This window comes from Gossypium hirsutum, chromosome A06 (assembly GCF_007990345.1).
Source record: "Gossypium hirsutum isolate 1008001.06 chromosome A06, Gossypium_hirsutum_v2.1, whole genome shotgun sequence".
Lineage (NCBI taxonomy): Eukaryota > Viridiplantae > Streptophyta > Magnoliopsida > Malvales > Malvaceae > Gossypium > Gossypium hirsutum.
Window position 1 is genome coordinate 40,818,170 of NC_053429.1, and position 71,954 is coordinate 40,890,123.

Below are 71,954 nucleotides of genomic sequence, written 5' to 3' on the forward strand. Positions count from 1 at the left end.
AACAACATAAATATTCTCATGGAAAACCCTATACTTTCAACCATTTTGCAAAATAGTTCCCTCATTAGCTAGATTATGCTACAAGGGTTCTAAAATTGCAAAATTCATCAAAAAGAACTATCTAAATGACTTACTTGCAAGGGATATAAGTGGCTGATATTTTAAGCTTTCAAAACCCCCTATTTGCTGGTATTTTCGGTGGAGAAGAAGATGAGAAAAGATGATATCATTCTCTCTTTATTTTATTCTTATTTCTAGTCAAAATAGATCACCAACTTCACCTAATCTTGACTTTTCTATTTCATTTATCTCTATGGTCAACCAAGCCTTTCTGAAGGGTCCATTTTCTCTTTAAAGACCCCCAATTATGGTTCTCTAGCTATTTAGCACATTTAGCTAGCAAAATAAAGCTTTTGCCCTTTATGGGATTTAGTCCTTTTTCTCAATTAAGCAAGCAATTGTTAAAATTATTTCACCAAAATTTTCATGCACTTATATAAACATGCTATAACACATAAAATAATATTGAAAATAATTTCTCCGGGCTCGGAATAGTGGTTCTGAAACCACTGTTCCGACTAGGCCCAAAATCGAGTTGTTACATTCCTTACTAACACAAATAAACATTTTTTGAAGTGTACTTTTTGATGTCTTAGAAATATGCCATTATAAGTATCCATGATTATATTTAACTCATCTTATGCAATTTGACATTCCATAATATATGCAATTTATTACTAGTCTATGTTGTTCTATCCATAAGAACCATGATATAATGGATGAATATATTTTTATCCTTAGATCTGTGTCTTGTGTTTACCATCTTGTCTTTTGGTGTGCATGAGTTGGTCCAGGCTTTGTTTGATTTGGATAAAGAGGCAACGATAAGGAGACTCTTGAGCATTTTAGTGATAATGTACTGTCTTGTATTTCAAGCCTAATGTCATGGTGGTTTCTCAAGATAAGCTAATACTAATGGTTGGTCAAAGAACTCAAAGAAGCTATTGAAATGAAAATATTGTTGTATGTTTTGAAGCTCCTAATACGCTCACACAGATAATTTGATGTAGAAAACTATAATTTTAAATATATATATATGTTAAGTATAATTTATCTTCAGAAATTTTCTCAAGGTTGAAGATATTGATACTTTAATGTGGTGTAATATTAGTTATGCACATGGACAATATTGTTGTTATCATGTGGTGCACTACTAATTATGCATTTGGATAATATTATTAATTTCTAGTATTAGTTGTGGTTTGGAAGCTAATTTATAATTATTCGAGCCTTGTTTTTTATTTTTTTATAACACAATTAGAAATAATTTATTTGACTTTGGTTGTTTTCAATTTATGACGGTTAATATTCTACATGTTAATAATTGAGTATTATTATATATTTAATTTGATTTATTTATAAATAAATCATTACAATATATGTAAAAACAATTTAAAATATAAATTTATTAATATATATATAATAAACTCAATTAAACAATAAAATGGACCCTAAATTCTTAAATATATATTTGTTTAATTTAAAACAACTTTTATGAAATATTTTCAGGAAATCTGCCAAACAACAGAAAATATTATACACAGTTTCATCCAAACACCAGAAAAGTAAATCACTTCCAGAAAAGTAAATCATTTTCTAGAAAATATTTTCTGGAAAATATTTTACTGGCAAACAAACAAAGCCTAATTTATATTTTATATATCATTATATTAAATTATTTAAATATCATGTTATTATATTAAATTATTTAAATCTTATTTATTATTTGTATAATTGATGATATATTTTTTTTTAAATTAAATATTTAAAATTTGGATTTCATGTATAATTATATTAAATTATTTAAATATAGTAAAACATAACTAATTTTTTATTTCCCACTATCATATCTAAAAAAAATATTTTAATTTTTAACCGTAATTTTTAATAATAATAAACAACACTTAAGACTAACAAACATTTTTTTTCACAGAAGCATTTAAAAAAAAACACTTTAAAAAAAAATTCAACCCCAATAGCAATGGAAAAGTTATGCCCTTTCCAAAACAACCTAAACGCATGTTCTATTTCAAATTTACAAACTACCGCTAGCAATGAAGACGTTGACAGCAAAACCGTACATGCATATTTGAGAACAAGGCCCATACACTTAAGCATTCTCGGTCAATAAATATTGAAAGTATATATATATATATTTTTGTTACTATTAATGATAACTTTCGATTATTTTTTCCTAAGCTAATCTTTAGTTTAATTTGTTGTTTATTTCAATGTCATTGGATAAAAGGATAAAACCAAAATTTAGGAATATGGATTTTACATTATTGTTTTTTTTAGATTTCATTTACGATTCGATATTTCAAATTATATTTATTTTTTTATTTTGATATTTAAATTTTTTTAAAATTTAATTTCGTAATTAAAATATCATTCCACCATATGTTTTGGTCCAATTTTTAACATGGTTTAAAAAATATGTGATCAATAAAAATACGCCACATGGCATTCTTCAATAAAAATTATATATTTTAAAATATAATATAACATTTATTCTAAAATTTATATATAATTAAAATTTTGAAAAAACGGAAATTATAAAAATAAAAACTCTTTCATTTCTTGAAATAGTTAAATATTTTAACGCAAAAAATAAAAAATTTCTGGGTAAATCCATCTAGTTCATCATGTTCTTCTAGAATTTATCTCCCACCTTATTTACAAATTTAAAATTAAAATATTAAAATTTAAAAATTTTGACCAAATTCTCATTAAAAAGATACTCAGTATGTACAAAGACAGATGTAGAAATTTTATTTCATTATACAAAGACAAACTCAGAATATTTATATCAGAAAAAACTCATAAAATTCACATTAATATAACAAAGATGAATAAAGACAAACTCAAAAAAAGTATATATCATCAATACGATGAACAAAGACAAATCCATACACTTTGGCCTCACTCCTAACTTATTAATAGAGCTCCTATAGTGATGAATCAACTTAGTTTTCAATTACCCATGTTGGTAGAGGAAATCACAAATATTTTTAAGCAGGAATTAAATTATATATTTTTACTGTTAGAATTAAGTGATCCGAATTCTTATTTAAATAAAATACAGTGGTAAAATAAAATAAAATAAAAAGAATCCATATAGAATTACACTTCTTTTATTTTATTTTAGAATAAGGTTTTTTAAACCTTATTAAATCTCATCTATTTGATATTAATTAGAATAAAATGTTTCAGTCTTACTAGAATATGGCTTTACAAGCCTATAAATAGACATAGTCTATTTCTCTTGTATTAAATTCGAATTTGAAATAGTAAATTTTATTCCCCTCTGCCCGTGGTTTTTTCCCGAAAGGGTTTCCACGTAAAAATCTTTGTATGTTCTTTATTTTATTTTATTTTATTTTTCACAAATTTGTATCAGAGCTTCCGGGTTATTCATCTCGATCACGGTAATGGCGTCTTTGAAGTATAAAATTCCGCTGTTGGATCGCAACACCAGATTTGCGTTGTGGCAGATTAAGATGCAAGCAGTTCTTGCGTAGATGGATTTGGAGGATGCCCTGCGAGGGACAGATAAGATGCCTTCGACATTAACAGATGAAGAGAAGAAGCGTAAGGATCGAAAGGCGTTAACACAATTACATCTGCATTTGTCCAACAAAATTCTGCAGGATGTGATGAAAGAGAAGACTGCCGCTACATTATGGAAGAGGCTAGAACAAATATGTATGTCGAAAACTCTAACAAGAAAGTTGCATATGAAGTAGCGTTTTTATGCTCATCGTTTAGAGGAAGGTGCGTCTGTACACGAACACTTAACAGTGTTTAAAGAAATTCTCTCAAACTTGGAGGCCATGGAGGTTCAGTATGATAAGAAAGATCTAGCGTTGATTCTACTTTGTTTGTTACCCCCGTCTTATTCAACCTTTAGAGACATGATTTTATATAGCTGCGAGTCTCTCACAGTTGATGAGGTTTATGATTCTTTAACCTCGTATGATAAGATGAAGCATCTTGTGGTTAAACTCGACTTTCAAGGAGAGGGTCTCATTGTTCGTAGGAGACAAGATTGGAATGCTGATGATGATTGTGGTAGGACACAAGAACGGAATCCTCATAGTAAATCTAAGGGTAGATCAAAGTCTTCAAACAGAGGTAAAACTTGTAACTTCTGCAAGAAGAAAGGGCACATTAAATCTGAGTGCTATAAACTACAGAACAAGATTAAAAGGGAGGCTGCAAATCAAAAGGGAAAACAACCAGAAAATTCCGATAAAGCTGATGTTGTAGAAGACTACAGCGATGGTGAACTTCTAGTCGCTTCTGTCAATGATTCTAAAGTAAGCGAGGAGTGGATAATTGATTTAGGCTGTACCTTCCACATGAGTCCCAATCGGGATTGGTTTACAACTTACGAAACAGTGTCTGAAGGTGTTGTTTTGATGGGAAATAATGCTTCGTGTAAAATCACAGGTTTTGGAACAATTAAAGTTAAGATGTTTGATGGAGTTGTCAGAACACTTAGTGACGTACGACATGTTCCAGAATTGAAAAGAAATTTAATTTCGTTGAGTACTCTTGATTCAAAAGAGTACAGATACACAGCTGAAAGTGGGGTTTTAAAGATTTCCAAAGGTTCCCTTGTTGTGATGAAAGGGCAGAGAAAAATTATTAAGTTATATGTTTTGCAGGGTTCTACTATTACTGGTGATGCAGTTGTCGCTTCTTCTTCCTTGTCAGATGATGATATTACTAAACTTTGGCATATGCACCTAGGGCATATGAATGAGAATGACATGGTAGAATTGAGAAAAGAGGACTTCTTAATGGGCAAGGAATTTGCAAACTAAATTTTTGTGAGCACTGTATTTTTGGGAAGCAAAAGAGAGTTCGATTCATTAGAGGAATCCATAACACGAAGGAAACGTTGGAGTATATTTATTCTGATCTGTGGGGGCCATCCAAAATGCCTTCGAGAGGTGGAGCTAATTATATGCTAACCTTTATTGCTGATTTTTCCAGAAAAGTTTGGGCGTTCTTCTTGAAGCGGAAAAGCGATGTGTTTTCTGCATTTAAGTCTTGAAAAATTATGATTGAAAAATAGACTGGAAATCAAATAAAATATCTCCGTACAGACAATGGCTTAGAGTTCTGTTCTGATGAGTTTAATAGGTTGTGCAAGTCAGAAGGGATCGTGAGACACTTGACCGTTCGTCATACTCCACAGCAAAACGGTGTTGCAGAACGAATGAACAGAATGATCATGGAGAAGGTTCGATGTATGTTATCAAATGCCAACTTACCGAAGTCGTTTTGGGTAGAAGCAGCCTCTACTGCATGTTTTTTTATCAATTGATCCCCATCCGTTGCCATTGAGAAAAAGACTCCACAAGAAGTATGGTCTGGTAATCCTGCAAATTATTCTGATTTAAAGATCTTTGGGTGTCCTGCGTATGCTCATGTTGATAATGAAAAATTGGAACCGAGATCCATTAAATGTGTTTTTCTTGGTTAGAAAGCTGGTGTAAAAGGGTATAAGTTATGGTGTCCTGAAAATAGAAAAGTTGTGATTAGCAAAGATGTTGTTTTTGATGAAACTACTATGCTACCTAACTTATCTCTTAAAAACTCTTCCAATAAAGAAAATCAAAAGTAGGTGGAGCATCAGATTAATACAGGGTCGACTCCTCAAGCCAGTACAAAAATTGAGAATAGAGTTGCTTCTTCACCGCAATACTCTATCGCCAAAAATAGAACTAGAAGAGAAATTAAACCTCTAAAGAAGTATGCCAAGGCTGATCTAGTTGCTTATTCTTTAAATGTGGCTGAAGATATAGATGCGAATCAAGAGCCATCTAATTATTCTGATGCGGTTAGCTGTAAAAACTTAGAAAAATGGATGTTTGCTATGCAAGAGGAGATGGAATCACTCCATAAAAACAAAATATGGGATCTTGTGAAACTTTCTAAAGGTAAGAAGATTGTTCATTGTAAATGAGTGTTTAAAAAGAAATAAGGGACTTCAGGAGTTGAAGAACCCAGATATAAAGTAAGGCTTGTTGCAAAGGGTTACAGTCAAATTCCAGGAGTGGACTTCAAAGATGTGTTCTCCCTAGTTGTGAAGCATAGTTTGATTCGAGCTTTGCTTGGTATTGTGGCCATGCATGATTTGGAGCTTGAGCAGTTAGATGTAAAAACTGTATTTTTGCATGGAGAACTTGAGGAGGATATTTACATGCAACAACCAGAGGGTTTTATAGTCTCAGAAAAGGAGGACTATGTTTGCTTGCTGAAAAAGTCCCTTTACAGTTTGAAATAGTCACCAAGACAGTGGTACAAGAGGTTTGATTCCTTTATGACTTCTCATGATTTTAAAAGAAATAGTTTTGACAATTGTGTTTACTTTAAGAAAAATAGTGATAGTTCTTTTGTGTATCTACTTCTTTATGTTGATGACATATTGATAGCAGCAAAAGATAAAGGAAAGATAAGAAAGGTCAAAGCCCAACTAAGTAAAAAATTTGAGATGAAAGATTTAGGACTAGCAAAGAAGATACTTGGAATGAATATTCTCAGAAATAGAAAAGCAAGTAAATAGTACCTAATTCAGAAGGGGTACATTGAGAAAGTTCTTTACAGGTTCAATATGCGGAGTCCTAAGCCTGTTAGTAGTCCTTTAGCAACCCATTTCAGACTTTCATCGGTTTTGTCTCCACAGTCAGATGATGAGATTGAGCACATGTCACATGTTACATACTCTAGTGTAGTGGGATCTCTCATGTATTCTATGGTTTGTTCACGTCCAGATTTATCATATGCAGTTAGTGCAGTTAGCAGATACATGGCGAATCCCGGTAAAGAACACTGGAAAGCAGTTCAGTGGATTTTAAGATACTTACGAGATACTACTGATGTTTGCTTACAATTTGAAAGAACTAAAGATGGAGTCATTGGATATGTTGATGCTGATTTTGCTAGAGACCTGGATAGAAGAAGATCTCTCACAGGTTATGTCTTTACAATTGGAGGTTGTGCAATCAGTTGGAAAGCCACTTTGCAATCTACAGTTGTTTTGTGTACCACTGAAGCTGAGTACATGGCGATTACTGAGGCTTGTAAAGAAGCTATTTGGTTGAAAAGACTCTTTAGTAAACTCAATGAAGACCTTCAAATCAGCATGGTATTTTGTGACAATCAGAGTGCCATCTTTCTTATAAAAGATCAAATGTTTCATGAGAGAACAAAACATATTGATATTTGGTATCATTTTGTTCGTAATATTATTGCTCGTGGTGATATAGTTGTGAGCAAAATTAGTACTCATGAAAATCCTGCAGATATGATAACTAAGTCACTTCCTATAACCAAGTTTGAGCATTGCTTAGACTTGGTTGGTGTTCATTATTGAAGTTAAATTCTTAAAGGGTTTTATGGAAGAGGTGGAGAACTTGTTCGTTGAGAGTTCGCGATGAAGAACTTGTTCATTGAGAATTTGTGTCAAGGTGGAGATTGTTAGAATTAAGTGACCCGAATCCTTATTTAAATAAAATACAGTGGTAAAATAAAATAAAAGAAGAACCCGTATAGAATTACACTTCTTTTATTTTATTTTAGAATAAGGTTTTTTAAACCTTATTAAATTCCATCTATTTGATATTGATTAGAATAAGGTGTTTCAGTCTTACTAGAATATGGCTTTACAAGCTTATAAATAGACATAGTCTATTTCTCTTGTATTAAATTCGAATTCGACATAGTGAATTTTCTTCTCCTCTGCCTGTGATTTTTTCCCGAAAGGGTTTCCACGTAAAAATCTTTGTGTGTTCTTTATTTTATTTTATTTTATTTTTCATATTTACAATAGTAAAAATTTGATTTTATTATTTTAATAATATATATTTTATAATTTTTAAAGGATTAAATCAAATTTTTATTATTTTAAGGTATTAAAGTATAATTTTATCATTATCAATTTAAAATTTTATAAATTATAAATAGACCTAAATGAAAAAAAAATACATTTTAAGAAGGATCAGGAACCCTGCCAATTCTTTAGCTCTGCCTGCATGTTGGCTAAAGAATCTAGCTAATTTAGAAATCCCTATCCATAAAGTTAATAGTTTATGATGTCAAATTACTTACTAATGAATATAAAGTATAAAGAATTTAAATATACAACCTTTTATAATTTGAATAATCAAGTTAGGTGGCTAATTTATTGGATATGTGGATTTATTGAGCTTTATTTATGTAAATGTTTTAAAGGTCAAAAGATGATCACTTAAACTTTTTGCTTTTGAAAATAAATTATAATAATAATAATTTTTTACTTGCATCTGAACAATTTTAAATAAACGTAACTTTCAGATAAGATTTTTAATGAAAAATATTATTTTTTTGAAAAGTTACAATGTTATAAAAAAAAAAGCATAACTTTTGTTACAAATTATGTATTAAATGTCATTATATAAAATTCAATAATGTCATTTACACTATTCTATATTTTTATTTTTGTTGTTTAAGACTTTGTATTTTAAAAAGAAAAATTAAAGCCTTAATGAAGCTTCAAATCTATTTCTTTTCTTGCATTATAAGTTTCTTTTATGTAGTACAATTTTTCTAAAAAAAAATAAAAAAAAAAAGCTTGCACCAGCAACCAGATTGAGAGATCTTAAAGACCCAAATTTTTTCACATTAAACATTGACCACACTTTGAATCTATTGGTTGAATCTCCATCTTATCTCAATATATTCCGAAAGTCTCTTCTTCATCTCACTTGAAGTAGTCAGCTTATTAGTAATATAAGAGGAAGCCTAGCTAAATATGTATGTAAGAACCTTCCCTTTAACTGAGCTTGTCCTTTTCATAGGGATGCGTCTTCTCTAATAATATATGTTTCTAATTTAATAAAAAGGAATTTTAAGAAAATTGTTCTATGATTTTAAAAGTTATAAAAGCTGTGGCATTGGACCAAAATCTATAACAAAATCATATTTTAAGTATGAAATTGAATTAAAGAAAATATTTAAGTATTAAAGTGGGAAATCAGATAAATTAGTTATTTTTTTTATATATCAATGAAAATTGTCAAATATGTTAAATAAATCAATTTTAGAAACTACATAACCAAAAGATTTTGTATGGTTTTAAATATGACAATAAAATAATCATGGTTAGTACAGCATTTATAGAAAATATTAAAAGCACCCATAAAAATAAAAAGCAAATAAATCCAAAATCAGAACTTTCCCTCCAAATCTATCCGCAATTAAAACGCCATGCTCTAATTCTAATTTTGGTCCTTCTATAATTAGTTCTCTCTATAGTAGTCACTCTTTATAACATCTCATTATAAAAGTTAAGAAGCCAACAAACCCCTCAACGAGTTAGCATTGTCCTCGATCAGAGTTTTGTCTTCTAACTCTAACTTCGGGAAATAATATTTTGAAGATTTTATTTGAAAAAGTCGAAAATCTTTCAACAAATTTTGCTCTCTATAACAACATATTCGCTCAAATTTTAATGGAATTAGTTTTTTTTTTAATATAATGCCTAAAACTATTCATAACCCTTCTCAGCCTTTAAATTGAAGGATAAACATGCTTAAATACACTTGAATTCATGTCATTCTGCACTAACAACAGTATCGATACTAACCGAATTAAAATTCAGTCCGTAAAGATATTATGTACCAAAAAAAAAGATAATAAATGTTAGCTAAAATGTCAATAAAATATTTAAAATTTACAAGATAAATTTATTAATCTTATTTTATTCATGAAAATAATCTTTAATAAAATGAAATTACATTCATAAATTTTGTTAAAGATATGATATAAATCTTACCGACCAATATTGTTAATATGTTATACTTTTTTTAACTTAATTTATTTTAAAGCAAATATAACTTAAATATCAAATGTTGTTATATAAGTATAATAATCGTCTCTTTATAAATAATTTAGAGGTGCATGAAACACTGTTATGTTCAAATTTAATACTTAATTCATATATATTGATTTGTATAATTTAATCTTTTAGTTATATAATAAGTTAAAATATTTTTATAATTTCTGTACTTTTTGAAAATTAGAAATTTAGTTTTTATATTTGTATTTATAGGGATGTAATCTTTTTATTTTTTAGATTTTAAAATTTAGTCCTAACTGTTAATATTATTATTATTTTTGTTAAATTTAAGTTAATTATAATTTTTTTAATTACATAGCGTGAGTATTTTTTTTTAAAATGTCACATAAACTAATTTCACAAAAAAATAACAATATTAATAATTAAATTTAAATTTTAAAATCTAAAAATAAAAAAAAATTAAATTCTTACAAATACAAGTACATCGCTAAATTCTCAATTTTTAAAAAATTACAAGCACATTTTAACCTTATATTACAATTTAGTCTAAATAATTAATACTCACGTGACTTTTATTGAAAAAGTTGGTTTATAATAAAAAAAATCAAATTATTTTTCATATCGAATTAAAATATAAAACTAAATCTAAAATTTGAGAATGATGTAGGGACAAAACTATAATTCTACCATAAATCAGTATATTTGTCATCTCATTAAATTTCTTCACTGTCACACTCTTGAGTCCATTCATTTTCTCCTCCGCTAATATCAATGAGCTCGTTAGCCGAGAAATAATTGCTGATACTCTTTAAATTTACTCTCCTTTTTCTGCAGATCCAAAATTTTGCCCCTCTTTTACGAATCCGCCAACAGCAAAGCCTTCCTTCTCATGGACGGTTGCAGTGGATTAAACTGCTCCGCGCCGCGCCGGATCGCTGCTCGCCTCTTCTCTGCACTTAAGCGTCGGAAGGTGAAGGGGAGGGTGAATGTTGGCCAGAGGAAGGAAGATGATGATGACGTGGCACCACCTAATCACGTAACCCGTCGTCCTGATTCGTCATCAGGTCAAAATTGTCTTGGTGTCATTTTGTTTATTATTTGGCCTTTTGAGTTCCAAATTCTAATGTATATTTTTAGGAATAAATTTTATGCAATTATATATAATTTTGATTTTAGTTAGAGTTTTCATAGATCACAAATATTGTTTATTTACTAATAGATGGTTGAAAGGGTATTCAAATAGGATTAGTTTTAGATCATAACATGGAGAAAGACACCTATACTACAGTGCAAGTAGTTGCTTATATGGAGCCTAACTCAAGTGGTTATTTTATGGACAAAATACTATTTATTAAATCTTAAGATGTATGTCAACTAAATCTTAGCTCAGGTAATATCAACTCTGAGTTGATTCGAAATTTTAATACTGAAATTATATTTGTACTTTTACAAATAGAAGAAGTTTAAGTATGAACTTAATCGAGCTTAAGCTTGAGTAACTCTATTATGTCTTGAGCTGAACTCAAGCTTAGAGATTGATGTTGGATCAAATTTTAATAATTTTCGGGATTTTTTTTTTAATCAGAAAGAAGCGGAAGGGAAGCTAATTACAACGTGGTAATAGGGTGTTTTTTGCTTCGACTGGTTGCTGTGACTGAAAAAGAACTTCAAAAGATGGCAGAACTGAGAATCCAAATGGCGGCTGTTCTTGAAAATGTTAAAGATGAGCTCCGAAACAAAGATTTATTCATAACAGCAAAGGAGATTGAATCAAACAACGGCATTGATGGAGATTTAGAATTGGAGTTTGATGGCGATCTTATATCAAATAAAGTGATATTTGATCAGCCTTTGAAATGTGAATATGTGCCGAAAGAAGAAAAGTATCTGGAAGGAATGGATAGACTTGAAGCAGAACTTGAAGCCGAGTTAGAACGTTTGCAACTCCATTTGGATGCAAGCAAATTGTCCTCAACCCATCCTCAGGTGCGATTAAAACTTGGGAATTTGGCATGTCCTTTTTATTTCATTTGTTTTTGGTTTAGGGTTTGATTTAATTATTTTGAATCTTAATTACAGTTGAATTTGATTTGACCGAATTTGAACCATAATCGAATTGAAATCAAAGATCATCTGAATTTGAAATGACTTGAATTTAAAATGGTCCAAACTTGACATGATTCGAATTCATAATTCCAGTTGAACTTGAATAAGAATTGACTCAATCTGAACGAGTAATCCAAAATGATCTGAACTTGAAATTGATTTAAACTCATGTAAATCCATTTTAAATTGACCCAACTTGAACAAATATCTCTAAATGACCTAAACCTACCATGATTCAAAAAACTATAATGACTTAAGACTTGAAATATCCAAATAAAACAAACTTGAATGACTTGAATTGAAATTATCTAAAACTTTTAAAATCCTAATTGGCCCAACCCAAAATTATCTAAAACCAAAAATGATGTGAATCTTGAATGATCCAAACCTAAAACGCATAAATTAATTCAAACTTGGAATCATCCCATACCTAACTCAATATCTTTAGTTTATGTAGTAGTACTAACAAATATTGAAACCTTACCAATTCCCTGGAGATTTTAAATGTTATATTTTTTTTAAAACTATAGCAGAGTAATGGTAATAGTTCAGCCAGAAGCTACAGTATGAGCTGTGGAGAAGTAATTGACCCCACAATTTACGGTGAAGAAGAAGAGTGTGCGCAGTTGCATTGTGGTGTTCCTCCATACGAACTGGAGAGAAGGTTGCATGAATTGTTGGAATCGAGGCAGGAAGAGCAGATAAGAGAATTAGAAGCTGCTTTGGCAAGTGCAAAGCAAGAACTGGTCGACAAGGAAAGAGAGATTTCATGGTGGAAAGACACTGCACAGCTTATGTCGATTCATGTCCAACAACCTTCACCGTTTGGTTCCAAGCTGAGGTGAGAAAATTTCTTAACTGCTTTTTTTCATGTGTATCATATCAGGTGTAGTTGTTTGGTGTTTAAAAATGGATTGTTTGTTATTTTGGCTTTAAAAGCATTTTGGATGGTTGATTAGTTTGCAAGTGAAACAGGGAAATTATTTCACATTGTTAAGGGACATTAGTTTATCAATGAATAGTTATCTACATTAAATTGAAGGCCTTTCATTTGAATTTTAATCTTCTTTTTATTTTTTATTTTTTATTTTTTATAGTTCCCGTTAAAACCACCCTTACTATTTCGAGTCTCACCATATGTAATTGTTCACAATGTAGTCTTACCCAAGAGTTGTGTATTGATTTTATTTTATTTGTAATATAATTACACTATATTTGTAGCTGTAAACTCTAAAAGAATGAAAATAAAACTTAAATTGAGATAGGAGGACTAAAAGAGTGCACTCTATTATCATTAATAAGCAGCAAATCCTGATTTAAAGGTTCAGTAATACAATCAGGTTTGGACATTCATGTACTCTAAGCACTAGAAACGACCTGAATAAAGAACAAGCAAATCTAGAAATACAATTCCAACCTCAACTCGTTTTAATTATAAAAGTTCTAACAATTTGATTTTAAATTTGACTTCAACAGTTACTTCAAATTAACTCGATTTGACTTGATCTAAAATAATTTAAACCTAAAACTCAAATGATTAAAAATTGGACCAACTTAAATCCAATAGGGCACGAACCCGAACCCGTATTAACTCAAATTGAAATGTTGAAATGATAATAGAAGTTTTAAAATCCAAATTATTTAATCATTAATCTAATTCAAAATCAATTTGATTTGTGCAATTAGTTATTTAAACTGTCAACATAATTTTTTGAATCGAATTGATGGTTAAACCGGTTAGACCATTGGTTTTTATTCGATCATTGTTTTTAAAAAAAATAAAGAATTAGGAAAATTAAAATTTTGAAAAAATAAAGAAAATATTTAAAAATTTTATAAACACATTTAAATAACAATAATACATTTATTAATTTTTTTCTTCGGATTTAGGTTGGTGGGTGGGTTTAGGGTTAGCTTGTATTCATTTTCTATTTGTTTAGGTTTGTTTGTTTTTTTTTTTCATTTGGGCTAGATTTTTCTTGGGGTTTAGGTAAAACAATTTGACCCAAAACATAAAAATTGAGTAGGGTTAAACAAACGTGGATTTGAGTCTAATTCCTCGGAAAGATGATGTTTTATAACCAATCACATTGAGTAGCAATTAATAATAATATAAGCGTCCCAGTTCCAGCAAGTTGCAACTTGCAACTTGCAACCACATAACTCTCACGTTATTCCGTTACCCTTTATAAAGGTCCTCAGAACTAATGGGACAAAACAGGATTAGATAGATTAGAAGATTAATGGTGCAATTACGCCACGTCTGAGCCGACAAAACCCTTGAAGTCTGAACACAAAGAAAAGCAACTCTCCCGTGCGCACTACGCACTACCCACCATTTCTTTTGGCTTCTTCTTTTCTTTTATATAAACCCCCCCTTCCATTCCATTTTATACATTTTGGTGAGTGGTTGTCATTTGCCATAAATTTGAGAGACAGAGAGATCATTTGTCAACGTCTTACTTCCCATCCTTATATCATAAATGTAATAGGTCTTCCATTGTTTTTAATTTTTACCAACATTGATATGTCTGTGGTAATGATGTTAACAACTCTTTTTCTTCTTGCTAGTTCAGCCTGCAAACACGAAATGGCGAGAGCAGAACACAACAACGTGACGCTGGAGATGGTGAGGGATTCATTGATAAGGCAAGAAGACACCATTGTTTACAGTCTCATAGAGAGAGCAAGGTTCCCTTTGAACCCTCCCACCTACGACCCTTCCTACGCTTCCATCCCTGGCTTCAGTGGATCTTTGCTTGAGTTATTCGTTAAACAAACAGAGGCCGTACAAGCTAAGGTAAAAAAACTGAACCTCTCTTCTCTTTCATCTTTCTCCCTTATGTCGTTCATTCTCAGTTAAAACATACCACCTCTCTACTTAAAAAAGTTTTTAATTGAAATTACTGTGATGGCATAGGTGTATTCAAGAGCAAATACAGGAATTAAGTGTTAGGGACATTTAATGGGGGTTGAAGTTGAAAATTTTGTGTTTAAAAGAAATTAAATTATTGAATTTCCATTTTATCAAGGGACTAGAAAGGTTTAATTTTTTATTTTTATTTTTCATTTAACTAAGGGTTAAAAAGATTTAAATTAATTTATTAATTTTACAAAGAGATTTTTTATATTTAGTCAAAAGAGTCAAGACTTACCTGCCCATTTACGTGTGTATTAATAACAAAATTTGACTTGGTTCTGTAAGTGCTTAATGATAATTTTGTGACGAAAAATATTAAAACTTTTTGAACTAAAAATCAAGTTTCAATTATTGTGAGTTGTCTTTGCTTTTTGCTGTTGATGTGATTAAATAATTGCTCATAATATAATCCTCATAAAACAAAATGGAAGACAGCATCTTGCATTTAGTGCTTTACTTTATACGTTGTCAGTTCAAGGAAACCTCTTTACGTTACAAGAGATATGATTCTCCAATTTTTAATTATCATCTCTTTGTTTCGTTCTAAAGTTAAACTGTATGAATCATTTCCATTATATCCCGGAGTTGCCTCTTGTTGAAGGAAATTTAAGAGCGCCACAAACGTTAGCCATTTGCTTATGCTAGGGTTTGAATCCCAACTTATAACATAAAGACAATACCGACTTTTTGGGAACGAGTTAGGCGTCTCCTCAACACCTTTGCTATGTTTTAGAAATGGCTGCATGAACCATCTGAACTATATCTCCCCATAGTCTCTCTGCTTCATCTTAAAAGTTGGCTACATGAATCGTTCTGACTATATCTCGGGAACTGATTAGTTCTAAGTTTGAATGTGTTGTTGCAGGCTGGTAGATATGATAATCCTGAAGAGCATCCATTCTTCCCAGATAATCTACCACCCTCATTGGTGCCACATTACAAGTACCCTGAAGTAATTAATTACCTGTGTTTCTCTTCTCGATTTTTCTGAAAAATCAGAATCCGGTTCAATTATAATCCGGAGTAATACCTTCCAAGTCAAACAGGTTTTGCATCGTGCAGCAATGTCTATTAACATAAATAAGCTCATCTGGGACATGTACTTCAACAAACTGCTACCATCGTTTGTCTCTCCGGGCGATGACGGAAACTATGCTTTGACCGCTGCTCGTGATCTCGAGTGTTTACAGGTATTTAACAATCTCTTATGAACGCTGAAGATATAATATTAGAAAAGTGGCTCTAAAAATGCATTGCTAATCCCTTTAGGCTATCTCTAGAAGAATTCACTATGGAAAACTTGTAGCTGAAGTGAAGTTCAGGGACGAACGGAAAGACTATGAACCGGCAATTCGTGCTCAGGTATTTTAGTTTTGTTGTCATAACGGTCAGATTGTTCAGACCTACCGGCTATTAGCTAGTCATTCATTAAGATAGTCCTAAGATGCATATAGAGTTAGTAATATAATAGCTTGGGACAATGTTGTGGTGATTTCAGGATAGATTTACTCTGACAAATTTGTTGACGTTTACAAACGTTGAAGAAGCGGTAAAGAACAGAGTGGCGAAGAAGGCGATGACATTTGGCCAGGAAGTGAAGCTCGGTGATGATGGAGACAAGGGGAAGTACAAGGTTGATCCAGCTATTGTTTCTGGTCTGTATGCAGATTGGGTGATTCCCTTAACAAAGGAAGTCGAAATCGACTACCTCCTCCGTCGCCTCGATTGAAACCATATTAATATCGGTTCTCGATGTTACCTTCCGAATAAAGATCATTCATGTGACAAAACTGCTTTCTAATTAATAAAAGTAGTACTCTTTTGATTATGCTTTAAAAATTTATGGTATAAATCTCCAAATGCTAAGAGTATCAACTAGAATCAGCATGACTGTTACTCAACTCCTCGATGGGAGCAGCATATGGCGAATTCCAATCTGCTTCGAATATTTCTTGAAGCTGTGAAACAATGGCAGGATTGTATGTCCCAAAGCTAACTCCGGCTGTCGTATAGAAATAGTCCCATACCAGATTACTGGTACTGATGTGTCCACGAACATCGCTAACTGCGTATTTCCCATGATTGACTCTGGTGTAGCCTGGGTAAATATTTCCGGTACGCTTTCTTTTGTGAATGGCTGGTCCGGTCAAGTTGTAACCTGGCACCTTATGGTACTTTATCTCTACACTCCCTGAACATCTGTTCTGCTTGGAAGAATAGCAGAGGACATTGGTGTAGGGAAGCGACTTCAAGTAGAGCTCAGTTTTTTCAATAAAATTTGCCCAATACGCCACAAGTACCTTCACTTTCGCATGCTTCGAGAATACAACCTACCATGTTTAAGCATCATAAGAATAGGGAAGACACAAGCAAAAATCCACTAAAACAGTACCTCTGAGATTGCACTTGAAAGAGATAACCAATAAACTGTTTTCTTTGTATGTTGGGATTGGCCAAGCCATTCCATGGTACTGATCCTTACTGTGCCTCCATCTCCGACAGATTTAATCGTATCGAGCTACCCTTGTTCATCAGGCTGGAACCTGCCAAATGACAGCTGCTGACCACAAGTGGCATCAAAAATCGAATGAAGCATAGAAGACTAAACATAAAAGACAGCAACTTACTTCAGGTGGAGCAAAAGACAGATAGCTTGATTGAGGCACTGAACTTATATAACCATATCCTGGAGCATCAATAATCAATTTCAATATTTTAGGGTCTGATAATTTCGGATAGCTTGTCACATAAGGAATCTCCACGAAACGAGGAAGTCGAGGCCTGAGATGAATAAACATGTTAAGCCAGCCCAAAGTAACAAAGGCAGAGTAATGCAGAATATGCAGCGTATTAAACGTACGTGCATCTCATGTCAGATTCGATGAAATGTGACCAGCAGGGAACTCTTCTTTGAATCTGCCATTTCGGGTCTAATATTGTTGTTGTGAAAGCTGAAACATTAAGATGTGCAAGTCTCCATAGATTATGAAAGTAGAGCCCAACCTTTCTTGCTACTTTAGGACAACCGACAAGATAAATTCCGACTTCCTTTATCTGTAACCATAATCAGAACATATTATTGCAAGGGGAGATGATCAGCGGAGTGAAGATAAGAATCAACCGAAGGCAAAATCTGCCACATACTATTGCATGATACCGTGTTACTCAGGATTTCTTTTTTTCTTTTTTTGCCATCAACTCTCGTGTTAGAAATTACAATGTACAATTGAATAATACGGTTCAACAATCTGAAGTACGAATAGTCATAGACCATGAGCAAGTAGCTAGTTACCCTCGATTGGTTAAGTTAATGAAGGTTCATGATCTTGATGACAAATATGATGAGTCGAAGATGATAAACCAGAACTTTATTATCTTTCATATACCTGAGTAAGTGATTTCCAGTCATTGTTTGCAGATCCTATATAGACATCCCGGTTATCCGATATCCAAACTTTCGCATGGACAACACCTGTGCTGAACCATTTATCAAGTAATAAAGTTGCACTCTTGACATTTGCTCTTCTCGAAGCAAGGCCGGAGGGCTCTTTGGTGTAGTCAGGATACACTCCAGAGTGCTGTATCAACCTGAAATTCGGATCGATTTATAGTACTTCGCAAATGGACCACATTTGTTTCTATGCAATGCAATGAGAGCTAAAAGCATTACATATGCTATATTTCCCTATATAACAGTTAGAAATTTTCATTAAAGAAAAAGGGAAGACATTTTGTCCATAAAACATAACCTGATATCAACATCTCTATCAGCAGCATTTTCCAGGGCTGTATACACAGAAAAGCCTTGATGCGCGCCGAAGCGATGCATATCATCGTTCGAATATCCATAATCCCCTGACCGGGAATCCTCTGGATGTGCTTTCAATTGCCAATACTGAGCTATTATATCTAATTTGCCAGTTGAATTGTAAGCCAACCATTTAAATACATCACCTATAAAACAAGAAAAAAGGTCAAAAATTGGAAATACAGTTTCATTCATTTCCACTTTGAAGCTTGAAGCAGATAAAGACTGTTACCGGTAGAGAGGACAGCAGGGACCCAAGGGAGATGAGGCATATCTGTAGGGATTGACTGGACCAACCAAGCTTTGCATCGAGGCAACGACTCAGTGAAATATGGCAGTGATAGATGGACCAAGATAAACAACACAAAGGATATGATTATGCTGTACTTAAACTCCATTTTTTCTTTTCCCCTAATCCTTACCTCCTTTGATGTATTTATGTATATCAGTTTTTAAGCATGTAGCAGCTTATTCCAAAAGCTTATAGTTTTCATGCAAAATTATTGTGCCTTCAAAGAGAAGCATGTCCGTTGCTAATGGAACTTAAGAACCCTTAAGATCATATAATTTGTATTCATTATCTAGGTTTATCAAGATAAAAAAGACTAACCAAGAGGATTAGATATGGTTATGTGAATGTACTACTGCTTTGAACAGCTTTTTATTTCTTCTACATGAAGTATAATGGTGTGTATGTATATAGTCAGTTGTTGAGAAATTTCAGGAAGCTTACTATTGTCACATTCAAAGTGGTAGCTTTCTGTGATGAAATGCAGAAGGAAATTTCATGGATAGTTTCTTACCATTTCTTGCGTTTTCAGGGAAGCCAAACACTTTCATGAACCAAGCATTTTAGTGGTTTAGTTTTACAATGTAAAATCTTGCTCTACCCACTGAACTTGAATGTAAGAAAAATACATCACAAGGAATTCAATTTCAAAAAGTTCAAAGGAAATGTAATCCTCCAATTAACTACATGGATGATCATTAAATTGAATAAGATGTTAGAACGAAAAGCACCTGATCCAATTTTTGAATACTTCACATATGAGAAGAACCTTCATCATCAACTACAACAAAATCCTACAACTTTTTATACTCAACAGTTTGAATCTTTTTCTTCAACTGTTTATGATCTCATTAACCTCAATCATTTCTCTCTAGGATATAGAGTGTCTCCTGTTTCTCGAAGATGAACCGGAAGACTTGGTATCCCCTGGAACCATCGAAGTTGGGCTTTGCGAACTTGCAGAGGTCTCAGAACTTCTGTTATCTGCATGCCCTTTTCCGAAACCCCACAACTTGCCAAACATTCTTCTCGATCGAGATGGAAGTAGCTGGATGCCGCTTTTACTGTTTTTGCTACTCTGCTTGGCCAATTCACATTTTTCCTGAAATGCGTCCTCTTTTATCTTAATCCGACTCATTTGTTTCTCAAGGGAGTTGCAATCTTCAGCTGCAGTCTTCTCCGATTCTTCTTCAGTGTTGGTCGTGTAATGGGAAGTATTGCGAAGTGGTTGAACTCCAGCAGCAGACCTAACCTGCTCAAAGAAGAGAACTTGAACTACGACTCGAAGTGGAAGTCTCTCATTCTGGGCAGCATGCATAGATGCATCCATTGTCAATTTCTTGACATCCATCAAGCTGCACAATTTCTTTCTTTCAACCTTCGTCAAGCTCAGATGCTCCTGCAGACATAATAACTTGTTATACATTGTCTAACTGCACTCATGAAAAGGTTTCAGGTTATCATTATTCAATAGTGGCAGGTACTTTTGAAAAACCAACAGTTCGGGTTATGAAGTTATAACGAAAGCTATCAAAGCAGTTAGGATTTATGAAGTAACAGGGTCATAAACACACGCAGCTGCAGTACAAATAAACCATCATTGAGCATCAGAAAACATTCTAAAAGGATCTATGCATATGATGAGAAATATGATTCTAGAATTCGAGTAGATGAACAAAATTTGGCACATAGTTGAAAGCCTACCTTTAGGTATGTGTCAATGGCTTTATAAAGTCCATCATGAACTGGTGTAGCAAACTCAGGTACAGACTGAGACAAGTCAATGAAACTGGCAAGGGAAAGATTTGGGTCGCGTGCAATTTCTTCAAGATACTCGTCGATCAGTTTACCAACGCTCAACAAGGATCCATGCCCTAGAACAAAATCAGTACATCCCATCTCATTCTTTGCAACATCTAAATCATGACGATGCATCATATACCGTTTCACAATAGAGAGAACCATCTCAACATCATATAATGTAGTTTGCGGAGGCCGCGCCGGGATTAATAAATCCTTGACAGAAGCTTCGTACAACTTTAAACTTATCCTCTTTAATAGATCTTCCTTTGCGGAATTATCCACCCCAACAAGAATGGCAACTTTCAACAGCTTCAATAAGAAACTACATGAACAATCAACACCTCTATCCGAAGGCAATAAACATACAATTGTTTCCACAAGTAATTTGTTCCTCCAGGAATGTACATCAGAATCCAAGGAATCAACAGAATCAGGCAACCATCTAACAGCATACGTTTTCAGTGCCTCACAAATGGCAACACCATCCATTCTTCCTTTTGATTTCACAGCAGTCATGACTCGCTTGTAGAGATCAATGTCTAACTCACATATATCTTCAACCCACCAATCTTTTGGAACAGATATGATCTTCTCTCGAAATTTCATACCGTCACCAGCCGTTTTGTCAGACACTGACAACTTCCGGTTATACGTGTAGGACCATGTAATGTTTGCAGGATCCACAGAGGTTTTAGATGCTATAGAATCAATGCATCTTCCAACGATCTTCAGGTTTTCAGACCATGGTAGAACAGACTTGGTGGTTTGTAGAACAATAATGGAATCTTTCCAGCTACGGAATATACTAGAATTAAGAAATACTTCGATTTTAAAAATTAGGTTACCTCGATCAACATCCTCAGTCATCTCTAGGTATTCGGCAGCACAACGTGCAGCCACAACATTGTATGCATTTAAAGTAACAGTCATCCCATAGCAGAATTTTGCACAGATTCCAAATGCTTTTGGCCCACCAGGAAAATCAACCATATTAATTTCATCACAGCACTCTTCACTGGCTTTCAGCACTAGTTTTCGCAAGCGACTGCTCTTAGATAATAGAGGGAACTGCAAAGCCACATAAGAGTGACATCCATAATTAACAATTATAATTTATAGTTAAGAGCCATCTCAGGTAACTTTTGCAAAGTTATAGGAGGCAATAATCACAATATCATATTATGCTACCTTGACAAATTCAACACTTCTACCTATAAAGTGGCACTTATAGCAATGTATCTCTAGAAGAAAAAATTGATTCAATAGTTACTTTAAGTACATTTTAAAACTTCATGCATTTAAATTGGAATCTAGAAGAAGCCATTTGAACATGAACCAAATACCAAAATAAATAAAAAGTTCAGAATCTACAAACACACACACACCCCCCTACAGGAGAAGTATAAATACTTGGAATGAATTGAACATACCTTGTGAAGGTAAAATTTAACTTCGCCGACATTAATTGTTACATCTGTTGCCAGATCAGATGTGACATACCTGCATCAAGAGATAGTTTATGTTAACCCCATTCTCCTCCAAAATACACACGCAAAAAGGATATTGCATTGATGAGGAATATAATAGCATGATGATGATGATAACCTTAAACAATGAAGAAGAACAAAGCAAGAGCCCGTTTTGACTCATTGGCTCTGGTAAAAGGGTCATGGTTATAGCTTACTTTTCAAATTAACCTCAAGTTAGTCAAATTAACAGCTATGGTCAATGAACTTGAAACTTAAAACTCTATATGAAACCACATGTTATCTTTCTTAAAACAGCTTTGTGACTTTTAGGTATAAGTATCGCCTTTCTCAAACATGAATAACAGTCGTAATAAACCAGAAACCTGGAAATGGCTTCAAAGCCTCAAAATGCAGTTGTCAAATATTTGTAATTCTCAGACATGTATAACAGTTGCCATTTTTTGCACAAAGAGATTAAGTACAACCCCGACGAAATCTCTTCTAGAGCTGCATCTGCCTACATTTCATTTAACGACATTGCCAATGCTGACTAAATGGGAAACCAACTCCACAAAGACTACCATCCATAAAATTTCATGTTTTAATCAGTTGTCATCTTAAAATAGAAATTTTCATTGATCAAGACTTATTAATCTCCCAGTCAAAGAATGTAAGCATATCACATAGTGCAAAGTTCAAGTATCAAATCAATTCGGTTACAAGACTAGATCACTCCTACTTACTCTACCTTAGCAACTAAATGATAAAACTCATTCAGTTATAAGAATTTGCTGAGTGGAAGAGGGTTTTTGGACATGTTATCATGAAGAAAAATCCAAGCTCACTCCTCCTTGAGTGGAACATGCTATTGATTACACGAGTAGAGATTCTTACAACCATGATTAAAGGCCTGCTGCTCCCAATATGCCTTTCCCACATTAGGACCACTAACTCATGAAAAAGAGGACAGGTTGAACAGCTGGACCACCTTCAAGGTACCCCATTGTCTTTTTTTTTACTCTTCAATCCCCCCCCAAAAAAACAAAAACAAAGCAATAAAAGAATAATAATTGCAATAAAAACACCCATGTGGTTAATCTGTCACCAAGCTAAAAGAAATCAAAAGGAAAATAATAATAATAAAAAGAGAGAACAATTACTTGTTAAAGTTGTGACTTTTCCGATGGAATGATTAACCACTAAAAGTTTTCTATTTCTTAAGGTATATTTTAAAAGAACCCCTCAATCAATGCAAAAATCAGTTGACAAAACAAAGATAAATTTTCAAATGCATCAGATAAAATATACATATTTCAGTAGAAAACCAATGAAGGCTAGAGTTAAGCTTACATCTAAGAAACCGTAAGAACAAACCTAGAGTCAAACACCAAACATAGTTAAACATGTCTGGAACAGACACCATGATGGAAAACAAAACCAAATCAAATGGAGATAACAGAAAGCTAAAGAACAATTTAAAACGGGAAAAGAAAATAATGTGAGTGAAACCCATCTTACCGGATGCATTTGCCATCAGCTTGGAAGGCGTCAGGCTTGGAGCCAAGTTTCATAAACTTCATGTTTACTCTTTTTTCTTCAGAAAATATGTTCACAAAAGAGAAAAAGAATAGGATAAAATCCCTTTAAAAAAACACGACAAGCTGACCTAAATTCCTTGTGGCTGTGAAGCTATTAGCCATACCATGTGCCAACGAGAACGTTCCTTTCTTTCCCTGTCTATATCTATCAGCTGAATAAAACCAAACCAAGTAGCAGAGGCAAAGAAATAGCCTCTCTTTTTTTCCAGAGAAAATTTTGGGACTTAAAAATAACTAATTTATGTACTTAAAATTCTGAAGATAACAAGCAAAATCAACACCAAGTAGCCAAGGAGAATATCTAATAACCATTGGACTGAGACAACAACAGAAACATCAACATTCCTATCTTCCTTATCTTCTTCCGGATTGTTCTCATCCCATTTCTCAGCTGCCACATTTTAGGAAGACATTGATGAAGCTTTAATCTTAATTACCAAACAAAGTTCACTAACAAAAACCAATAACCAAAAACCAGAAATACAAGAAGGATCAAAAAACCAAAAAAGACGAGCGAAGGGAAGATTGTAAATTTATGGGTTTATAGAGGGAAAAAAAAGAGAAAGATGGTAGGAGAGAAAAGGCCAAAGGTAAAGAAAGAGTCATACGTGAGAGAATGATGGGGTTGTTAATATTGGATACATCATATCAATAGAATTCTCGCCGCCTTTGCTTTTAAATCAGCTTGATTTGCTGATATCAAAAGATCTTTCTCTTATTCTCTAACTCCTCCTCTGCCTAAAGGCGCATATATCGATGATTCAATCTCTTTCCTTATTGCTCTCCTTTTCTCACTTTTATTATTATACGATGATAAAGACTGATATATGCATAATAATATATACACACTACACACACCTATATGTATATATCTGTGTACGTGATGTATGGTGATCATCTACTCTTTTAGATGCACTTGTTTACCTCATCTAATCCCCTTTAGTTATTACTCTCTTCAAAACCGTTTATGTAAACGTGGTTTAATTGCCGCCAACGTCCCTAAATTATCACTCAAATTTTAAATTAACTCTTCAATTTCAAAATATTTTAGTTGAATTCTTTTTGTATAAAGCGTTATATCAATGTAGAGATCAAATGTGAATTCTGATTTTACATATATAAAATTTAAAATACCTAAATTAAATTATAATCATAATCAAGTGTTAGAAAATTTATTTCCTTTTTTAATACATCAAATTTAAGTTATTCATTCACTAAGTATGCAATTTTTTTAGACATAAGTATGTAATATTTATAACTTAATCAATATGTTTTAAACATGTTACGTATCAATTTTGTGTTAACATTTAACATCCGAGTTAATGGCTACTAGTATGAGCAAAAAAAACTGAGAAACTAAAAATCAATCCAAACTGATTGTATTTCAATAGTTTAGGTTCACAAGTTTAAGAACCATAATTCTTTTTTTTACTATACTTAAAATTATTCATAATTCCTCCCAATCCTTAAACAGAAGGATAAATGTGCTTCAACGCGTTCAAACATACATCCTCCTGCAATGACAATAATGCCAATGTCAATCAAGTTAAGACTCAACTACAATTAATTGAACTGAGCCGAGTTCTATATTTTATTTAATTTATAATTAAATTTACTTTTTTAATATTTAAAAATAAATCTTTTATATTTAAAATAGTGAAAAATATTATGTTAAAATGTATTTCTTAAAAAATATCGTATAAGAGTCCTTGATTATTTTTCATATGCTTGAAAACTTTTATGGAAAACTTTGAAATTTTACTAAAATAAAGTAAAAAAATCCAATGCCCAAAAATAAAATGGAAAAATAGATAATCAAATTGAAATATTATGGAGGTTAAAAAAATTCATAAAAAGAAAATTAACCAAATCTAACTGAACTTTAAATTAACGGAAGGTTTCAATTAATACGATATTAATACTTTAAATATTCAATTTGAACATTATGAAATTTAAGAACCAGTTTAAAATTTGAAGCATAATTGGGGGCGTTTAATAAATTAAACCACAAAATAAATAAATAAAAATGTCAATGGACAGTGTTACAGAGTGGATTTGAAAGACCTTTTATAATGCCGTAAAAGCACGCCACCTTTTTTTTTTACGGCGTTGCCCTCTCTTTCCTCTTTTATTTACTTTCTCTTGCCACCCTGTGCTTACTCTTACGCGCTTCTTCTTTCGTGCGTGCTTTGCTTTGCTTTTTTTTTTTTTTTTGAATTTGACACGTAGCTTGTCGTTTTTACTTTTTTACGCTAGCTTTTTCTTTTTATTATTACTACTATTATTATTATTCTCTTACGCTTCGGTGGATATTCCTGTGAATAAAGTATTAGCTTGGTCGCTTTGTGTCTCGCAATACATTTTGAACACGTGTAATTAAGACCTTACATAGCATACGTGGCATCATGTAAATGGATAATCCAAGATCTTGTTATCTTCTCGTCTTACACTAGCTTGGGAAGAAGTAGTTAGCACCAAAGGTCATCTTAATTGGTATGATTTATTCTGATTTTATATTAATATCAAATAATTTAAATTTCATTTGGATGAAAATTTTGATATATTTTGATCGTTTTGTTGTGTTTCGATCTATTTCAATTTATATTTGTTTGTATCATTACTTTTGAATGCCATAAATAATAAATTTTAAAAAAGGTAAATATGTTATATTATCGTTATATTAATTTTGAAGAGATTATACGGGGAATTTACCATTTTAGGAGTTAAGGCACTCTACCCTTTAGCCCCGTGCCTTTGTCTTTAGTATTGATCGAAATAAGATTTTTAATATTTTAAATTAAGTTAATTAAAGATATTAAAGTTAATAAATTTTAAATTTTTTATATGAATATAAATATATATGTAATTAAGATATATCTGTATAAATGAAGAATATTTAAAAACTACCAATAAATATGAAATGATGTATGAATATATATGGAGAATAGTACGTACTAATACAACAACAAAACGATATAACCATTGATAGAATATCTACTACTTTGACTTTGTTTAATTCACGAATTTCAGTTTTAATTTTTTTTAATGTTATTTTGGATTAAGATTAGTCTCAAATTCAAACTCATTTGTATTTACTAATTGAGTTATCAAAATTAAATTATTTTAAGTTTGAATCATTTTCAAATTTAGAATGGTTACTTTTTAATATTGAAACTAGTATGTTTAAATTTATATTCAAATTAACCGAATGGAGTTTTCAAATTAGAATAAAAATGGACAAAACTATCTTTAAATTTATAGAGGGCGTTTGGTTAGTCAAATCTTAAATTACAATTTTATAAGAGAATTACAGGAACGTAAGATTATGGGTGGAATGTGAGATTATCTTATTCAATTCATTTGGTTGAAATATAAGATTCAGATGTTTGGTTAACAGAATATAATATTACATAAAAGCTAATTTTACTATATTGTCCTTGTTATAAAATTTTTGTTTTTACAATTTCACTTCTTTCTATGTTTTTTAGTCTCAAATTTTTATAATGTTAAAATAATTTAATAAATTCATTTTTATTACACCTTTATTTTATCATATTAATTATTTTGTACTAGTAGGAATAGAAAAAAAAACATTTTTTAATCAAAAAGTTTCATATCCATATTTATATTTATTGTTTGGATAGAAAACATAGTTAATGGTTTATACAAATGTGTTATATATATATACTTTAAATTGAAAGAAAACAATTAATAGAAATATAAAATAAAATTTGAATAATTGGAAGGTAGGTCATCATCCATTTCAAGCATCCCACCCGGAATTTGCATAAATTTTGAATAAAATTCAAGCATTGAATTTGTAAACTTCTTTATTATTAATATTTAAAAATTGAGGGTAATTTTGTCTTAAAATTCATATTTCGCTTGTGATCTTAAATTACTTAAGAAAGAAATTGTAATAAGATTACACATTGTATTACAAGGTAGTCATAATGTGAGATTATGGGGATGGCCGAAATGTTAAAATCCAAACACCATAATCTCATTCTAAAGTGTAACATAACAACCCTAAAATCAAATGTCTTGCACTAATCAATTATGAAAGAATAGTTGATATAGAAATTCAATTATAAAAAGGAGTCGCCCAACCTAAAAATTCAATTATAAAAAGATAAAATAAAATGAAAATATATTATTTCAATTAGACTTATTTATTATCTGTTCAAGTTCAAATCTCTACGCAAAATACTGAAGGTTTTAAACAAAAATGCGAAACTCAAAAATTGAGATTGTACAACAAAATTAAACTCATTTAAAAAAAGGAAGGTCCACCCAGGCCAACCCATTTTATAATTTTGTAATAGTGTATATATAATAATACAATAATGTGAAAATATTAAAAAATTGTGTTAACTTGTTAGTTTAACAATAAATAGTTTTTTTATATAATAGAGTTTGCTTCTGTAGCACGTTTTCTGCTTTTATAGTAGTTTTTTTTTCTATAGCTAAGGATTCTGTTTTGTTCGTTTTAATTACGAGATCTAAGGTGTTTCTTTGAGCAAGAAAGATGGAAGAAGAATTGGTAAATCTTAACACAGTTGATGAGGAAGAAGAGTCATTACATGCCTACGGAAATATAGATGTGGTTGAGGAAGATTATAGTCTATGCCTGGTAGGGTGAGTTTTAACAGACAGTGTGGCCCATTTTTCAACAATGAGAAAAATATTGACAGATTTTTTGCATCCGTTAGGAGGGGTGTCCATTACAAATATTGGGGAAAAAAGGTTTGTTTTGTTTTTATTAAGGCTTAGAATACAAATGTAGTATGCTATAAGTTAAGAATGTCTATTTACTATGGTTTATTAAACCAAAGGTCCTTAAAATGTTATTAGAACATTGATAGTGGGAATGGACATAAATGGACATATATTAGGTGATTTTATAATGGTTTCATTAAGGTTAAATGTGTAATTTAATTTATTAAGGTAATTAAAATAAAACAAAGTTAAAATATCATCTTCATTCATCTTTATTAACTAAAATTGAGAAAAGAAAATAAGGTTTTGAAGCTCTCATGCATTCGGCACCTTGGTAGCTAGATTAAGGCATGTTCTTTGTTCGGTTTTTGACGATTTTTACGTGTTTTAGATCATTGCTTAGTAATCTAGCTAGCTTGTACCCTAATTTCTAAATTTTTTGATTAATTTTTGAGTTTCCATTGATGAGAGCTTGATGCTTTTGAATGTTGATGATGGAAAATGAATAATTGTTGATAGATTAATATGTTTTGTTAAGTGATTTTTAGAGAAAATACAAATTAGGGATTAAATTGTGAAAAAATAAAAATATGGGGTTGAAATGTGAAATAAATGTGAAATATGGATGTCTAAGGGTACTATAGTAATTTTTCCAAGCATGGATTAAATTGAATTGAATGAATTTTGTGTATTTGTTAAGTAATGACTAAATTGTAAAAATGTGGAACTTTAGGGGCTAAAGTGTAAAAATGCCCAAATAGGTATTTTTGGATGAAATTGAATGAATAGGTGATTAAATGAGCTAAATTTGAATTCATATAGATCAAGAAAAAAAGAATCAGATTTAGATTGTGAGAAATCGAAAGTTATCGAGTAGTCGATCCGATCCGTTCATCGTATATACGAGGTTAGTTCATATGCAAATAAATACCTTTAAATTAATTTATAAATGTTCATTTGTTATTTAATTGCTATGAATGCTGAACGAGTAAATACAAGCAAGTATCGATAAAGTTATGTTAACTGAAAGTCCCGTACGAACCTAGGAATAGTATAGGTATGAATGTCATGACATTAGGATTGCTGAGATGTGATTGTAAGACCATGTCTTGGACATTGGAATTATATTGTGGTTATGTGTAAGACCATGTTTGGGACATTGGCATCATTATATGATTTCGTATAAGACCCTGTCTGGGACAGTGGCATCGATATGTGATAACATGTAAGACCATATCTGGGATATGGCATTGTACGAGCTTTATGTGATTTTCGAGTATCCTTAACAATTCCAAAAGGTTCAACGGGTAAAGTCAAGTCGAGAAAGAATGTGTGAAAGAGTCAGGTAAGTACGAGGTTAATACAAGTATTGAAAAGCAAAGTATTTGATGAATTCATTTATGAAATTGAATACGTATACATTTGTGAAAGCAAAGAATGTTGGTGCGTATGGCCATATGAGTTGGTTTGAATTTGGTGTTTGGTAAGTAATACATGATGTATAAGTTGCCGTATGTTTTGGTATGTTTGGTATGGTTATATGGTTGCTCAAGTAGCTAGTTGTCATTTGGTGAGCTAATGCTTGAAAGATGATATGTTATAGCTTGATTTTTGAGATGATGAAATGGTATGTTTTGAAGCATGAAATAGATGATAAGATGATGAAGAAATGCATTTAGACGTTATGTAAGTTTGATGATTTTGACATCTTGATTTGGTATGTTTTGGCTATGGACTTGGGTAGTTAAGAAGATGGTTTATAAATGACATGAAATGTGTATGAAATAGCATGTTTTGGCTGCCTATTAATGTATTGAATTGGTAAAAATGTTGTGGTTTAGGTATGCTTTGAAAGGGTGAGAAATATGGCTTCAAGCAAGCCTATTTCCACTCCATACGGTCGAGCACACAAGCGTGTGGCTCGACCGTGTGTGACACATGGCCTTGTACACGACCATGTGTCCCCTGGGGTAGCCTTTCGAATTAAGTCAGTATACCCTACAGGTTTGGCACGGCCTAGACACACGGGCGTGTCTACTAATCGTGTGTGGCACACGGGCTGGCACATGGGTGTAGGATCGGCCATGTGACCCAAGTCAATAACCCCTCCAGTTTTCCCACGGCCATGGCACACGGGCGTGTCTCCGGCCATGTGGTGCAAGTCAGTATGTATGCCCTATTTTCACATGGCCTGTTACACAGGTGTGTCTAGTGGTCGTGTGAGGCACACGACTTATTCACACGGGCGTATGAACCCTGTATGCATAAAAATTTTATAAGTTTGCCAAAATTTTCAAATGTTATCGGTTTAGTCCCGAACCTCTTTTAAGCATGTTTTAAGGTCTCGTAGAGCCTTATAAGGGACAATGTGATTATATTTGATTGAGCTTTATGTGATAATGGATTTATGCGTGAGAAATATATGATTTTAATTGTGATTCGATTGATAATACCTCGTAACCGTAATCCAGCGACGGACACAGGTTAGGGGTGTTACAGTATACTATTTGGCGAAGCAAATGTGGAAGGATCCAATGCCATGAAAGTAGTAGTGTCAGAGTATGAAGGAGTCTCAGGACAATTGGTTAATTTCGATAAATCACTTATTTATTTTAGTGGAAATATATCCTTAGAAATGAGAGAACTAGTTGAGAACGTACCTGGAGTATGGATGTCAAGCAATCCAGAAAAGTATCTTGGATTAGCAACAATGGTAGGGCAAAGAAAGAATGATGCATTCATTAATATTAAGGAGAGGTTTACAAAAAAGATAGAAAATTGGAGTATACGTCAACTATCATTAGATGGAAATGAAGGTATTTATTAAGTCGATTTTACAGGCAATTCTAATTTATGCAATGCGGTGCTTTCTTTTACAAGGATTATTATGTTGTGATTTAGAAAAAATAATAAGTAGATTTTGGTTGCATAATGCTAGAATGAATAAATGCATACATTGGTGCCAATGGAGTTCAATGTGTAGATAAAAAATACAAGGGGGGCGGGATTTAGGGAGTTAACCAAATTAAATGTGGCCCTTTTAACGAAACAGGGCTAGAGATTAATTGCAAAACCAACATGTAACAGACCGTTTTTAGTCAAATCGGAACAATGGTTACGGAACCATAAATTTGAGGTTAAAATATTATTTTATTATTATTTTAATGTCTACAGTATGATTGTATGATTGTATGAAAACTTCGTTAAGAAATTTTATCATTTGAGTGCTCAATTTGATAAAAAAAAAACTAAATCGCGTAAAGTGCAAAAGTGGTGTTCTAATAGTTAAAAGTGTTTAATAGCTATGGAACCTTAAAGTAGGGGTCCTTATGTTGTAATTAGACCATTGGATATTTGAGTGGACATGTAACACCCCCTAACCCTTATCTGTCCCTGGAACAGGATTACGGGGCATTACCAGTCAATATAGTTCAATTACGAACATTAATTAATATAATTGTTTACACTTATCCTAAATTTGATGTAGTGTCCCTTTAATGGGCCCTCGAAGTCCATTATGAACAGTAAAATCAATTCGAAATTAATTTAAAATCTCTACGAATTTTTCTTAAATTTTAAAAATTTTCCTATCGAACAATACCCACACGCCCGTGTGGTCTAGGGGACACGCTCGTGTCCTTTACCGTGTAACTCTCTAACTTATTACTTATGAACAAATTAGTTTCACACAGCCAATACACACGCCCGTGTGCCAGGCCGTGTGGACTCAAAATGAGTATTACAATTCAAGTTTACCCACCTTGCAAATCATAAACCACAAACAACATAATTTCTAATCTTTTAACTTACTCAAATTACGATCAAACACATCTAAAACATGTTAAATCGACCATCTTAAGTGTCTAACCAATGTACCTTCATTGGTACCAAAATTTTTATCAACAAAACCTAACGATAATTTACTAATCAAACCTATTTATAATTATTCCCAAATTTGCATCTCTATACCAAACTTAATTAAGCTATGTGCTTAACCATTATCATTTATAACAACATTTACAATAATTTTCCAAAATGACCACTTTAACATCCTAAGTACATGACATTACCAATAATTAACATAAATCTCCACTTACAGTTTGGGATTGGACTAGGATGCTGATTAACGATCTGAATTTAACTTGTCCTACGCACTGAAACAAACCGTACACTGAGTATGAACTCAGTGGTATTTCTATAATCTTAACACTTAATAGCATAACATACACTTAAAATCATATATTGACCATAAATATTCAATTATTCATTTCATGGATAAATTCTTTATAACTCATTCAATCTTTATCATCTATTAACCCGATTAGCTTTTCAAAATAAATTCACAAATCATTTAAAACAATAATATTTTCCATTCATATGTCCCACTTACACTTCTGTTAACTATTCAATTTCAGTAAATAATATTCAACTATTATATTTCATTCAGTAACACGTATAATTCAAGCTCAATATCAGTCAATATTTTTCAGTGTCACTCAATTTATCAGTTTCATTTAGTAACATTCAATTATTCAGTAGCAATTAGTTATTCAGTAACAATCATTTGTTCAGTAGCAATAAGTTATTTAGTAACGATCAATTATATAGTATCAGTCATTCAGTACTTTTATTTACCCCTATTAACATGACTTGGACACTGACGGATACACGGATCCAACCATCACACCAGTACAGTACTGCACATAGTGCCTCATCGGCCAAGCCGAAGTAAACAGTAACAGTAAAGTTCGGTACAGAGTACCTCATCGGAATAATTAGAAGTAACAGTAACAGTACGACACACAAGGTGCCTCATCGACTTAAAGCCGAAGTAACAGTGACACTTATAATGCCTCATCGACTCAAGGTCGAAGTATCCCTAAACACTTCCAATCCTATGGCATGCCAACTATACCCGACTTAGCCCGAATACTATTAATAGGGTTTTCAATTTCACTTTCAAATTTTTTTTTTCAACCAATACACATTTCAATTAATCACATATATTCTCAAATCAATACAATTCACTTTACTTTTCAATAACAAATATTTAAATTTCACAATAATCACATATTCATAATTAATTTCATCACATTCCCGATCAATATATTTTTCAAGTATAACATATATCCAATATTCAATTTTCATATCAACCACATATATCCATATAAATTCAATTCAATAACAATTACTAATACTTACCTGAATTTCTTACAATAACATATAAACCAGAATATAACAGTTAATAATTAAAATTCAGATTAATTACCAATTCAATTTAAATTCACTACCAGTGCTCAAATATCATATGAATTATAATTTCACAAATACTCAATTCAATATCAAATATACTACAATTACTTTAATTTTCTTACCATAAACATTTAAATTAAAATATAACAATTAATAATTAAATTCAGATTATAGAAATACAAACCGTAATTTCCGAGCTAACCCCCGTCGACTTTGCCTTTTTCCTTGTTTAGCTGAGGTTTCCCGCACAATGTTAGCTACGGAAATCAATTAAAAATTATCAATACACTACCATTTAATTTCACATTGAATATTTCAATTTTTATTCAACTTTTGTCTAAATTCCAATTTAGTCACTAAACCGAAACTAACTTTTATTGTTCACATTTAACTCAATACTTTCATTCAATTCCCACTTTAAACTAACTTCAACTCTCTAATTTCACTATAAAACCATAATTTTGAGATTCTTTCAATTTAGTCCCTACTATTCAAAACTTATAATTTTCTTTACAATTTAATCCTTACTTCACTTCTAACTTGAAATTCTATCAATTTAACCCTTAATTCATCATTTTATTCAACATGGACAATATCTAGAAATCTAATAACTTTCAAAACTTCAACTTAGTTTGAACAATATTTGTTCTAAAGCTTTTAAAACATCAAAATTAAATAAAAAGGGCTTGATTGACTTACCAATTAAATTTCCAAACCTTCAAACCTAAATTTTCCCTTTTTCTTTTCTTTCTCCTTTCTTTCTCCCCATTTCGTTCCACATTCTGTTTCTTTCCATTCTTTTTTTTCTTTTTTTTATTTGCTTTATATATATAATATATATTAATTTATTATACTTACTTAAATAATAAGTAAATAATAATTTAATTTATGAATTTAATTTTAACACATGTCATCACCATCACCATACACTTGTCTTTTATTTATTTATTTAATCAATATAAAATAATATTAATATAATAATATTTACTTAAATAATAAGTAAATACATACATGTACTACAAATTTATGTATAATATTTATTACACATGTATTTTATTTTTATCACACACTTGGTATTCACTTTGGCTTATTTACTTATTTAGTCCCTTCAATTTTCTTTATTCTGTAATTCAACTTTCATACTTTATTCAATTTAATTCTTATACCTATTTAGCCTCAATTTAAGCTAATTCACCTTATTAAACTCTAATTAATCACTCAATTAACTTCATAAATATTTTTAATAAATATTTACGAATCCATTTTTAGAAACAGAGACCCGAAAATAAAATTTTCTGATAACCGTAAAACTTGGGTCGTTATAGGACATATATGGACGTATTATTAAGTGTTTTAAAGGATATTCATTATGGTTAAATTAGTAAATAACTTAGTAAAATAATAGAAACATGATATCATCCTTAATTTTCTATCATCTTCCACCGAAAATTGAACTAGGAAACTCCATTGAAGGAGCTTAAGCATTTGGCTATTCAAGTTCTTTACATGGTATGATTTTTGACTCAGTTTTTAATGATTTCTATGTTTTTAGAATCGTTGTAGCTTAATCTAGCTAGCACAGGGCCTGATTTGCAAAATTGTTAAAGGTTTAGGGTTTTTCCATTGATGAATGTACATGTATTTTGATGTTTGATGATAGAAAATGTATGCTTGTTGTTAGATAAACAACATTTGTAAAGTGATTTTTGGTAAAATTGCCAATTAGGGATTAAATTGTGAAATGTGTAAATTTTGTGGTTAAATTGAGAAATAAATAAAAAATATGGGCTGCTATGGTAATAAGAGAAATTCGTCTACCATGGGCAGGGGCTTAATTGCATGAATTTGTATTTTTATGAGATAAGGACTACATTGTAAAAATGTTGAAATATTAGGGACAAAAGTGTAAATTTGTCATAATATGATTTTTGGGCTAAATTGAATAGAATGAAAATTAAATAAGCTAAATTTGATTACATATAGATCATGAAAAGCAAAGTTCGGATCTAGATTAGGGGAAAAATAGGGTTTTGGACTAATCGATCCATTTCATCATTTTTACGATCGATGTAAGTTCGTATGTTAATAAATATTAATATAATAGTGTTTTAAATGCTTTATTATTAAATTATTTGTGAATACGACCTTGTGGACATGTTCGATGACGATTCGACAAATGTGAAATCCCGGTTTAACCTTAGTAATAGATTAGGATACGAATGACATATCATTAGGGGTTATGTGATTTGGGTGTTGGTCCGTACATGTTACCAGTGGCTGATTTCTCCGACATATGTTGCGAATTCTCGTCAGCTTGTGTGAGCAGCACCGTGTAGCTATGTCATGACGGTTAGCTTGGGTGAGCAGACTCGTTGATAGCTCGAGAGTGAGCATTATATGAGATATGAGATTAAAATAGATTCAACTATGTATTGGCACTTAGAATGCAAGATTCCTGAGTATCCGATAGTATTCAAAATGTTTCAACGGGTATATCAAGGATATGGATGAGTATGAAATTGATTCGAGCTTGTACATATATGTATGTGAACTATACAATCATCAAATTAAAGAAGTTGATGGAAATTATGTTTAATCCTTGGTTGAATATACGTGTTAAGTTATGCTCCAAATTTGAATTGCATTATATGATGTTTATGTTATTGAATTGTTGATTGTTCAGTTCGCTTACTTAGCATACGAGTTTACTAAGCTTTATAGCTTACTTTGTTTACTTTTCCATATTTTATAGTGAATATCGAAGCTAACTCGGATTGGAAGATGTCGGAGATCTCATCACACTATCAAGTTATCACTTTAGTACTTTTGAGCTTTTGTTTTTGGTTGTATGGCATGTATAGAAGTTATGGTCATTTTGGTATATGTTAGTAATAGATTTAGCCATTTGAGTTGGCTTGTAAATGTTAAGTGTTTGGTTTTGTGTATAGCCATGAGAATTGGCTTATTTTGGTATATTTGGTGATGTATATATATGTGCAAATGACCTTTGTTATGCATTTGGTAATTGCTATGTAAATGCTTGTGGTGAACGGTTGTTTGAGAATTGGTATGTTTGTGATTTTAGGCAAAGTGATACATAAATGAAAGTGACCATTTAGGTGAATTGAGAATGTGAATTTGGTATGAAATTGAATAGCATATTATGGTACTTGTGTGCCTTGAAGTTGTTGGTATTGATATAACATGAATTGAATTTGTTTAGATGAGTTTAAATGACATTTGAAGTTGTGGTTATATGCAAATTTGGTTGGTATAGGTGAATGTATATTGGGTGAGAAAGATGACTTGGTAAATAGCCTATTTTTGTCCATACGGGCATGTGTCTCAATCGTGTGTGACACACGGGCTAGTGACACAGTCGTGTGTCCCCTGGTGTTTAATTAGAAACTAAGTTAGTATGCTTCATACGGCCAAGTCACATACCCACCCTACAGGTTTGGCACGACCTAACACACGGCTTGGCACATGGGCGTGTGAGGCCATTTCGAAGGGCACACGAGCTGGTCACACAGGCGTGTGGTTGGTCGTGTGACCCAAGTCAAAGAGTTACACGAGGTCGAACACGAGCTGGGACACGACCATGTGATCCCATTTCGAATGTCCACACGGCTTGTGATACAGGTGTGTCTTTGGCCATGTGAGACACACGATCAGGCCACAAGGGCGTGTGTCCCTTGTATTTTTTAAAATTTTCTAATTGTTCTAAGAATTTCCTGAGTTATCGGTTTAGTCCCGAAACACTTCTAAAGCATGTTTTGGGCCTCGTAAGCTCGTATTTAGGACGTTATATGTGATTGTGAATGGTTTATTTTTGAAATGGAAAAATGTATGAGAAATGTATGTTTAAATGTGTAATAAGTCTGGTAATGCTCCGTAACCCTATTCCGGCGACGGATTTGGGTGAGGAGTGTTACATAACAGTTTTCTAACACGAGTTGTAAAGGTAAAATATTTCCCAATGGGAGATTTTATGAATGCAAGTTTGGGTTTTTTACCCATCTTATACCTAGTGTAATATATAGAGTGCCCAAAGACTATTGAAGTAAGACACAGGTTTGAGAGTTGGCAATGCAACAACAATTAATCTCTGAATGATTCTTGGCTGTCGGACCTAGTTAAGGGAGAGTGCAAGCTTAGAACATCAACATAAATTACACGACTATTTCAGATTTAATAGATACAGACATCATTACCTGGAAATCTAATGTATTAAGGTAATTATTTGATGAAGAACAAGTAAAAAGGATATTGACACTCCCGCTCTCTAATTCTGCACAGACAGATGAAGTGGTGTGGCGTGGAGACAACACTGGAATATATACGGCTAAAAAGTGGATTCAAATGGCTTGTGAAGAGGACTTTGGTTTGTTAGGAGACAACTGTGTAACACATTCTACAACACTAAAAGCCTTCTATACAAAGTAATGGAATTTAAAAATTACAAGCAAAATCAGGATTGCAATGTAGGAAATAGCTAATGCATATCTGCCTACTTTAAAATTTTTACAAACAAGAAAGATTGCAGTAGAACGCCTTTGTTCTGTCTGCCAATTACTAGAGGAATCGGTAGAGCACTGGTTTCGTGAATGCCCATTCATGTGGCAAATCCTGCAGGGGCTCTGTGTGGCATTCTCAACCACAAATAGAGAGAAAAATTGGAAATTTTGGTTAGCAAAGGAATTTGTAAATAACATTCAATCTATATGTAAAAAGACAACTATCATCTATCGGGCACTATGGCACAATCGAATCAAAATATACCATGAGGGTGCAAGGAAAAGTATGCATGAATTATTAGCGTTTATCAATACTTATATTTTAGAAACAAAGAAATTGGAAGATATAGCAATACCAATGCAAAACCCAAAGGTAAGCAAATGGGAGCCGCCAAATGGTGAAAACGTTAAAGCAAATTTTGATGCCTCATTTTATCAACAATCAAATAGATCAATCTCAAGGATCTTAATTAGAAATAAAGAAGGCCTTGTTATAGCAACGTTTACTCACTCGAATAAACATATGATAGGCTCAACCATGGAGAAAGTGCAAGCATGTTTGCAATCCTTAACCTTTGCGGAAGAATTGAGTTTTAGGAAGATCTTGGTGGAAGGGGATGCCTTAACTATCATTAGGAAAGTAAGGGTCGCTGAGGAGGATAAATTAAACATCAATTTTCTGGTGAAAAAAATAAAAGAAAGGATTTGAAGATTTGACTAGGGTTTCAACACGTACCTCGAAAAGCAAATGAGCAGCACATGGTTTGGAAGAGAAGGAGCGACGATACGACGTCCTCACGTACTAGATCGAAGAGGTCCCAACGAGAGTGGGAGAAATAACAGATCAAGATCGCGTGAACTACAAGGAGAGGGCTGACGGATGAGGTTTCTGATACCAGAGGAACTACGACTATCTAGACTCCGATGAACTCAGACCGACATGAAGGGATCAAGCTGCACACAGGATCATATCTATGATCGAAAGGAGGAAGAAAGGATCTACTCCGACTGCTCACTGATGTACTGATTGAGAATGTGAAATGAAGAGGAAGATGCTTATTTCCCATAGTTTCATTACTACTTGTCTCATTTTTTGTTTGAAACTTTGTTCTATATTATTTTAGGTTTCGTTTATCTGCCTATTCAACCAATCAGGTTGAGGTAAAAGAAAAGTTGGTTGGTGGGGTATGGGAACTATAATCGACACCCTTTTTCAACAAAGCATCAGTTTATTGTTCAAAAAAAATTGTGTTAAATTGTCTAAATTTGAAATTTTAATAGAAAAATTATCTAAAAAATTAAATATTAAAATAAAAATATAATATATTTTTAAAAATATAATATAAATCCAGGAGTTTAAATCAATTATTTTCAGACTTAGATAAGATTATATACTCATATTTTGGAATGAATGAGCGAGCTAATTTGAAAATGTGATTCACGTAGGTGAGTTGAAACGACATGCAAAGTTCAATTTTAGGTAAAAGGAATTATTTAATTTATTTTAAAACCTTCATGTGATGCATGTGTGTGCTTTGTTTAAAATTATGCGATGTAAAAACATTTATACTTTTCATCTACTTAGATTATGCTATTAGACTATGTAGTTAACCAAAAAAAAATATCTTTCTACTTTTAAAATTTTAAAATTTCAGTTCTCATCAAATAATAATTATTAAATTCTTTAAATAAAGTTCTGTCATTTTCAAAATCTGGTGTGCCAAACATATTATTAGATATGTCATATCATGTCAGTTTATTATTTTCACATATTACTCACTAAAAACTCAAATTAAAGGATTAAAGACTGTCATTTGTGTTAAAGTTAAAATTTTAAAATTCAAAAAGTATAGGACTTAGAATGACCCAATTAGAGAAAATGAACTAAATCTACAACTGTATGAATAGTATAGGACTAATAATTGAATTTAACCAAATAGATTTCATTGATACTATAATTTTGAAAATTTCGGGGAGTCAAATGAACCAATTCAAAAAGTACGGGGACTAAAATTATCAAATAAAAATATAATGACTAAATCCATAACTTTTACGAAGTATAGAGACTAATAGTAAAATTTAACCTACTATCTTATTGGCGTTTTAATCTTTTTATTTATAAAAAAATTTAAAAAATATGGACATTGTGGGATTTGAACCTAAATCATTTGCATTTATAAAATCTTATATTTACCACTTAATCAAAACTTTATTTTAATTTTTTTTATACATTTTAATTTTATTATGCACACTTTATTACCTCCATCAATTGTATATCTATTCATACTATTATTCAAGCTATTGACTATGTTAATGTCACGAATCAATCATATTTTTCATTATTTATTGTATATTACTTTTAAACAACTTAATATTTTAAATATATTATTTTTACACATACGAGTGTTATAAAATTTTTAATATTTATTAATGTTTAATATTTTCTTCCATGCTATCATCATTTTTTCTTTTTTGCTTCTTATTTGTTTTTCCGTAGGTGGTGTATATAAGCAAAAGCATTTTCTTCTTAATTTCTCCTTTTATTTATAAATTAAATTAAATTAAGAAAAATCATGTCAACCAACAAAATCTAAAACAAATGTACAATTTTAAATTCACATAATAATAAATTGATCTTTAATATGTTAGTTTAGCCCTTTTTATTTATTTAGTTAAATTTAATCATCAACCTTTTATAAAAAATCAAATTATTTTTTCTATCAGGAATATTGACTAAAACATCCAATTTTCTAATGATATTGGCATGACAACCAATATGATAATTTATATATTTTTCATACTGACATGTCATTAAAACCTTAAACAAAAACCTTATTTATTAATAATATTTTTGTTAAATAATTTTGTTTTTCATCTATAAACACACAATTATATTTTAAATGATCAAATTTGTACTGTGATTTATTTTTTTAATAATATTATATTATTTCAATCCATCAAATATAAGAATAATGTGGAGCAATGTGCAGCCACTTAATTGGATGAATAAATGTAAAAAGAAAGACCAAAGCCCTTTTTACTTATTCGTCCTTTACAGGCACGGCTGCCTCAATTACTACCATACCTTTTATGTCAAATACTTAATGAATGAAGATTAATAAACATTTACAGTAAGTTTGGTTTATTGTAATGGAATAGGGTTGTAATTGAATAGAGCTATAATGGAATAGAACTGTAATAAATAATTCAACTGTTTGGTTGAATGGAATAGAATAGAACTGTAATAGTATTCTTGCGTTTGGTTGAATGAAATGATGTTGTAATAGCATAAGAAAAAAATAAAATAACCAGAATACTCTTAGCAGAATTTTTTTTAAGGTAGATGATTATTGTTATTGTTATTAAATTTTAATAAGATTATTATTGAAAATAATTTAATAAAAATAATAAATAGTTTAACCATATTTTAACATAATTATTATTAAATATAATTTAATAACATTCTTTATATAATTATTATATGAATTAAAAAATCAAAATATATAATACTATAAAAATATATATATAATCTACTTCATTAATAAATGAACAATACATATTAATAAATAGGATAAGTCTATTTAAAAATATATTTGCTTATGTATAAGTAAATAATTTATCAAGCATTTAGTAGTGTATAATAATAATATCATTTTCAAAGTTTCAAAGTTTGTTGCAACTGAAATTCGATTTTTATTTTCAAAGAATTTCATGTTTATTTATATAAATACAATTATCCAAATAAATGTTTATTTGAATACTTACATCTTTTAACAATAGATATAATTATTCAAATAAGTTTAAGAGGCACAAATTTTATGTAACACCCCCACGCCCGAAACCGTCACCGGAGTCAAGCTTGAGGTGTTACTAAACTTATCTTACCTTTTAAACAACTCTAAACCACTTATTTTAATTTTCGGAATAAATTGTTTTTCTACGTCATGGTTGCTTAAAAATTCATTTCTCGAGTTTCAAAACTCGAAATTAAGATCCGTAAATTTTTCCTGAAACTAGACTCATATATCTATCTACTAATTTTTTTCTAGAATTTTTTACTTAGCCAATTAGTACAGTTTATTAGTTAAAGTTACCCCTGTTTCAGAATTTGACTGCACTTGCCTCTACTTACTACGAACCACTTTTCTCTCTGTACAAAAATCATATGACTATACCGTTTGTTTCTATTAAAACTAGATTCAATAAGGATTCTAACTATATAAAGTACACCACCTAATTATTTTTTTAAAATTTTTGGTGAATTTCTAAAGTTGGAACAGGAGATCCAGAAATCGCTCTGGCCCTATTTCACCAAAACTCAGATACCCTATAAAATACAAAACCTTTACCTGTTTTGCTTATTCCATATGAAAATATACACAACGAGCTTTAATTTCATATATTATTCACCATCAACCCATGTCTCTACAATTTCTTGTGATTTTTCAAAATCCCATTATTTCTGATACTTGAATCTGTTTTTAAGTTACTTTCACATTTTTCTTAGTTTTCATGTGATAGTTACTACTTAATCATACATACTATTAAACATGTATATCATCAGCCACTTTATTAGCTAATCACTAGCAAGTATTTACACATCATTCATTGATCATATCATATCAAAAGAAACCAAGTTCCTATACATGCCATACACAAAACGAAACGTCTAACTATACCAATGTGATTTCTTCGATAGTGTGATCGGGTCTCCGACGTTTCCTTCGATCCCCGAGTGGCTTGATAAAAACTATAAGAAAAAAAAATAAAGAGAGTAAGCAGTAGGCTTAGTAAGCTTACAAGCAAATAAATTACAACATTCAACATAATGAATAATTATACATAATGTCACCTAGCCTCATAAACTTTCTTTACTTCTCATTTTCTACCTTCTTCTTTACTCACTTACCTTTTTTCTTACCTGACCTTTCACTATTCATAAATATAATCTACCTTCCCTTTTGCTGATAATTCACTGTAATTTAACGTGTACAATGACCCGTTGAACCACTTGGAATACTAAGGATACTAGGGTCGTTCCTGTCTATCAATATCCTGCCAATGCCATGTCTTCGACATGGACTTACATGAATTATTCCTGTCTCCAAAGCCATATAACTGATATGGACTTAAATGGCTCATTTCTGTCCTGTCCTGTCAACCCCAATATCCTAACATTCCTAAGGTTCAAACGGGGCTTCCTAATGCTTTTTCTCTGTCACTTCGCCTTTAATTCGACTTTAAATATTCTCAAAAAAATAAGTATATAAATACTAGAAATTGACAATAATAATGTAAAATAAAAGAATATTGCATTTATTTACTGTAAACTTAACTCGATACAAAATGTGACTAAACTTTACAATTTAGTCCTTTACTTTTTCTTTTCCCCGATCTACTCCCGAATGTTGCTCTTCTTGATTATGGAGCTTGAAAGCTTGAAACAAACCCTAGCTATGGAGAACCCTTGAAATTTCGTGCTAATGAAGAATATGATGAATTTTGTGTTATTTTTCCCTTTTTATTTCATTTAATATCCAAATGACCAAAATGCCCTTCCTTATTAAACTTTCAAAAATTCCATCCATGTCCTATTTTGTCTATGAACTTAGAAATTGGTCAAATTGTTATTTAAACCCTCCTAATTAATATTCCAAAGCAATTTCATACTAAAAACTTCTAGAATGCAAGTTTTGCAAATTATTCGATTTAGTCCCTAATCTCAACTTAAGCACTTTATGCATAGAATTTCATCACGAAATTTTCACACAATCATGCAATTATATCATGAACCTCAAAATAATAATAAAATAAATTTTTCTACCTCGGATTTATGGTTTCGCAACCACTATTCCGTTTAGGCACTATTTCGGGATGTTACATTTTAATAACTAAGAAACATAACTCAATACTTATACTCCTTTTGTTTTATATTTGCCCTTGGCCTTTACATCTATCCAATTCTGGTTATAACGGTAGAATGTAATGAAGAATAACGACTGATGGAAGCAACGCAGAAATCATGCATCCAAAAGAAACAAATTCAGTAACAGGAAAAACAATAACAAAGACAATGAAAATTGAAAAGACCAATTTGATCAAATTAATGCATATGAAAACAGGTTCAAAAATCAGTTGGTCGACAATAGTTGTTAAAAAGAAGAATCATATAACACAACCTCATGTCCTCTGATAAAAAAAAGCCCCATAATAATCCCAGTTTGTAGTATATGAACCAAAAAGCACTTGCCTGCTAACTGTAATGGTAAAATCCTCACTTTCAAAAACAGTTTCCAAAAAGAAGAAATAAAGTAGAAGAATCATATCTTCTGCTGTTTAATATTCTATAAAATTCCTATTAAGTCCTACAACTAAGTTCAAGAGCTTCATAGTGATTGAGCCGAGACTACTTTGTTCACATGTTTTGTATAAAACTATCCATGCATGCTAAAGTCCACAAACTAGACATCCGGAATTACTGAAGTTATCCACACAAGCATTTAGAATAGAAACGAAGAGAACCATGAAGATCTAAAACCATGAAAAGAGAATCAGAAGTTGCTAGTCCCGTTCATTAATAATTTACTGACAGAAGACTAGATTTGTTCACCTCTTGAATGGTTTGAAAATATGAATGAACTACCAAATCAAGCTATAAGTCAAATAACTTGGATTGTACAAGAGATTATTAACATCTTCATAAAAGGTTAAACCCAAATAAAAAGACTAAGCATACCTAGATTACAATTTGAAACAAATCAATGAATAGATTGAGATCCAAGGCTCAAGTAACAGAAGTTCCCAATGACCAAAGATGTTTATTCAATATTTTCAAGCTCCTTTTATAGCTGACACAAAAGATTTTAGATTACCATAGCTTTCCAATTAAGAAAAATACCATACAAAAAGGCAACTAAAGAACCAATTTGACATCCTAAATCAAAAAGGAAAAGAGAAAAAAAGAAGAAGTGCATTCACTATTTTTCACCAACAAAATACCGATCAAATTAATGAATAAGTATGCATGATCCAAGTCCAACATTGAATTTAATTAGCATGAGACCTTCAAAAAAGAAATTAGTAATGAGAATATTATCCATTGTATATTCATCATTGTTTATTTAGGATTTGTATTTTGAGGAGTATAAGTCAGTTTATTCTTTATTCAAATCGATGTCTCAACTATTATTTAGACAGATATTTGAATATACATATAAATAAAATAATTTAACAATAGGTTATAAACAAAGAGTAAGTCAAAGAGAGAAATCAATGGCCTCTTGAAAACTTGTATAAAGACTCTGAGCATAACTTTTATGAGTGTTACGACCTTTTCAATTGCAGAAGTGGTTTTGCTTGGAGTCTAGACACTAAAATGTGGACTGCTAAGCCTGAACTATGGAAAGCACTTGCGAAGGTTGGTAAAATATTCTTGTCCAAGTTATCTGCTTCTTGTGCTTGGTTATTACGGAACTAATTTCCAGTTCGTGCTGTCTTATTTGTCAGTCAAAACCTGATGTAAAAAAAATGGATGATTACAAGAATTGCTAATTATAATATGCTTGTGATGCTTTTTTGCTAAAGATAGAGAGAAGAGGAAAGGAGCTAAAAGGGGTCAATTGGGCTGCTCAATAGGTGGCCGAGTATTTGATGATATCCCTTTGCAAGATGTAGTTGGTGCAAGTATGGAGGAAACAGACACGAATGATACCAGTTAGCAACATCATTGAAAGGGAAAAAACGAAAGGCAAGAGTTGAAGTATTTGAAAGGGAGTTTAAAAAGTATAAGGGAAGCAATTAAAGATGTTGCAGAAGCAATCAAGAAGGGGAATATTATAGTCGAGAGAGGAAAACTACGTGTTTACTTAGAGAATGAAATATTTGCAGAATTAGTGAACATAAGGCATATATTTTCCTTATTGCAAACGCTGGGAGCTGAGGAACGAAAGGAATTTTTATTGCAGATGATGCATAATAGTTCTGGGGATTTGGCATATTAAAATTTATTGGCTAGTTAGGATTCTTTTTTTTTTTCATTAGCTTTGAATGGGATGGCAAGCAGGGATAATGTACATAAGATATGATGCTTCATAATTTATGGTGTGTTATAGTAGAGCTATTTGCATTCATTTTTTTGGGGTACATTAGTTGATTACTACAGCAGCCATATATTAAAGCGAATGGCATTAATGCCTCAACACAAGCTGCAATAATAAGTCAAATCAACAATTCCTTCTATCATCTCCACCTTTCTAACCTATGGCATTATGTTGTATTGCAAAGAACAAACACCTGCATAGAATGTTTAAAAATAAAAGAACACAAGCAATCATGTGTAGAATGTCTAAGGAAATTTTTTGGTGTTACTGTACACTTCCAATACATTATTAATATTAATGAAATAAACAAGTCATTCACTACCTGTGTGTGAGCAAAGAAGGTTTTGTTCCCTTGACTGAAGCCCTTTCCAGTTGATCCAATTTCCATGACCTTTTCCAAGCAATCAAATAAAAAATTGATATTTATATCTATAAAAGAGCAAACTTGACATGATCACAGGGCAACTACATAACACAGAAGAAGCAAAAAAGGAGGATCGATTACTTCACAACATACACACCCACACAGGTAATATTAATTGATCAAAGTAAGAGAACAATAGCCAAAGAAACCCCCTCCAATGACATAGCGAAAAACAAGTTCAACCAAATGAGAAGAATACCAACTGAATCAGTGAGCTATTGAGACCACGAACAGCTTTTGACTGCTGATCAAGTTCAAGTAAAAATCTTCTGCTACCAAGGTAACCCTAGGCCTCACCAATAAAAACAATAAAGACAAGCTGCACTAAATTTATAGAAACATTAACAAACAAAAAACTTATCTTGGAGATTGACACCTTCTAGAAATGTAGCTAGGGAGAACGCCATAGAAAACCTATTTATTAAGGTTGTATAAACCATCTATATGAGAAAAGGCATCAACTGCTGTGTTTTTGTTGAGAGGAAATTGAAACCGTTGACCCTGATTTCAACCGGAGCTTAAGGATACTGAGAATCGATGGAATTCGCCGGTAGGTAAAATTTTGATGGCTTTTAATTTGAAATTGAATCTGGGTTCAGGCTTGGATGGGGTTGGAAATGATGCTTCAGACGTGAAAAAGAAGGAGAAGGCTGGAACGAAATGGGAATCAAACTGAAAAAAAGAAGAAAATGCTCAGATGTGAGAAGGGTAAAGTGGAACAATTTTCACGTTGAATAGGTATTCCATTGGGGGAGTGCTAGATTGTAAACGGTGATTTTGCCTTGAATAAGGTTGTAAGGAATATGGATGTAATAGCCTATTCAGCCAACCAAACAATGGAATAGAGTTGGGCCCACTGAATAAGGCTGTAATGGTTTAGCATTACAGCCAACCAAACAGGTTGTAAATTTTGAAAAACAACAGATGATTATATAATATAATTATTTTATAATAAAACTTGAAATAAATATTAATTAAATTATAAAACTATTTAAATTTAATACAAAAGATAATTATTTTTTTATAATACTTAAAATAATGTTTATATAAATTTGTTGATTTGTCTTAAGAAATATTAAATAGATAAAGATTGTAATTCAGAATACAATTAGTCAAAATATAGAAAGCAAACATAAATTAAAAAGAAAAACTTAAATCATAGTTTGCATCAAGTTTTGAAAAATTTATTAAAAAGTGGAAAAGTAAGTAGAATAAAAGCCCTAAGATAATGTTAGAGTGGAAGAATCAAACCTTGTTCTCTTTCAACAAGTTTCTTCTTGGAAAATTGATTACCTACTTTTAATGTTAATAATATTGAAACAAAATTCCATTAATGTAAAATAATATAATTACATGTAAAGAGAAGAAAATACTAAAAATATAGATTTCGACTTAACGTGTTGCTTTTTATTGCATGTGTGGTATTTATAAGCTCCAGAATAAGGAATCCCAAAATTGAATTTTGCAGAAAATTAATAATATAGTAACTTTTGACGTAAATTAAAAGCGTATTTATATACTAATTCAGTTATTTATTTATAAGAATAATTAAGCATAGGGAAAAACAATAATATTGTCCTAATTTCTGTGATTTTTATATATTTTGATTCAAAGTTTTATGTAAGTTATGATATGATATGTATATATATATTCTTTAAATGTTACAAATTGTATTTTTTTAAATTTTTTTAAATTTTTATGTAAGTTATGATATGATATTTATTTTTTCTATAAATCATTTTTATATTTCTATACTCATAAATAAGAAAATAATGTACTTCAACACAATCAATCTTACGTCCTCCTGAAATTAAAACTCAATCGTCTTATATATATTCTTTTTCAATATGGTTTTCTCTTTATGTATATATGATACGTGTCTTTGACATTAAACACTTTAAACTGCCATTATTCTCGCATTATTATCAAATCATAGGTTAATTAAATATAAACGAAATGTTTTTAGAGGTCTCATGTTGTTCGCCTTTATGATATCCATCAATCTATACTATTATGTATAAAGGAAGACTTTTTCCTTTACATTATTAAAAATAATGGTTAAATTTTAATTCTGGTCCCTATAATATTTTAGCTTATATAAATGGTCAAATTTCAATTCTAATTTTCATATTATGCTCAAATTTATATCTCAATGTTTATAATATGATTAATTAATCTAAATTTTTTATTCGATAAATTTAAGGATGTAAATAAATAATTTATGAGTTGGATTTTTATTTATTTATATTCAATTATTAAGTTGAATAAATCAACATTAATAAAAATTTAAAATTTGTTTATTAAATTAACCTAATATAAATGAAACATATCCAATTTAATTATATTCGTGCTAGTTTAAAACTTATTTAGTAAATCATTTAAAATCAACTATTGTTTAGTTATATAATTAATACTATTATCGTTTATGTGTTTATTTTATTTATTTGTAATCTATTTATTACTATTTATGTTTATTTATTTATATCTTAAAAAATAAGAAATGTGTTGCTTATATAATTAACTTGAAATATTAATATTACAAGGAAATATGTAAGTAATATTATGCCTTAATTCCAATCACTATATGGGTTTATCTCAAAAAATTATCTTTAGGGGTGATGGCTTTTGATTGACTATTTTTAATTGAATTGATTATAATGGTTAAAACAGCTTTGTAAGTGGATAAAATCCGTTACACAGGTTGGTTACCTATTATGAATTTTTATAACTGAATCAATTAAATTTGATTTAATTGTCTTACTATTATTATTAAATCAATTCAGTTAAATCAATTAAAACTTAAATAAATCAGTTAGTCAATTAAAGTATGAATATAAACGATTGGATTGCTTTCTGCTGCACCGTGGCTCTTGAGAGCCCTTTTTAAACGAAAGTTGCAAATAAATTGGCAACGCAAATCATAAATAAAGGAGGAAAGGAAAAGCTAAGGTTCCCAAAAGTGGGTGTGGACGTGCGGTGGTGTGGATGGGCTTTTTGATGACAATAACCGAGACGTGGGGACCGGGTGGCTCCCTTTATGCCCAACCTCCTTCAATGGGTTTTAGAATAAGTTCACAAGCGTTGTTATGTCTTTGGTAGACTCTCTCTCTCTCTCTCTATCTATAGGTTTTATGCGCTTAAAGCTCGACATGATTGCACTAACTACCAATACTTACCAATATGCATTAAGCTTTGCCTCCCTTCCCTATATCACTCCATACAAAAGACATTAAAAACGTGGAATGCACTAAAATGCAAGATTAATCAATGTGGGGGAGCATAAGGATGCTCTTTCCAAAAGGATAAATATAGAGTGCGGTGGAGAAGTTTTGAAAAGATGTGTCATGTATGTTAGTATACCTAATTCTCTGTGTTGATATGACTTGAAAAGAATGGTAAGCTTGCATTCAATAGTGGGGATAATCAACATTTCAAAAATTTTATGGGTTTTAATGAGAATTTTTAATAATTTTAGAGTTTGATTAAAATTTTTTAAAAATTTAAGTGAGGGAGGTAATAAGAATTTCTAAAATTTAGGGAGGGCTTAATTCAAATTTTTAAAAACTTTCAGAGGCTTAATAAGAATTTTTTAAAATTATGAGAGGCTTAATTTAAATTTTCAAAAATTTTAGAACCATAAGGACAATTGTCTAAATTTTTTATTGGAGGGGGAAGGGCAAGGCACTTGGTTCTAACTATGTGTAACCTCTAATTTAAACTCATTCGTATAGATAATCAAATTACTTATTTTGCTAATTGATTGTATATAAATTATTAAATCATTGATTTTCACGTTAACAATTTAAAGGTTTAATAGTATTATTAAATTAGACTAATTTTTCAATTTTCATGAAATACAATAACCACAATTTAAAGTTTAGAAATTAACATCTCAAATTTTGTAGATCATTCATTATTATTTAAATTAATAATTTTATTGATGATCTCAAATGTATAGCTTTTTCTTTAACATAACAAAAGTAAGTGTTACGGGACTAGAACTTTAGTCTTTCAATTCGTGCGGCCTTACGAGATTTCTTGCTTTTAGATCCATCTAAGTCAGCCTAACTCTCACAAAGTGAGAATTCTCACTGGAAATTCCACAAGGCTTCCAAAATTAAAGCGAAAGCAACTCAAAATGAAAAAATAATAGAAGAACAGAAAATGTCACAAGAAAGTAAAGCACACCAAGTATTTGAGTAAATACTCTCAAAGTATTCTATTACTCCAGAAAGAATACAAAGAATATGATGATTACAAAAAAGGGAGACCTTTATTTATACTTGAGCTCCCCTAAAACCAACAATACAGATTGCGTTACATCAATGATCGAATTAGAGCCTATCTACAATTGAGATTCTTAAGGGATTGATTCAATCCTTTAAGTTTACAAAATAAAATATTATAAGATTACATAGCTTCTAATATTAGTTTCTCTATTTACTATGGTAACCCTAAATTTCTTTAAGTGCTTCACTTGGCCATCAAGGCTTCAAGTAGATGGGCTTCTTCACATATTCCATGAATTGTGTAACACCCCATACCTAACCCGATCACCGACTTCGAGCTACAATGTGTCACATTTATCGTCGGAGCAATTACAAAAGAATCACAATCCGATTCACAACATTAAACATTCAAATATAAGTAAAACATGTATATACAATGATGCGTAATCATTTCAGGGTCATATACAATCTTACGAAAGCTCTAATACTAACCCAAGGACAAATTAGGACTAAATTGTAATGTTTTCAAAATTCCAAGTTGACCTCGTGATGTTAGGGGTTCCTTATCGCAACATAATATATAGTTTTGGCCTCATTACAGTGACTAATGCTCAACGTCGCTTCGTAACATGGTAGCTTGATCTCGTTTTGACGACAATTGCTCGACATCGCGACATGACATACTGTTTTTGAATGATATTAAATAGACATCAACTTGCAAGTACCAATAAACAGATATACATACGAAAACACTTTTTTCAGCCAAACATACATTCCAAGTGAGTTCAATTTTAAATCATACTACCTTTCATACATATATACATTCCATTCATTTCATCGTGTTCATCGTGTTCATCTAAATACTTGAGCAACTTTTTTAAACTAACCATTACCTACTAAACATAAGTATACATGCATATATACATATATTACCATATAGCCTAGCAGCTATGTCACACTATATACATTAAAAAATGTTGTGACAACTTGACTTGCACAAATCAAACATATAGTCACTTTCAAAATACTAATTCCAACTCCAAAAGTTCATAAGTATCATACTATGTCAAAAGTTGACTCAACCTAGGTACATGCCATACTTAAAACAAAATAGAGTTATACAAACTTTGTTGAGTTGGGGATCGCTTGCTGGATGTTAGATCTACTGCAAAAACTCTTGGAAATCAACTATATATGTGCATGGAGAAAACAAATCGTACGTTGAGCAAATATGTTCAGTGGTGTTTCCATGATTCAAGTCAGTATAATACAAGTTTAAAATATTTGCAATCATTTACTTCAAATTCAATTCATAGACAATCGTTAAAAAATTCCATGCCAACAACTTCTAATACAATATAACATACATATAATAATTTAAACACACTAATTCACTATGCATGCATTTCAAATTTGCCTTTACTACTCATTTCACATACTACCAAATCAATTCATATTTTCATATATAGGTACTTATACTTATTCATTTGCCAACATCAACATTTACATACACATATTCAATTTCATGTTTACTTTTCAACCATTTTAAGCCTATTGGCTCTTTCATAATCATTCGGCCCTAGGGCTCGTTTTCAATTCTTTTCGCATACTATTGTACATCATATTTCAATTTCATTTGATTTCATATACCATTTAGTTAATTCATATGTTTATAAGCCTATTAACTAGACATGAACTCAAAACGGTTACGCGGATCCGTCACCCCGGGTTGCCCGACAACGATAACACTAAACATGTACATACTACCATCCTGGGTTGTCCGAAAATGATAACTTTACATGTACAATCAACCACCTCGGGTTGCCCGGCAACGATGGTTTTCAATCAATATCCCGATCCTATGGCATGCCAACTATATTTGACTTGGTCTGAACAACTAATAAGGTAACCAAATTTTGATTCATTACATATAGTTCAAATCACATTCTTCCATTCTCAAATTATCATCAATTCATCATATAATATAGCATACTTCAACTAAATTTCGTACCAAATAGCAGATATCAAGTGGATCATGCAACTTTCTATTCTATTCAATTTAGTCAATATTTCAATATTCAACCTCAATCATAGTAATTCAATTTATATAGTCATTACCAACTCACCTCAATACCATATAATGCAGAATGTTATGAACATTCAATAAATAAATTGGTCTCGAATCATAGAAATACAAACCTAATTTTTGAGCTACTCATCCATGACTAGTGATTTTCCTTTCCCTCTCGAAGGTTCCGTGTCAACATTAGCTAAATAAAATCACAAAGCATATAATACCATCAAATTCCATTCAAATCGAAAGAAAAATGGCTGGGACTTACTTGAATTAAAGGTCGAAAAGCTTAGCTAATTAATACTTGGGCTAGTTAAATCAAGCTCCCATAATTCAAATTCCCTAAAAATCAAAGAAAAATGGCCAGAGACTTACTTGAATTAACGACCAAATAGCTTAAAACCTAAGAATGGCACCTCTTTTGCTGTATCTTTACTTTGGCTAGTTGGAGATGATGATATTTCACCTATCTTTCCACTAGTTTAACATATATATACCTAGATTAAGGTTAATTAACTTAATTAATTATGTTTTAATCTTTAATTAATCTTAGTTTACTTATTTAATCAACATATATAATTACCTTCCACTATATCTTATTTGTGTATGGTGTAATTATTAGTTCAAACTTTTGGCTAATTGTAGTTGAAGTCCCCAAGCCATTTCCTAATTAAAAAGCTATAGCGATTAAACTTTACAATTTAGTCCTTAGACTTTAATTGATCAAAATTTCAGCTAAATTGACTATCCAAATTTTAATTCATCTATATAATAACTCTGCAAATATCCCTATTTAATATTTACAAACTCAATTTATGGAAATGAGGTCTCAAAACCGTAATTTTTGATACCACTGAAAACCGGGTTATTACAATTCTCCCTCCTTTAAGAAATTTCATCCTTGAAATTTACTTGTACTAGGAGCTCATTGTTTCTTCTAGTTCCCAAGTTGCTTATTCTACGCTATGACTGTACTACAAGACTTTCACTAGTGGCATGTGTTTATTCCTAGCCCTTTGACTTCTCGAGCTAATATCTCTACCGATTCTTCTTCATATAACAGATCAAACTACACCTCAATTGCCTCAACCGATATAACATTAGATGGATTGAATCGATATCGTCAGAGCATAGATACATGGAATGCATCGTGAATCTTTTGCAATTCCGACAGAGAGCTAGACAATATGTAACTAGTCCAACTCTCTCGATGATTTCATATGGTCTGATATACTTGGGACTCAATTTTTCACTGTGGCCAAAGCATAGGACCTTTTTCCACGAAAAAACCTTTAGGAATACCTTATCACCCACTAAATATTCAAAATTCTTCTGTTTCAGATTAACATATGGTTTCTACCTATCAGAAGTTGTTCTTAATCTGGCTCAGATCAACTTTACTACATATTCTACCTCCTGAATCAATTCTGGCCAAATTACTTTCTTTTCACTCAATTCTGACTAGTATAAAGGTATTCTACACCACTGGCCATATAATACTTCATAAGGAGCCATTTGAATACTCGACGGCTAGTTATTTATTTGGTTAATTTCTTAGTTTCATACTCTTTGCAATTTAGTCCCTAGATTAGCTTAATTAATTTTCTTACACAAATTGTTTGTTATGATTTGTTATACTATAAAATCATATTAGTAGTTGTTAGACTCACTCGTGTATGCTAGTTATTACTCAATCACCATATCCTTTGGGTTCGATCCTTAGAATACTCTAGTGTTCCATTGTAACACTATAAATATTACAACTGACCTATACGCTTGCAGTAAAATCGTGCTTTAAAAATTGTAACACCCCTTACCCGTACCCAAACTGGGACAAGGCATGGGGCATTACCGTACTTAAACAGGACATCTCTGCAAAATACGGATCATAAAATTTCATTCCAAATTAAAAACGATCAAACAAGATCATATTATCCTCATTATGGACCTGCGGGGTCTAAAACATACATTAAAAGCAATCCAGAACTAAACCGAGAACTTAAGAAAATTCTAAGAAAAATTTCTAGGTTTAAACCTCACACTCTCATGTGGAGGTATGCACATGCCCATGTGCTTTGGGACACGCCCGTGTCCCATACCCATGTGGAATTTCTAGAATTTATTTTTCATTTCGAACTAATAGGGGTTTTTACACGGCTAAGCACACGACCGTGTCCCTGGCCCGTATCTCTCACATGGTCTTGAAACACCCGTGTCATCGTCCGTGTCCAAAAACCTGGACATTCTATTTATGACGTTAGCGTTCACTTAGGGGCACACGACAAAGGCATACGTCCGTGTGCTAGGTCGTGTCCTCCATACGGTTGAGACACACGGTCGTGTCTCTACCCGTGTGTTTACTACCATGCATACTGACTTAGAAATTTTTAGGTGCAGGGGACACACGACCATTCAACGTGCCCATGGGGTAGGTCGCGTGTCACACACAGTCTAGACATATGCCCAGGTGTCTACCTGTATGGACCATTTAAAGGCTATTTTCTAAGCCAATAGTCACCCACAATCACCCATACATTCAAACATACTTTATAACATGCAACATGACATATATAAGCACTCAAATATTATCCACCATGGCACTCCCACATCTTCATAATGTCATTCTATTTCACATTCATTTGTTGTACCATTTAAAGGCATTCCCCACCAATTTTATGCATTATTAAACTTGTTACCATAACTTCAAATTTAGCATTCATGCATATAGTCATTTTAAGCTATTAGGCCACTCTCTATCCTTTAGCACCAGATTCGTACTTTACCACACATTCATCGATCAACAACATATCACATCATTATCCTGCACTTACCAAGCAATAACATATCCTACCATCAAAACACTAGCACATGCATGCATGGGTAGTTAGATTATAACCCAAATGATCAAATATGAGCCATATCACATGGCCATTACAAAATGAATCATCATTATCACAGGCCTTCACAATTTGGACAAATAGCATGACACTTATCACAAAATGACCAAGTTCCCTATACATGCCATACTCAAAATAATAATTTCACTATACCCAATAGTCTTTTGATAGTGCGATAGTGTGATCGAATACACAGACAACTTCTGATCCCTTAACTAGCTTGGTGAAACTACAAAGGGTGGAAAGAGAGGGGAGTAGGCATTAAAGCTTAGTAAATCCACATACAAATAATATGAAATGGTAGTAAGGAGTTAACATGCAGAAACATAGCAACATATACATAAAGACTATTCATCATTCAAACCTTTTTGCTTACTCATCATACACACATATATACTTGCTCATCATAAATCGATCTTTCTTAAGGGATTACTCATAGGTTTAACATACATACATGTACTCATCGTAAAGTATCCATAACCATACCTCTTTCATATGTCCTTATTGGGACTCTCATTACATTCGTTACACTACCCGTTGAACACTCGGAATACTATTGGATACGTGGAAACCTTGCACATAAGTGCCACATTTACAAATGTAGCCGAGGCTACCACATAACATGTAACACATCCATAATGAACTCGGACCTCTCAATAAGCTCAGATGTTACATGAATCGCATCCATTATGAACTCGGACCTCTCAACGAGCTTGGATGCCACATATCTCTTGAATCTGGACCACTCAACGAGTTCGGACTTCTTAGTTCCTAGTGACATGTCACTTGTATCCTAAACTATTCCTAAGGTTCATACAGGATTTTTTCCTCACTTGCATATAGTATCTCTATCGTACTTGCTCGTAACGTCGTATATAACGACCATAATAACATTCATGCTTTCATAACAATCAGCAAGCATATAACTCATAATTACAATAAAACATTTGTTACAATATATTAAAGCATTAAAACATACTACAACACCACATTATTTGCATATGTACTTACATTGGTACAAAATGATGAAAATCGAGCCTAATCGTCGTATACTTTATTCTTTCCTCGATCAAGTCTTGGTTCACATTTTTCTTGATCTATAATGCCAAATTTAACTTATTTGTTATTCAAATTGTTCAAATGGGTCCATAAATCATATTTTTGAAATTTTACACTTTGACCCCTAAACTTTCACATATTTGCACTTTGGTCCCTAGACTCGTAAAATGAAATGCATGTATTTTTTTGGTTACCCAAGCCTAGCCGAGCATTTATTAAGCTTATATCAGCCCATATTTTCACTTATTTCCCATTATTACTATTCTCTTTTACACTTTTATAAACAAGTCCCTTGTTTAGGTGTTTTCACTAAAAATCACCTAGTAAAAGATGTTTATCATGCATCAAACATTCATATTCCTCCATTAATCATCAAAATACATGCATGTTACACATGGGCCAAATTTTATACATGAAACCTAGCTCAAAATATAGCTAGATATGGGTAGATCATGCTTCAAGAACTTCAAAAATGCAAAGAACATTAAAAACGGAGCTAGGATGCACTTATGATCAAGCATGAAAATGTTGAACAAAACCCTAGCTATGGCTATTGAGAAATTCAGCCAACACAAGAAGAAGATGGACACATTTTTGCTTTGATTTTCTCTTTTTATTCTTTTAATTACCAAATGACCAAAATGCCCTTAGGGTTTCTCTTTTACATTTTTCCTATGCATGTCCATTTTTGTTCAAAATTTTAAAAATTGGTCAAATTGATAATTAGGACCCTCTAATTCATAATCTAAAGCAATTTCATGCTTAAAGCTTTTAGAATGCAAGTTTTGCACTTTATTCAAACTAGTCCCTAAAATGCAATTAGACATTTTATGCATAGAATTTCCTCATGAAACTTTCACACAAGCATGCATTCATAACATAAACCTCATAAGAATCATAAAATAATTATTTCTATCTTAGATTTGTAGTCTTGAAACCACTGTTCCGACTAGGCCCTAATTCGAGATGTTACAAAAATAGTCTTATAAAATCATTGTTTTATGCGCACACGTGCGTTGCCGGTCAATCACTATTGCGGTGTTACTCTATGGAACCTAATATTCATCGATATCGATCCATCTCATATCCATCTTGATGCTTGAACACCGAAATATCCTCTCCGCAAGGCCCAAAGCTTTGCACATCATAGTTTGCACTCAGCAACACTGTATAGAGGTATCTAATAGGAATTCTATTTTCCCTACCCATCATCCCATTCCTCCATTTTTCCATTCCTAAAATTGACGCTCAAACACCGCAGTGTCCCCTCCGCAAGGTCCAAAGCTTCGTACATCACAGTTTGCACTCAACAATACCATATGGCGATATCTAACAAAAGTTTCCATTTTCCAAATCCTAACTTCATTTAGCATGTCAATAATTTCCCTTTGCACCACACATACAATACTCAAGCATATCATACAAATTATCTTTATATAGACAACACGTAGTTAACTAATAATCATCATCTATCTATTATTAAACAATCAACAAACAACTGACAAGCTTACATAATATTTTGCACAAACACACCACAATCTTAGGCAACCTTTGAACACAAAAAACGTGATACAAGCAATTCACAAACTTTCATCTAGAAGGCAAGATACAGAAATTCACCTCGCTTCATTCTCCTTGTCAGCTTGGCTTGTCCATACGCCAGAGCCATCTTTGTCCTTGTAGCTAAATATGACAATAATTTATCGGTTAAACTAAACATGTTCAACCCTTAAAACCCAGAGTCCATCGTTGTACAGAAACTTTTAACAGTTCTTTCTCTACTTCTTCATTTAAACCACGAGTTTAGAGGGGTAAGGAAGCTTACCAGTTCCTCAATCCACACGACTGTTATGAAATCCAAAGCTTCCTTAAGCTAAATCCTCTTCGTCTTCAAAGCGATTGAAGAAGATGATACTTTGGGGTGAAAATTTGGTAAACAAAATTAAGAAAGTCCTGTCTCCTCACACTCCTATATATACACACCTTTAGCACCATTTTTGCCAACAATCTCTATCATTTATCCTTAATCATTTTGTCTCCCACTTTTATAACTAGCCAGTTCTCATCTAACTAAATCAAAATTGAGATCCAAAAAATAACAATTCAGCTATTAAAAATTTTGAATTTCACTAATTCTTTCAATTTAATCCAAACCTTCGTAAATTTTGGGTCAATTAGGAGTGACCAAGTGTTGCAACCAAATTCAGATTTATTATATATATTTCAAACACATTCTTCCATTCTCAAGTTATCATCAATTCATCATATAATATAGCACACCTGAACTCAATTTCATACCAAATAGCCTATATCAAGTAGATCATGCAAATTTCTATTTTATTTAATTTAGTCCATATTTCAATATTCAACCTCAATCATAGGAATTCAATCCATATATTCGTTATCAACTCACCTCAATACCATATAATGCAGAATGTTATTAATATGCAATAAATTAATTGGTCCTGTATCATAGAAATGCAAACCGAATTTCTGAGGTACTCGTTAAAGACTTTCGATTTTCCTTTTTGTTTGAAGGTTCCGTGTCAAAATTAGCTAAATAAAAGCACAAAACATATAATACCATCAAATTCCATTCAAATAACAATCAATTACATTATCAAACATATTTTACAATTTATTCAATTTAGTCCCTAAACTCGAGACAAGCATAACTTTCAATTTAGAGCTTCATATTGAAATCCAATTTCACATATATTCATTAGGGACCTCTTAATTTATATTCCTACCAAAATTTCATGATATTTTTGCATGTTATTCAATTTGGTCCCTGATGTATGAAATTAATAATTAAGCTTTATAGTTTACCCTTTTCTTAAACTAAGCTTAATTTTTATCAATTTCACACCTAATTCTTCAAGAAATCAACAATGGAAACTTTTTAAAACTTTAACAGTTTTACAAATTAGTACACAAGTTAGCTAAATCAAGCTCTCATAATTCAATTTCCCTAAAAATCAAAGAAAAATGGCTAAGGACTTGCTTGAATTAAAGGTTGAATAGTTTAAAACCTAAGACTAGTGTCCTCATTTGTTGTTTCTTTACGTTGGTCGATTGGAGAAGATGATATTTCATCTTTCATTCCACTAATTTAACATATATATATATATATATATCTAGATTAAGGTTAATTAACTTAATTAATTATGTTTTAATATTAATTAATCTTAGTTATATCATTACAGTCCACAATATCTTATTTTTGCATGGTCTAATTTCTATTTTAAACTTTTGGCTAATTGTAATTTAAGTCCCCAAGCCATTTCCTAATTAAAAATCTATAGTGATCGGGCTTCACAATTTAGTCTCTGGGCTTTAATTAATCACAATTTCGACTAAATAGACTAACCAAATTTCAATTCATCTATATAATAACTTCGTGAATATCCTTATTTAATATTCAAGAACTCGATTTACAGAAACAAGGTCCCAAAATCAAAATGATACCACTAGAAACTGAGTTATTACAAATCAAGCTAGCTTAAGTGGGTCGAATGAGCCCTTTAATCGATCGACCTCCAAGGGATGCTTTTAGTGCAATCGTCACGACTTTGATTCACAGCTTGTGACACAAGTAGTAAGATATGGTCATATAATGGATACATGAACCTTAGGTGCGAGTTGTTCTAGTTAGATGGCTCGTAAACATATATGGTATCGACTTTGTTCATAAAAGATTTGGATTCCAAAGTTGAGTAGTTGAACATCGGCTGTGCTCGTCCAATGGTTGACTACAGATCGAGTGTAGATCCCTTGAAGCAATGGGATATCTTAGAAGTTAAAATCGTGAATCTTGATAAGTAAATTTCATGCCATTCAAGCATTGACATTGTTGCTTAATGTAGAAGTCTTAGGTCCCTAAGAATTCGAGTTCAAGTTACACCATGTGTATTTACAATGTGTGGTCTTCAGTCTCGTCATGTGCATATGCTATGTATAAGTTTTATTTAGATTCTTTTTGATTTTTTGCCCGTTGTGCTTTTATATTGATTTGATTCTATTTTGTAGTTGTTTGAACATGTATCTATACTTATATTATACTCGTGTAAGTAATCTATTTTTAATAGTAAACATTTAATAAACATGTCTGGTTCAAGATAGTCCATTAATGCCACTTGTGAAGCATTAAGATAGTTCATTAATGCCACTTGTGAAGCATTGAGAAGAGAGAGAACAAAAATAATTATATCCAACATCTTCAAATGATAATTCAAATTTTAAATTAGTTTCAAACTTTAAAATGCACTAATTTAGCTTTCAAAACATTAATATTGTATCAATTAGGTTCTTCTATTAGTTGAACCATCAATTTAAGCATCAAACGCTTGCTTAAATTTGATGTTAAACATATTTAAAGTACACGAATCAGATTCTAAAAGGTTAATATATATGGTGGCACCTGAACTTGGCACATTATACCTACTTGGTATTTAATAATTTTTTTTGACCTAACTAGTACCTAAAGTTGAAAACCGTAAGCCAAAGTGGTACTTATTTTATGTACCTCAGTAACACTGATACTTTTTATCAAATCACTCAATCGATATGCGCCATGTGTCATTTTTATTTAATATTTAAAATGTAAATATTTTTGAATATAAGATTATTAATTTATTTTTACTAAATAAATAAAAAATGTATAAGTAAAGAATATATTTAAAACTTTTTAACTCTAAACCCACGATACTACCCCCTCTTTGCTCTTTTATCCTCTATCTATATCACCTCTATGTTGTCTGCAAAACACCATGAAATAAATGGTACTTTTTATATTCTCTCTTATTTCTAGGCTCATAGTTATTTTTTCCCTTTCTGTTAATCTCTTGAATGCTAGTTGTTCTTTAAACCTACAAAACCCATAATTTTTTCAAAGAAATTTCATTGAAAAAATTACAACTAAATCCACTCAACATTTGAATTTTTTTTTTCAAAATTGATGTGGGCAAAATAATTGAATAAGTGAAACAAGGACGTTTCATTCATTGTTATTTTCTGTTAGTTCTATTATGGATTCAGGTTTGTTGAGACCGCTATAACTAATTACTAAAGTAAATCGGTAACCTTTCAGTTAAACAATTATTTTTGCCCACATAAAAAAACCCTAGCCCAAAAACATTTCTTTATCAAATAAAATACAATTATGTGAACACACAATTGCAAAAATGGAAAGCACGATAATAGATTGCTAGATAAAGGAAATGAAAGCTTTGGGATTTCAACACAATTGTTTCTACTCTACGAAAAAGAAGGATTTTGGGTGAAAGAATATTCTTTTTCCCTAATATAATCAGGAAATGATAAGGTTAATTCTTGGCAAAGGTGTTCTAATCAAATTTTTATGAAGATTCTTAATAATTTTGCAAGTTCCAAAGCATTTCTTCTTCTTTTTTAATTAAAAAAATCAATTATTTATTATTTCTTTTTTATTTGTTCAATTTTTTGAATATATATTTTGGAATTTCAACCTGGAACATATTGATTGGAAGATTTGATAAAAAATAATAATGTTACAAGGTACTTAAAATAAAGTACCATTTTAGCTTACAATTTTCAACTTTAGGTACTAGTTAGATCCAAAATAAATTTTAGGTACCAAGTAGATATAATGTATCAAGTTCAAATAATTTCGTATATATTATCCCCAATTTTAAGTATTTACGTACCTTTGAATGGTCTAACTTGAGTTTAATATGTTAAAAGCAAAAAAGGAATAAAAAAAAACTACCTCCTAATTTTTAATGAGACAAAATTTTTTAACACATTACATACAAGATGATGTTATTCATGAAATAAGTATAAAAGTGTTTAAAGTTAATTAATGTGTTTTAAATATATCCTATGTCAAATCTGGACTAAAATTGAAATGCACGACTTGACTATTAGGCTAACAAAAAGACTTAATCCACAATTCTAATACTTTTATAACTTAATTAGAATGTATTAATGTGTTGTTTGATTCACCTGAATGGCTAAGCCATTCCGGTGTATTAAACTCACCACAAAAAAGCAAGCATTTGGTGGGATGCATGGCCATTCAGCTAAATGGCCTAATTTGAAACTAAGTGGCAGGGTCCCTTAATCTCAATTTTTCAACACAGCCACATTTGAATGGGTTATTTGGAGATTGTCTAGAATAGATTTCTTCTTCTTTACCCAAATTACCTATGCATAAAAATGTTAGAATATTTGGACATCACATATATAATAAGGATAATTACATGTTATTATTTACTATCATGATAGGTTAGCTCAAATTAAAAGTGATCTAATCTAGTTAGAATTTTATTGGGCTTTTAATTATTAAATAAAATATGGGTCAAATATGTGTCGATACTCTTCTAATCAAATTCTAATTAATGATGGGCTAATTAGAATTTGATTAGAACTAATATACCAAGGTTATAAATATTAGGGTTGTGGTCCCCAAATCACACACAAGATATCTTTTTCTAATATCCCATCATTAGGAAAGAGAGAGCAGATATTCTCAGAATTTCTTGTGTGCTAATTTGGAAAATCAAATCCCCAAGATCTAGAAAGTTTTAAGGAATCCATAGATTCAGGTACGCTTTCGCATCTAATTTTGTTCTTGATTTATTCTTGATAATTTGACATGACAGATCCTGGTTTGTTAAGTTGTATTTTAGATTTATTTTATAAATCTGACAAGTGGTATCAGAGCCTCGTCATATCGAATCATTGGGAATTGATTCAGGTTCTTCATTTGAATAATTGATTCATAAAATTTCATGGGTTTTATATTTCGGATATATATGTTGTTTTTTTAAGATTTATATTAAATTTTTTTATTATCTTGAATTCATATTAAAAAAAAATTTGGGTGATTTTCGAATTAATAGATTCAATTATAAAGTTTAAAATATTTGTGTAATATTATTTGATACCTACGTTTTTAAGCTTTATTTGAAAATATTGCAATTCAGTTCCTATATATTTGCAAGGCATGTGATTATCATTATTTTAATCCTATATGACATTTAAAAAAAAATATAAATGTATATATAGAAATTGATTCATATATATGTTTTGTTGATATATATAAATATATAATATATGCATGCTTTGATTGGTTTAATGTATGTGGTTTTGGAAAATTATATATATATATTTAATTTGATTGAAAGATAAAATTAAGGTAAATATTTTAGAACAAATAAATTCAGATTTTGACTTTTAATTAAGGATGTCTAATATTTTAAATAAATTAGTTGAAACAAAATGCCGCCAAAGTGACCTCTTTTGTGTAGATTAGTTTATTTGAAATATTAAGATGGTTATATGTTTTGGTAATTCATGCGTTTATTGATAAACCCAAAGGTAAGTTAATATTTGTCAGGATTACAACGACATCTGTGGTGATAAGTGTGTGACAATTATAAGGTATTTTATGTGAGCAATAAGTTTGTCCAAAGATTAATTCATTGCTTGACATAGTTTATTGTCAATGTTTGATTGCTACAACAAGAGTACCGCTTACTGTTAATATTACTGTCCAAAGACTTGATATTAATGTAGTGTTTGGTATCTTGAGATGGGATTAGCCATTATCTTGAATTTATTGTTTACTTATGAATATTGATTTAGCTTGTTTTTTGTTCTCTATTCAGCAAATTCATCTTCTGCTGCCACAATATCTGCTAATATAAATTCTATACCCATGTTTAATGGAACTAATTTTAAGGAATGGAAAAGGCACTTACTTATAGTGCTTGGTTGTATGGACATAGACCTTGTGCTAAAGGAAGAACAACCTACACCTCTCACTACGGAAAGCACCACCGATATTAAGAGGGACTTTGAGAGGTGGGATCGTTCAAATCGCATAAGTCTAATGATCATGAAACACAACATTCTAGAAGCCTTTAGGCGTACAGAATCTGAAGAGATTACTCAGGCCAAAGGTTTCCTTGATGAAATTGAGAAACGTTTTGCTAAAAACGATAAGGTTGAGATGACATCACTTTTGACTTCTTTGATGTCTATGAAGTATAAGGGTCAAGGAAACGTAAGGGAGTACATTATGGAGATGTTCCATACTGCTTCAAGACTTAAGAAACTTAAGATCGAGCTTTCTGAAGAATTGCTTGTTTTTATGGTTTTGGTATCGCTTCCTGCACAGCCTAACCAATTTAAAATTAGTTATAACTGTCAAAAGGAGAAATAGACCTTAAATGAGCTCATTTCTCATTGTGTGCAAGATGAAGAAAGGTTGAAGAGTGATAAGTCTGAAAGTGCTCATTTGGCCAATGCTCCTAAGGAGAAGGGCAAGAAAAGAAAATATCAGAATGAAGCTGCTAAGGGTCCAGCTCAAAAGAAACAATAACAAGCTATAGAGAGTTGTTTCTTTTGTAATAAGTCTAGACACGTAAAGAAAGATTGTACCAAATATCATGCTTGGCGTGTAAAGAAAGGTATAATTCTTAATTTGGTGTATTCTGAGATTAATTTAGCTTCAGTATCTAGAAACACTTAATGGATAGATTCTGGTGTTACTACTCACATAAGTGTTTCTATACAGGGTTGCCTGAGTTACCGAAAGCTAAGTGATGGTGAAAGACACATCTTTGTGGGCAATGGAAAATCGATAGAAGTGGAAGCAATTGGGCATTTTAGGTTATTATTAAGAACTGGTTTTTATTTGGATTTAAAAGACACTTTTGTTGTACCATCATTTAGACAGAATTTAGTTTCTGTTTCTTCGTTGGACAAATTTGGATATTATTGTTTATTCGAAAACAATCAATTTAATTTGTCTTTAAATTCAAATGTTATTAGAACTGGTTATTTAAATACCTATGACAACCTTTATTTGCTAGAAACAGTTGCATCCTATAATGAAACCTTGCATGTGGAATCACGTGGTATTAAACGCAAATTAAATAAGGATAATTCAGCATCATTATGACATAGGCTCTTGGGTCATATCTTAAAAGTTAAAGTTTAACGCCTTGTGTCTGATGGTATTTTAGAGTCCCTTGACTTCACAGACTTTGATGTCTGTGTCTTCTGCATTAAGGGAAAACAGACCAAAGCCAAGAGATTGGGTGCAAACACATCTTTAGACGTCTTAGAATTAATTCATATAGATATCTGTGGGCCATTCCCTACGGCATCCTGGAATGGTCAACAATATTTCATAACATTCATAGGCGATTACTCACGTTATGGGTACCTATATCTCATTCATGAGAAATCTCAGTCTTTGGACGTGTTCAAAACTTATAAAGCTGAAGTTGAGAATCAACTCAACAAAAGGATTAAAAATGTCAGAACTAATCATGGTGGTGAGCAATACGGTAGATATGATGGCTCAGGTGAACAATGTTCAGGACCATTTGCGAAATTCCTAGAGGAATGCAGTATTGCCCTACAGTACACCTTGCCAAGATCACCTAGTATGAATGGTGTAGCTAAAAGACGAAATAGAACTCTTAAAGATATGGTAAGGATATGATTGCTAATTCTACCTTACCTGAGTCCCTTTGGGGAGAAGCATTAAAGACAACAGCTTACATTTTAAATAGAGTACCCGATAAAGCAGTTACAAAAACACCTTATGAGCTTTGGACAGGTAAAAAGCCTAGTTTAAAGCACTTTCACATTTGGGGATGTCGAGCTGAGGTAAGGCCTTATAGGCCACATGAAAGGAAATTGGACTCCAAAATAGTAAGCAACTACTTTATTGGTTATTCTGAGCAATCTAGAGGCTATAAATCTTATGATTCGATAATAAGGAATATTTTTGAGATGGGAACTGCAATATTTTTTGAGGATGTTGAGTTTGGGGCTAGAAATAAGATCAAAGACATTTATTTTGAAGAGGAATTGGATTCTAACTCAATTCCTACTATCACTTTTGACGATGTTCAGGTTCTTATACCTATCATTGACCAAGAAGTGAATCCAGAACCTCTACAAGACAATGTTGAACAACTCTCCATTCAAAATGAGGTAATTGTTCCAGAAGAACAAACTCAACAACCTTAAGAACAAGTGCCATTAAGGAGGTCCACAAGAGAAAGAAGAAATGCTATTCCAGATGATTATATTGTATTTCTCCAGAAACATGAGGATGATAATGGAATGATGGAAGATGATCCAATCAACTTTCATCAAGCCATGAAAAGTTCTAATTCTCAAAAATGGATTGATGCCATGAAAGATGAGTATAAATCTATGCAAGAAAATAAAATTTGGGAACTTATCCCATTACCTGAAGGTGCAAAACCAATTGGTTGTAAATGGATATTTAAAACCAAGAGGGATGCAAATGGTAATGTAGAGAGGTATAAGACACGTCTTGTAGCTAAAGGATATACTTAGAAAGAAGGTATTGATTTTACAGAAACTTTCTCTCCAGTTTCATCGAAAGACTCCTTCAGAATAATCATGGCGCTTGTTGCTTATTTTGATCTTGAGTTACATCAGATGGATGTTAAGACTGCATTTCTCAATGGCAACATTGAAGAAACAATTTATATGGAGCAACCAGAAAATTTTGAGTTGAAAGACTCGAAGAATATGATTTGCAAATTGACAAAATCCATCTATAGACTCAAACTTCCCGTCAATGGTACCACAAGTTTCATCAAATAATTGTTTCGTTTGGTTTTGAGATGAATATTGTTGATGATTGTGTGTATCACAAATTCAAGGGGAGTAAGTACATATTTCTGGTTCTATATGTTGATGACATTTTGCTTGCCATTAATGATATAGGCTTATTGCACGAAACCAATAGGTTTTTATCCAAGCATTTTGAGATGAAAGATCTTGGGGACACTTATTTTGTTTTAGGAATTTAGATACATCGAGATCGATCTCGAGGTATTCTTGGATTATCACAAAAGAGCTATATTGATAAAGTACTCAAAAGGTTTGGCATGCAGAGTTGTAGACCAGGTGACACCCCTGTCGCTAAAGGAGACAAATTTAGTCTTACTCATTACTCTAAAAGTAACCTTGAAATTCAGGAAATGCAAAATATTCCCTATACATCAGCTATTGGGAGTTTAATGTATGTTCAAGTATGTATGCATCCGAACATTGCGTACATTGTTAGGATGTTAGGCAGATATTTAAGCAACCCTGGTATAGACCATTGGATAGCAGCCAAAAGGGTTATGAGATATCTTCAGAGAACAAAAGATTACATGCTTACTTATAAGAGATCAGATATTTTAGAGGTCTTAGAGTATTCTGATTCTAATTTCACTAGATGCCAAGATAGTAGGAAATCTACATCAGGTTATATTTACCTGTTAGCCGGAGAAGCTATATCTTGGAAAAGTGTCAAACAGACACTAGTAGCTTCATCCACTATGGCAGTAGATTTTGTAGCATGCTATGAGGCATCAAACCATGGAATATGGTTGCGGAACTTTATCATAGGGCTGTCCATTTTGGAGAATGTAGAAAGACCACTCAAATTATTTTGTGACAATAAGTCAGCAGTGCTATATTCCAATAACAACAGGAGTTCATCTAAGTCAAAGCATATTGACATAAAGTTCCTAGTTGTAAAAAAAGAGTGCAAAATGGTCAAATATCCATAGAGCACATTGGGACAAACTCCATGATAGCGGATCCGCTCACAAAAGGTTTACCACCCAAGGTTTTTCATGAGCACACTGCTCACATTGGTGTTACATTGTTTGAGGATATCATGATTTATTAGGAGTTTATATTTCAGACATTTATGTATTTGGTTATTTTCTAATCAGAAATGAAGTATTCAGTTTATTCACTCTGTTTATTATTTTGAAATTGACCTCACTTCAGTTTAAAGAGGACCAGTTGGAAATAGACATGTTTAGATCATATTGCATGTAATTTCCATGCTACACATCCATACTTGATCTATGTCATTTGGTTGTGTTAATATACGTGATCATGGATGGATTTGGTTACGATATTTGTAACGAAAGTCGCTTTGGTTCTATGTTAACATAATTAAAGGACGAGATTGTTCGGAATGCCTTTTGGATATGATAGTAAAATTTTGAGCTCATAAGGTTATATACTGACATGTAATTATAAAGTAATTAGTATATATATGTGGTCCAAGTGGGAGATTGTTGGAAAATTTGGACATCACATATATAATAAGGATAATTACATGTTATTATTTACTATCATGATAGGTTAGCCCAAATTAAAAATGATCTAATTCGGTTAGAATTTTATTGGGCTTTTAATTATTAAATAAAGTATGCGTCAAATATGTGTAGATACTCTTCTAATCAAATTCTAATTAATGATGGGCTAATTAGAATTTGATTAGAACTAATATACCAAGGTTATAAATATTAGGGTTATGGTCCCCAAATTACACACAAGATATCTTTTTCTAATATCCCATCATTAGGAAAGAGAGAGCAAATATTCTCTGAATTTCTTGTGAGCTAATTTGGAAAATCAAATCCCCAAGATCCAGAAAGTTTCAAGGAATCCATGGATTCAAGTACGCTTCCACATCTAGTTTTGCTCTTGATGAGGTTTATTAAGTTGTATTTTATATTTATTTTATAAATCTGACAAGAAAATCATTTAAAACTCCAAAATTGAACAATTAACGCATGAAAACATAAAAAAAATAAAATAAAGAAGAGATGGGCGAGACTTTGATTTCTAGATGAAAAGAAGTGGAAAGACATGAAATGTGGTGTTTTGTGTTCATGGGTGGCAGTAAACGACGTGATGGCAGTGAAAGAAGGTTGAGTTTTGAATTTTTTTTTTGCTTTTTGAATTTGGGCGAAAAAGTGAGGTTAAGAGATAAAGGAGGTGAATGATGACAGGGATAGAGAATGAATCAAAAAGGTAAAAAGAAAACAAAATTTTTTAAATATATATAATTATATTATATTTAATTTAATTATATTTTGTTTTTATCAATGTACACTGAGAAAGGGATGGATTGGTGTTTTAAAAAAAATTAAACAAGAGCGATTCTGCCCCAATTACTTAACTTATCATCACTGAGGATTTTTCAAATTCACTAATTTGACACTTTTTAAGGATAATATTTAACCATTACAAGACTATATTTTCAATTAGATAAGAAAGAGTCACTTCCCCTTTAAGAATACTCTCACAAATTTAGAAATGAAAGTGAAACAATGAATACCTCTCAAGTACTGATTGACAATAATTCAAGTTCACTCAAACAAATTACAACACTTGAAATAATGAAAAAAAACCCATGTGTGTACAAAAGAAAATGAGAATTGCAAAGAAATGATTAGATTTTTGCACAATAAGCTTTCTAAACTTGTTTTATGTTTTCATTTTGTTTTTCTTAAACCCTATTTATATTTTCTCATTGATTTCTAGTCGTTTGGAGTTGTTGGAGGGAATTAAGAGTTGTTGGACCCATTAACTCGGGTACTAAATGCAGTTGCTGAGCCTTATATTTCGGTACATAACTTTTAGGTGCCAATACCTTACTTTAAAAAATGTGACCATTGAACCTGTATGTATCAAACCTTAATGTTATGTTTTGATACCTCTTGATTAGGGTTTGATACATTTGAAGTTTGGATCCAATATGCTTGGTTGCCCCACAAATGCTCACTAACTTGCCATGTATGATGTATCAAACCTAACAGGATTAAGTTTCAATACTTATATGGGTATTAGAACTGTACCTTATGGGTTCCGATGCTTTGGAAGTCAGTAGTTTATTAACTTGTTGTGTATCAAACCTTACCCTAGATTTTATATGTATATGTGTATAGGAACTTCAACCTATAAATTCCAATACTTAAGCAGTCAATAGCGCGCTACCTTTATTTTGACTCTATAAGTTTATGGTTTAACATTTTGAAATACTTTTTGTGAGACTTTTGACACTTACAATTTTTTTTCTGTATTTTAAATGAACTTAGAATTACTTAGAAATAATTTTTTTAAAAGTTTGACAAGTAGTTTTAAAAATTAATTAAGGAATTATTTTGTTATATCAATACATTTGAAAATTAAAATTGACATATATAATTGCTAAAAAATTAGTACAAAATTTGAATATATTGAACAATTAAAAGATAAATAATAATTGTATAAGTTATAAATGCATAATTTTTGAATATATATATATAATAAGTTATATATTAATTTTATTCAGCAAAATATTTTTAATTAATATTTTTACTTTTATTATTATATAAGAAAGACAATGAAGTAGGATGCAACAAATTTAAATTTAAAATTTTCAATATTTTAAAAATAATTTAATGATTATTTTTGAATAATCAAAATTAAACATTAACATATTCTAAAGTCGAAAAAAAAATAATTTTTAGTATTCATAAATAAATTATTCATTTTATTTAATATTTAAGTTTATTTAATATATATTGCATTTTTATAATTAAAAGTACATATTACATTAAAAAATATGTATTGTCAATTTAAAAAAAAATTAATCTATTGTTATCAACGTTACTTATTATTCAATTCCCTGTAGTTTTATTTTTTTATTTTTTATAATATCATAAAATTATCAACTGCTTCGATAAAGGATTTTGCATAGATTAAATAGGTTAATAATTATTATTTTTATAATATTTATTGTCATTAAATTATGGGATTGGCATTAGTTTAATACAATAAATACCATTGTGTTAAGTAAAGATCGTCGTTTTATATATGCTACTTACGATTATTTCTAAAGACATATCATATCTGATTTTCCTTCTTTTTTTTCATTATATAATTTTCTTTTAAATTTAAGGGATGAT

The 71,954-nt window shown here is 31.4% G+C and overlaps 2 protein-coding genes and 1 pseudogene across 6 annotated transcripts; 1 reads left to right on the forward strand and 2 right to left on the reverse strand.

Annotated features, from left to right (window-relative positions):
* Positions 1 to 10,638: 10,638 nt before the first annotated feature.
* LOC107961739 (chorismate mutase 2) lies at positions 10,639 to 16,775 on the forward strand. Of its 5 annotated transcripts, none has more exons than XM_041115840.1 (8): positions 10,639 to 10,974; positions 11,496 to 11,896; positions 12,547 to 12,857; positions 14,588 to 14,816; positions 15,802 to 15,888; positions 15,983 to 16,126; positions 16,206 to 16,298; positions 16,435 to 16,775. In XM_041115840.1, the coding sequence occupies exons 1-8, from the start codon at positions 10,800 to 10,802 to the stop codon at positions 16,663 to 16,665; spliced, it is 1,671 nt and encodes a 556-aa protein (XP_040971774.1). In that variant the 5' UTR covers positions 10,639 to 10,799; the 3' UTR covers positions 16,666 to 16,775. The 5 variants fall into 5 exon arrangements, with proteins under 5 accessions (XP_040971774.1, XP_040971775.1, XP_040971776.1 ...); XM_041115841.1 differs by having other exon boundaries at positions 12,550 to 12,857; XM_041115842.1 differs by lacking the exons at positions 10,639 to 10,974; positions 11,496 to 11,896 and having other exon boundaries at positions 12,728 to 12,857; positions 14,593 to 14,816.
* Positions 16,719 to 19,523, reverse strand: LOC107961738 (phospholipase D Z-like; annotated as a pseudogene).
* Positions 19,524 to 19,678: 155 nt separating this feature from the next.
* Positions 19,679 to 24,831, reverse strand: LOC107961737 (BTB/POZ domain-containing protein NPY1). Its single transcript, XM_041115839.1, has 4 exons — positions 23,824 to 24,831; positions 22,267 to 22,336; positions 20,738 to 21,904; positions 19,679 to 20,432 (listed from the first exon to the last, which is right to left on the reverse strand). Exons 1-4 carry the CDS (start codon positions 23,883 to 23,885, stop codon positions 19,905 to 19,907), a joined length of 1,827 nt encoding a protein of 608 aa, XP_040971773.1. The 5' UTR covers positions 23,886 to 24,831; the 3' UTR covers positions 19,679 to 19,904.
* Between the last annotated feature and the right edge of the window lie 47,123 nt (positions 24,832 to 71,954).

Coding starts and splice junctions, on each gene's coding strand:
- LOC107961739 (XM_041115840.1), top strand. CDS start 10,800: ATGGACGGTTGCAGTGGATTAAACTGCTCCGCGCCGCGCCGGATCGCT. Junction 11,897..12,546: donor TGTCCTCAACCCATCCTCAG/GTGCGATTAAAA, acceptor TTAAAACTATAG/CAGAGTAATGGTAATAGTTC. Junction 16,127..16,205: donor GTGATCTCGAGTGTTTACAG/GTATTTAACAAT, acceptor TAATCCCTTTAG/GCTATCTCTAGAAGAATTCA.
- LOC107961737 (XM_041115839.1), bottom strand. CDS start 23,885: ATGAAGTTTATGAAACTTGGCTCCAAGCCTGACGCCTTCCAAGCTGAT. Junction 22,337..23,823: donor GCTGATGGCAAATGCATCCG/GTAAGATGGGTT, acceptor CTCTTGATGCAG/GTATGTCACATCTGATCTGG. Junction 20,433..20,737: donor CCATTGACACATACCTAAAG/GTAGGCTTTCAA, acceptor TTATGTCTGCAG/GAGCATCTGAGCTTGACGAA.